Consider the following 72,089-nt stretch of genomic DNA (forward strand, 5'->3'; position numbering starts at 1 on the left):
ATATGTTCACTTTTCATTCATTTTGGAGTATCTATACTGTATTTTCAAACTGAATAGCATTCAAATTCTGGTTGAATAAACCATTTTATAATAGTATCCTGAAATAAATCATGGAACCCTTATTGTTTCTGGGGGAAATATTTTATAATTGAGATATGCACCCCTTAGGGTATACACCAAATTAAATCACATGATGACATACTCCCCAAGGAAGCAAATCATAATTAAATAATATTTAAAATGCAGAATGTTTTAAATACTATTGTTTAAAATTCTCCAAAATCTTAAAGATATGCTTGATTCAAGGTGAAAAGCACATAAACTACTTTCACCAAAGACGATTAGTAGCTACCTACAACTAGAAGATTTTTTACTACTTTTCTCCATTTTAATTTATTTAACATTAACTTGGAACCAGGTCCCAGGGTTAAAAGCAAAGCCTTTCATTTTAAAATGCCAGATTTATCAGATCTGGGGAGACAAACTGATGAGGAGAAACAGTGTACGTTTTCATAGCTTTGCTTACAGTAGAGGATGGTAGGGCAATTCAGAGGTTCCATCCTGCAAGTCAGCTCTTTGTGAATTTTGGAAGTCATAATAAGAGAAAAATAGTATTTTGTAGAGGAGTATATACACCCTGCATTTGAGTTTCATTGTCTTTTTCTCCACATTTGCCAAGAAAGAACTGTATGCTGATAACTATTCAGAACGACTCACAAAAGCCCTGGTCAGTATTGAGGTCAAGCCTTTTTTATTCTGACTGCCCCAAAGAAAACCACTAGTCAACTTGGCAATTTTTGTTGTTGTTGTTGTTAAATGTGAAGCAAACGGGGCACCATGCTTATGTTCCAAAGATATGAAAAGAAATACACCGACCATGCCATTAAATCTCTGTGGCATATTTATTTCCATGTATCAAAATCCAAATTGCTAAAGATGTTGATTACACAACTCTGGTCAATAATGTCCCACAGTATTACATGTTGTTCCAGATGTAAGGCTGAATTTGTCTTCTTGTTGAACTGGTCTACCATAAAGACTCACTGATTTGAAGTAAAGTGGATTTCGTAGGATTCTGATCAATTTCTCTCCCTCTTGTATTTCTTAAAGCCTTAGTAATATTGAAGATGGACACAAGAGAGAGGTCAGGAAAACGCACCTTGACCTTACATAGACGTGAAGAGAAATCCATTACTTTTTGAACTCATTGAAACCTTTCGTTAAATCATACTTAGCTTTGAGTATGATTTGAGGAAAAAAGGAATCCACGCCATAAAAATTAGAAAACGAGTAAAGAAAAATGATTGTTTAATTTAAACAATCGATGCTTTTGTAAATTAATATTTTCAATATAGAATGTCACCTGTTATTTTTACCTCATCTTTGAAAATGGGACAAATCACTATTATTCTGCTAGTTGGGTTGAAAATGCTGCCTACATAATATACTTTTCTTCAGCAGTAATGTTAAAGAGCTAGGCAACAGTTGGAGGGTATTTTATTTTAACAACAACACAAGTGTGCTGATAATCTGAAGTATCAGGCCCATCTGTAAATTTCCCTAATTTGCTATGTCTTTCCCTTAGCACTACCAATATTGTGATAATGCCACATGTTCTCGAGTACCTGCTAGTGCCAGGCACTGGGACTAACAAGCAGGAACAGACAGAGTAGCGAGAATAAGCCAGTCCGTCTGTGGATTTCGGCATTGGCCCAGACTGACCCTGTGCTTCAGCGACCTCACTGTGTTTACTTGGGACAGTCCCGGAGAGTCATCAAATTAGATACTGTGTGTCTAACCTATTATATTAATTCTAAGCTATTCATTCCTTTTCCCAGAGTGTTGCTTCTCTATATAGTTTTTCAATATAATTTTATAGACTAAAATTTGCTATCATACTGGTGAACTCTGAGATCCTGAATATGGAAGGTATTTTTTCTTTTACTATAAGCAATTTGGAGATGAAGAAATGGAAGCATTCCCAATGTGATTACAGTAGGTGATTTCACCAAACTTTGTTGACTAAGGAGCACATGTAAATGTAAACCAGCTCTTGCATCAAACGATGAATTCTGATCAAAATAAGAAGGTTATGTCAACACCATCAACCTAAAAGAGTGTAATAATTTCTCTTATTCTTTCAATATCTCATAAGGTGATTGGGTGGTGATATAATGGGCTTGTGTGCTATGTGGGAAACACTCAGATGCCAAGCAGTAGGTCAGTGGGAGAGAGTCTACATCTATTGTTTGTATCTTCGATACTTTCCTGGACTACTCAGTTCATACAGAAGGTAAGTATTGAACAGCAGAGATGAACACACACGGGGAGTGCCCTCAATATTGTGGTCTTTTCATAAGAACCATCAATATCTTTTGTTAAAAAATAAGTATATAAGAATTCTTAACAGTATATCTATGGTAGGGATGGCAGATACTTCCTTACCTACTTATCACTCTAATTTTTAGAAACTATTTTTCACAATCTTTTATAATGTCTTTACTACACTGACAAAAATTTTCCAGTATTAAATAGGTCAGATTATATGAAATCTAAACTCTCAGTCCAGACTTTCAGGTTACTCTCATTTGAATTTACTACATTTTCGACCTCCGTTTTGAAGTTCCTCATTAAGTGTGCACTGAACCAAGGCCATCTGTTAACCTAAGCTGGGTTTTCTTTGATAACTTCTGCACAGCCAGCACCTAGTGCAACCTTGTTCAATCACTATAAACACACTATCATCAGAATCAGACTGGTCTTTACTCCCATGAACTTGTGTCTGTTAATTTTGGATTGTTTGCTGGAACTGTGTTTCTGCCTTTATCCTGCTTACTTATTCATTCCTTTTTTAAATAATTCACTTCCGGTAACAGTTCCTTCCCTGGTCCTCATTATTTTTCTATTCTTTCATCATTCATTCATCCAAACAAATATTTATCAAATATTCTGTGCCCGTCCAAGTTGTGTGTTAGATGAGACGAGGTCCAACACTTGAGGAGACTGCTTACTCAACCGAGGTTAGTGGGGTTTTTTTGTTTGTTTTTTTCTTTTTATGAGGTTAGTGTTTTAATCAGTTTATTGTCTTGACCATTATTATTCAACACGTATTGGTTTTCATTCCCTGAATAGATTATAAGCAACCTGAGGTTAAGGAACAGGGCTCTGTTCTTACTTAAACCCAGCATTTCTGCCCCTAGCTCACCAATGAATGGAAGAAATGTTTAAGAAACTTGTCTATTGACTGGATTTGCTTTTAAATGCTAAGGACATATTTAGAAGTTGATCGCATTTTAAAAATAAGTTCAAAACTGGACACTGAATATGACCCTTCTGTTCATTATCATATTTACTGCTGTATTTCTCTGCTGTTTTCACTGTAACTTGGAGATTGGGAATCCTGCCAGCATCTGGAATTTCCACCTTTGCTAACCCTCATTAATCTTTGTGATTATAGCCCCCCCTTTATTAGAAGCACCCAAATTACACTACAATTACCAGGAATATTAATTGGAAACTGCATTTTCTACTTTGTCTCCCTCTACTTGCAAGTTGTTAATGGCTTAAACACAGTATCACTTTCAGGATAGCAGCAGGAAAAAAAAAAAGCAAAAATAGAAGAAAGGAATGTGTAGGTGAGCAAAAAGAAACATTTGCATTTATGGTTGTTTTTTTTAAATTTCTAGACTCAGATTCAAACCTTAGACAAAGTTTCACCCTAAAGGAAAATAATGAGACACATGTTGTCATCCCAGATTTTCTACCCATTCCCCCCATATTTGAAGACGCCCTGGGGACCACCTTATCCTCATTCGGCAACCCCAGGAGGTAATACAGATTCGTATGAGAAAAAGGATGCTGTATGAAACAGGTCCACACTTGTTCTCATTGTCCTTCACTCCAGCTGGTGGGTGGCAGGTCACTGCCACAGCTTTTATTTACCTTTTGTTAGGCCTGATGAGGACATGATGTTCTCCTGAGGAGACCCTTCAGGCGGCCTTAAGGGAGGAAAAGAGTAGGGTGAGAGATAAGCATTATAACTGAAAAGAATTCTTCCTTTATCTTTTAAAATATTTTCATATGCTTTTGAGAGATGTGGAGAGGAAAACACAAAACATTTCTCCTAGAACGGGACTGTGGGTCACTGTTGCCCTTGATTACATATTTTGGCAACCCCTGTGTTCTTGATTAAAGAAAATGCTTTCTTTTATATATTTATTTATTTTTGGTTTTAAATGGAAACATACACCAAAATTTGACCCAAGTTTTATAGCAGGAATGAGAAAAGAAGTCAATTCTAAAATTGTGAGCTATACTTAAAAAGTACTTCCAAATCAGAGGCATTAGGATATTTCTTTCTTGTGTTTATATTGAATTCATCTTAATTTTTCTTTCTGGTTTGGAGGCCATATCTTACGGTTCAGCCAAGAATGGCTGGGTTTGTGTAGAAAGTACCTCGGTTCAGTGTGAATGAAAGGAGAAAGTCAAATCAATCCCCACCCACTGTGGTGAGGCAGGAACCCAGAAGAGTTGCTGTAGAAATAGAAACTGAGTCTGAGTCTGAGAGGAAACCTACAATCCAGGGAGCATTAGTTCAGGGGTCCCTAGATGCTCCTGGAAATGTTTTGAAAGTGAGGAGTAACAGAGTGAACTCCCAGCCCGACTCTCGAATCTATTTTTCATCAGCATTTCAGTAAGATTCATTTGAAGAAACAGAGTTCTATTGCAAGAAAAATAGGGAGAAGCAGAAGGAGGAGGAGGAGCTGAAAGGAAAGGGAAAGAGAAGGGGAAGTAAATTGTTTAATAATCACCAGACAAGAAAATTTATATTTTTGGAGAATTGAACAAAGTCTCATTCACAAAGATAGTCCCAGTGCTTTGAATGGAGCCTGGCACATAGTGGGCCTTCCATACGTATTTAGTAAACAAGTGGATGAATAAATAAATGAAAGAGTGTTACAGGTCACTTGACTATACACTAAATATCTCAACAGATAAGCCGAGCACAATAGTTGGTGAGTGGATACGAAGCAGGGAAATAGTCAGGTAGCGCCTGCAAAGCTGTTGGCAAGGAACAAGGTCCTAGTCAGTGGAGCGGAAATCTCGTGCCTGGAGGAGAGACTGGGCAGAGGAGGACAGGTCTGAGTCCTAATGAAAGTCAGGAGAATTGGAAGTGCCCAAGGCAGGAATCTAGAGAACAGAAACCAAAGCAGAAATCTGGCCCGGGGCTTGGCAGCAAGACAGGAAAATTGTTTATAAAAGTGACAGTGGATTCGGAACAAACTTTCAGAAAGAAGACAAGTATTCAAGTCCAGACCTCTGGTCAAGGTTGGCTTCAGAAACTGAGGGTAATTAGCAAGTAATCTCAATCATGATTACAGGACTGTTTGGGTGCAGAAGCTAAAATCCACCCTGGGTTTGTGCTGAATTTTTTCTTCCAGGTTAGGAGGGTTTCTTTTTTTTTTGCCAAGTTTGTTCCTTAATTTATTTTATGTTTAAAAAGGTTCTGTTGGAAAAATTGCAGGCAAATGAGGGAGAAGATAGCTCTTAAAGTTAAGAGGAAGGATTGGGCGGGGGTGCTCTAAGAGGCATCTGAGACTGAAGAGTTTGAATGTCACTGACATAATGCCCATTAGGTAACCTCACCAAATACACATTTATTATAAGTGAATGAAATTAATTGGCTTACTTGACAAATATGATTATCAAAAACGAAATGTTCACCACAATGCCACGGAGTATGGCGATTTCTTTCCCAAAGTAGTAAACACTACAGTATTTAATGAAGAGACGATTAAGAGTATTGTGCTTTCATTTGGCTGATTTTATTATAAAATTGCACCAACACATGACAAAATATTTAAACAGTAGAAATAAAAGTAAATGTAGTCTTTCCCATTTGGCCAGTACCATTCACAAAAATATTAAAATGCATCATATTGTATATCGTTTTAGAAACATTCCATGTAGCCGCAAGTATATACATGTTAATACTCTTCTTACACAAATAGAATGGTGACATACTCAAAGTTTTGCAACTGGATTTTTGCCGATAATACTTATCCTTCCTTCTATGTAGGTACATACAGATCTATAGATCTACCATGTATTACCCATTAAGTTGCATAATATTGCATTTTTATGTATCTTATATTGCAATAAACATTCATTAATGTGTTATCTATGTCCACTTATGTCAGTATGACTGTAGGGTAAATTTCTAAAAGTAAAATTTCTGGACTAAAATACATAAGTTCATATACATGGATGCCATAACACTATGTAGCCCTTTTGTTTTTTATTTCTATTTTATTTTATACAATAATGGCAAAATATATTATTTTGTAATATGTATAAATATTGTTAATATTTTAAAAGTATTTATACTCAGTTTATAGTATTAAACCAGGTAGTACCATAGCTAATTAACCAATGTAACATTCTTTTTAACGTAGTATTCAAACGACCCATTTTAAGTCCCATCACACATCTGCAGAGAAAAGCAGAGGAGAAATAGAGACACAAGTGAAGCACCCTCTCCTGCTCTGGTGAACAAACACATTATTTACAGCTGGAACTGGTACCCAGTGTTCAAGGTTAATGCTCTTTGTCAGTCAGAGGAGAACAATTGCCTTGACTGTTTTTCAGTCTATAAAAATCTTTCTTTCTTTCTCTCTCTCTTAAGGGGTGGGTGTGAGGTCAAATCTGAAATATAACATGGGGGAGGTCTTGCCCTGCAAAAACATTAGAAGCTGGTCCTGAATGGAGGAGAGGCAGAAAAACTTGAAGTATCTTAGAGGACTAAATGCAATCCATTGACAAAAGTGGGGTCTATAAGCTTCTGAACTTGGCTGCAGATAGCCAGGGAGAATTAGCCCCACCTTGTGTAAGAAGTGGCCCTGAAGGGGTCATACAAATGGTGTCCTAAAAGGCTAAAAGGTCACCTAACCCTCAGCACAGAAAAGTTGATCCCATCTTCCCGGGAGCTGAGAAAGAAAGAATGAGAAAAGTTTCCTTGATAGTGTACGGTGGTAGGGACCTTGGCTGTGCTGACAGTAACCTGAAGCAGCAGCAGCAGCAGAAAACAGGGGAAGAAAGGACTCATCTATGGCCATTCACTCTTGTGATGCTTCACTGAGTCAGGTGCCCAGGGATAACAGCAGCTGGAAGGAGTCGGCAGGCGGCCATGACTTGCTGGGAGCAGAACGGCCTGTGTCACGGGGAGCAGGCCTAGGATGCAGAGGGAACCACCTGTCTATCTTGCGTGAAGGCTATCCTAGAAGGCACACCACTATGCACACCTTGATCTACATTGAACAACACTGCCTTGCTAAAGCAACACTATTGACTTTGTTATCATCAATGAAGAATTACCTGTAGCTCTCTTTATTTAGGCTGGGGGGTTGGGAAGTACATTTCATATGTGCCATATGAATTTTACACTTGCATTCTCTAAAACACTAGGCAACCATGGCTTTGAGAATACGCATATGAAAAATCCAGACTCTTTATTGGTGATGGTTCAGGTGTGTGTCCTGTAGTGAGGGATCACAGTGTCGCCTCCCTCTTCTATCCCCAGCCACCACAGGGTGAAGAGAAGCTTTTCAAGTAGAAGAGAACCTGTTTCAATAGCCAGAAGCCATGTGCCCTTAATCACTACATTCATGTATAAAGGGTACACGGAGGCTTGTGAAAATGGAAGGAGGGCAAGTCAGGCATGAAAAACATCTAATATGATACAAAATCAAATCCATCATCAAGGGACAAAATTGCTGCCAGTGAAAATGGTCAGTCTGGTTTCAATCAATTGATTGCTAATAATTAAAAATATGTCTTCACGGTGGATATTCAGAATGATTTTCCTCTCTCTGCAGCATTGGTTTTTTCAGTCTGGATGTTTTACTATGACGCTTCACAAGCAGGCATCCCCTGACTTACTTTTCATGGCCATGTAGCTCCTAGAAACTAGAACCTTAGGGAGACTGAGGTCCCTTTGACCTCTTGCAGCCTCCACTTGCCTTTCTCTCTGCCTTGGATTTCTCCATCTAAGGAGGTTCAGACAGCCCTCCAATCACCCAGCATCAAGTTCAAATGTAATTATGACAAATAAAGGGTCTGGAAACCCTGCTTGGTAACTGACTTCGAAAGAGAATTAAAGCTTCACACAGAATCAAGCCTATTGTCATGGGGCACATATTGTAATACCAAGTCCGCCATTGTCTACTTCAATTCAGAATTGAGAGATACCCTGCATATTCTGAATGTGCTTCTAATCAAAATGTGTTTTACCCGCCACATCACAGCTTACCTGGTAATAAGCCCTCCAGCTTACCCAATACTGTAAAGAGATCCCTGACATCACTCTACAGAGTTTTCATCCCCACCAGGTAAACCATAACTCCCTGTGTTGCAACATGTAACACTCCATAAGGGTAAACCCCCCTGTACGTCTAATGAGACTGCGGTAGGAACATTCTGCTGCCCTGGAGTTGGGCTCATCATTTCCTGTGAACAGACGAGGCTCCTGCGCATTCCCACACTCATAAATGCAAGCAAACTCTGTCCCTGTGAAAATACATCCTCATTTTAATGGCATTCCAGATCTAAAATGATTTTAAAAATCTGAATTATTCCAGTGGTTCCTTTCTTTTTACTTCCTTTGTGTTTGGAGGCTGCAAAGCACCTTTCTTTTACAGATTTTTCTTTTGTTCTATATAATAATCCTATATTACTCTTGATTTTTTCTTCTAAATTAGCCATTAGTTGAACATTTCTGGAATCTCCAACATTTCATGAGCTTTATGGCATGGGCTTTTCACCCTGAATATAGATATGCACTTACCAGAAGAGGGAGGCCCTGTGGGCACCAGAGGGGTGGGGTCACCGAGGGGTCCTGTTCTGCATCTTTCTATGTAGAGAGAAAGTAAATGGGAAGTGATATTTGAGTTAATGTGGTAAGTTTTATCTTTTGTTTTAAAACTTATTCTCAGACAATGAAACACCTAGAATCCTTAGACAGTATCTATCTTGCTCGAAGGCCATCTTAGGAGGTCCATGACCATGAGGGTCTCAAGGACATTCCTCTAACACAGCCGGACGCTCAGAGCTCTCAGCTCTGTTGACTGTCCGGCTCCACACTGGGACCCATCAACAACCTCCCTCTGGATCTAAACCTGTGATTGTTTTATACATTAAAACGGCAGAGAGACAGGGCATTTTCTTTGCTAGCACAGAGTAAAAAATATCAGCTTGTTTTCTTTAACTGCTGTCCTATTTATCTCGCAGCCACTCTGAGAATATGGGCTCGCTCCTTATGACTCCCACACAATATGAAAGCTTGTTTCCAAAGAGCAGAGAAAATTGACTAAGATCCATGGTTGGATGACAGATGGGTTCTGTCGCGTTGCCAGAGACATGAAATCACAGGTGACACCTGATAGATGATAATAAAGAGCACCCAGCTAGTAATCAGCCCTTGGCCTTTATTTTTGTGATGTCATCAGCATGCAGGTGGCTTACCTGAGACTCTGAATAAAATGCTGAGCATTGTCAAGAGGCTCACAGGGACAAGTTTTTATCTCTCCATCTGTGTGATCTCCCATGTGATGAGTCTGGACTGCAGCCATTTCCATCTCTGTCCTGGTTTACAAGAAGTTATCAGAAGGTTGTCTGTGGGCCTTTTATCCTGCTCTGTCCTTTGTCTTAAAAGCCCCCTGAAACATATAAGACAGTTCAATGATATCATTAACTGTAACATCAACACCTTTAGGGCTAAATTTAAATGCTTTATAACATAGAATCAATAAGAAATACGAGGTGTGAAGAATATCCACATCATACCAGCCTGGACTGGATTGTTCATGGTACTCAGAAGACAAATTCCTGTTTTTTTAAAAAATTATTTTGCAGTGTTGTTTCCTACCATTTGGTGGTGGCACATTAAAAATATGCCTGAGGAAGTGGTGCTTTTCCTGCAGCCGTTTAGGAAGCCGGCGGCTATCCTATTATTTATTTCCATTTAGTTCAGCTACCACAATTCAAAAAAAATACCCCAAATGAACTTGACTGAATAAATTCAGTTTAAAATAAAGGACAACAAAACAAAAGCCACACAAATTTTAAAAAATGAAAGGTTAGTTAATAAATGAACCCGACCTCCTTCGACCGAGTTATATCACATATCACAAAGACTTTGCTGAACAGCTGGCCTTTTCGCGGTAAAGTAACTAGCACCACCGGGAGCCCCTGAAGCAACAGGTTCCGGTGCTGCGTGCCTTCTGACCATTAGCCGGTTTACAGCTCATGAAGCCTAGTGAGCTGGTTTATTATTGGCAGTTTATCAATAAGGAAAGGGAGGTGCAGGTAACGTTAGGTACTCAAGTTTACGCAGCTATAAATAGCAAGACTAAAATGAAACTCCAGCTTCACTGATTTAAAAGCAGTGTTCCTCACCACTACATCATACTGCTCATAAATATTGTAATATGCAGGTAGAACCAGAGTGGTGTTTGCATATTATGTTATATTCCCTCTTCACGAAGATATGAGTGAATCCCTGGTCAGAAGCATTAAAGGGAATAGTTGTTACCGTCTCTCTCTTCCATTTTCATCCTGCAGTTTCATTATTCCCTGCTTGTCCTCTCTGCCCCATGTTGGGCCATACCTTTCTCAGACCCGGTCAATCCCTGGCATCAGTGTCAATTGACAAGTAGCCAAGAACTCTTAGCTCTCCACTGGTAATTGCTCAAAACCTATATATGTTATACAGAATTATCATTTAATCATTTATGTAGCAGTAGTCACATTGTTTATTGCTTTAGTTTTTTGTTTTATTTTGCTTTGGGGAGTGCTGCTCGAATAGACTGGTATACATTTTGGAACGTAAGGCATTCCACTACTCCTAAGTATGACATCTGCAAAACTGCTTACTTGCTATTAGTGTGTGTGTGTGTGTGTGTGTGTGTGTGTGTGTATTTCTGTGCGTAGAGGGAATTTTTAAAGGTACAGCGTTAGTATAAAATACTTGGCTCTTAACAGAAAAGAACAATTTCTGGATTTAGTGCCGCACCAGAAAATGTTCACTGGTTTAGAAATAATTCTTGCGTTAGTACCTTTTGTTTCATATGATTAAACTCTTACTCAATTAAAGCAATTTATTTTTAAAAATTAACAATTTCATACACACACACCATATAAACACACACAGGAAACAAAAAGGAAATACAATTTTTTAAATAACTTTTCTATATTTTATTAATAACTTTTCAGCCTTCCCGTGCATTAGATGCTAATAGTTACCACATAGGATAATTTTTAACAATTTGAATATTATGAGAGAGTACCATTTTGAGATGATGTCTAAAACTCGAAATGGTTTTTTTGTTCCATTTGTGACATCAGTGTTCCAGAGCAATCATGACACGGGGTCGAGTACCACGTGGGGTTGAGTACCACGTGGGATCCAGCACTTCGACCTGTTTGTTTATGTGTTTGTATAAATAAAGATAAATTTAGAAGATTTAGCAATGAGAAAGATTCAACTGACATTTTTTGGATTTTTCCAGAAAAATATAAACAGAAATGTTTTGTTTAATAAGGACAATGAAAATAATCCAACAGTAATATAAAGTTGTTTTAATGATAACATTTTGTCCTTCATTAGGAGCAATGTGGTATTGCATTTTATTTGTGTTCTCTACGATACCAGCCCTGCTTAATAAAGCAGGCATAAACTAGAGATATGGAATGTAATGTGAGATCGTAGGATTCCATAACTGCCCCATAGTGAATTTGGGGATATATACCAATAGCGAATTCCCAAATGAGTTTTTAATACATACACATACCAAATAGCCTCATTATCTTCCATCTTCAAAATCAAGCGTTTTCATATTGTAGACTACATACACAGTCTAACTTGGACCCATAAAAGGAGCACTTATAGTTGAGGGAAATGAGGCATGAAAATATGCGCATCAAATGATACATCAATAAATAAATCACAAATGAAGCATCCCATCTATTATGAAGAAATACAAATTTCCAAAACTACAAGTAAATACTAGCATTAGGCTTAGAAATCACCGAGTATATAGGGGAGGAGTTATTTCATTTAAGGAAATAATGATGGTAATATATGGTTGGGCAAAGAGGCAAAAAATTTTGAAGTAGATGAAAGGAGGTAAAAATTGAGAATCTTCTACATAAATGTCTATACATAAATAGGGCACCTTTACCAGAGTGGCATGATAAATATCTCTACAAATGTGACTAGCAGATTCTCATTAGAGTCCCCGAAATTCCTGTATAATGCCTATTGGAGTGAGACATGGTGTCATGGTGGCTAAGCATGAGATCTAATTTACAATCTATGCAACTTTCACAAGTGGACTCAGGAGCACTCTCTATCACTTCTTAATGATTTTTCTTATCAGTTTGGTAAGTTAAGCAATAGTCCCTAAAATAAAAATCAATACAGTTCATGCAGACTGGCTTGATTCTAATTCAGTACAACCCTTAATAAGAAAAAACTAAGCTCATAGATGAGACTGTGTAGATTAACTACAAACACACCCTGTAGTCCAATCTCTATCACATATGTCTCTTAGAAAATTTCAGCACTACTCCCTAGTGTGTGATTTGCAAAACTGTGAATTGATCAGAATCTCTGCTAAGTGGCTATTGGTTCATGCCAGAATTATTTAAAACATCTTGATGATTAAAATTCAAATCATTGAAATGAATGAAGGGACTAGAAGTAGAAAAGAGTACATCTTACTCAATTTGAACATAGAAGCTACTCTAAGCAGAGGCTCAACTTAAAAAAATATAACACATGACTTAAAAAGTAAACTACAGATAGAATAAACTACTTTAGAAAACTCCATAAGAAAGATAAATATGTGTACTTTACATTAAAAAATTAAAGTCTGATTTAAGAGGCTTTATTTTTAAATTCATATTTTGTAAAACATTTCTGCCGGAGTAGTAAAACAAGGAAATAAACAGCAAAATATTCCCATGAAAAGTATATAATATGATTTTGATTTATCTTGCTCATTTTCTATTTGTGTAGAATTTATAAATTATGCAAAAATACCTCATTTTGCACATTAACCTATATGAGTTTTTTGCCATTTATTAATGCCACTATATATCTTTTTGTTGTGAAGATGACTCCTGAAAATCTTCATGTACTATAAATCCATTTTAGGTTGATCAGAAAGAGATTAATGATTTCTACTGGACCCAATTTATCTCAACCTTGAAGTCCAAGGCCTACTCCCCTTGTTCTTTAACTCCCAACAAAAAAATTTATGCTTGATTTCTCTCCAAATTGCAAATGACCAGAACATAGTGTGAATAATTGTACTGTCTCTGTATGTGTTGTGCAACCTTCTTATTCTGTATATAAACCTCTTTTCTTTGTTATCTGTATCACTATAATTTGATTCAGATTCTAAATCTTTGAAAAAGTGGAATCCTCAAAAAGTATAGTCATATGGTCAAGCTTTATGTCAACAGAGTGAAAGCATATATATGCCCCCTATAGGAGGCTCTGCACATTATAGGACAGTAAGTAGGGATACATAATCTTCTTACAGGATGAAGAATATAAACTTGGAGACAAAAATATAATTTATCATGAAATAACTACAATGTGAGTAAATGTGAAGTATGTTTGGCTCACGTAAACAGCATCATTTAAATATAGCATTTGGCAGAGATAAGGGCAAGAGAAGGTATACTTGAGCTGAGTCTTGCAGGTTGAGCAGGAGTTTGTCAGGGTAATAAGATGGAGAAGGTATTCTAGAAAGAAGTAAAGATGTGCATTGGCAAAGACATAAAGAAAGGAATGAGCCTATTTGTTCAGGAAATGGTGAGCTTTTTAGCATAGTTCTGAGATTAGATTGTTGAAACAGTAGTTTTAGGTTATACGCTGTCTAAGAAGTTCTGACCATGTGTCCTCAGAAACAGAGTACCCATGCGGGTTGATCTTTAGCAGAAGAGTGTCCCTGTTAAACCAATACTGGGCAAGTCAATTAATTAATACCTTGGGCCCTCAGATTCTCAAGGTGCAATATGGGATTTGGGGGCCAAATTATATGTCAGAGTCTTTCTAGACCCTGAGTTTTATAATTCTGTAAATTATGACTCAATTAAGATGATTTTAAAACTTAATGAAAACATGTCAAGATTTCACTTCTAAGACTTGCATTTCCAAAGCCTTAAACATGAAGCAAAATTTTCCTTTTTTCCCCACATAAAGAACCCATAGTAATTATTCAAAAACTCCTGACATGTCCTGATTTATGATCATAAATCCAGAAGACAGAAAACAGATTTTAGAATAGTTATGTTTTGAATTGTACTAAATTATGTTTAAACAAAAGATGTCACAGAAAAAAATCTGTTTAGCATCCATTTTCTCAGGTTACATGCCTACTTTTTCTATTTTGTATGCCATAAAATCTCTTATTTTTCTTCTAAATGGTGAGTGTACATACCACGAGATATGTGAAATATAAGAAAAATTGAATTAAATAAATGAATTCAAGATTGACTAGATTATATTGAGCTAACACACAATCCTGAAATCTAGTTAGTTTGCAGTATCAAGTATTTATTTTTAGCTCACTCAGAGATTACTTCAAGTCCAAGTAACTCTTAAGTATAGTCATACTCATGTAGCCTTAAACTTTTGAAACCTCTTATCAACACATATTCTTTCACTATCACCTTAGCAGAGTGAAGTGTGAAGAGGAGAGGGGAATATTGGCAATTAAATGCTTCTTCCCAGAAGCGACATGTGTCATTTCTGTCATCCATCCTATCTACCCACATTTTATTGTGCAAAGGAAGTCACGTGACCTCTCCTAACTTCAAGGAGATGAGCACATGCTGTTTCTTGTATACCCAAAGAGAGATGAATCAGATTGCTGTTGGAGATGAGCAGCAATATCTACCACCTATCATAAAACAAGCAAGAAATTAACATTTGTTTACCATCCACCATAAATCAGAACTATGTTAACTTAATGGATGCTCACAAAAAAACTTATGGGTATTATGTAGTATTGTCATTTTGCAAAAGCAAACAATCAAGAAAGTAACAAAACAAAACATGCCCTACAAAAGATAGAGGGGACTTAACTCATAAATTTTTATTCAAGATCTGTGTTTTTTGTAAACAATCATACTGTCATTGAATATCTCCACAAGTTTATAAATAATCAGTTAATAAATATCACCTTTATGTTTATCACTTAGAAAGTCAAATAGAAATTGTGTCTTGAGGTTATAATTTTGTTCTCTGTTCTTGAAAATAAGATTTAGAAAAACATTATATTAAAGTAGTTGGATATCACAATTATCTGATTCATGTGGAACTGAGGAAATCTCCATATTCCATTCTAACTTTTGAGTGTTCTGAATATGCTTTTTCAGAATTTATAAACATCTGGCTACTGGCTAAAAAATTATCTTTTTTGTGTTTCATCCATCAATGGCCATGAGAATTAAAAATGGAGCCCAGTTCAGCATAAAATGTGAATCTAGTTACATGAGCCTTTTTTTAAAGCTCAATGATAAGTAAAGAGCATTCAAACCCATTGAATATCTTATCTCAGTGTTTCAATGCAGGTAGGATGATGGTCTTGCAAGAGAGATTATTCAATATGGTCTATAGATTTTATTTTTAAGTAGAAAAAGTAACCTGCAGTATGGCTAGGATAATGGTTTCTATATTCTCCTGAAGGCAGTCAGTAGTTCTATAAAAAGGCCATGGAGCGCATTGTTCCTTTCTTCCCAAAATGACTATTACAATTTTTAAAAAACTTGAATTGATAATGGACTTAGTTTGCATATATTAACATTCACCCAAATTGTCTATTTTGGATATTAAATAAATAATATAGGATTTGTGCATATGAAACAAGCTCTTTCTGTGTTGCTGAAATTCTTGAATAAGTTTCACTGATGGTACCTCCCTTTGTCTGCATCAGATGATGTCCAGGAAAGCCAAAGAAGGGGAAACTGTGCAAACTTCTTCTCACACAATAAACGTACTATTTCTCTATTTTCAAACTTTGGAAGATAACTTAGATGAATAAAAATTTTATAAAATTCAGGAGTTTTAACAGACTTGCTTAAACATTGGTTTTCTAGATATGTTCTCAATAAGTATGATAGAACAAAAAAACATTCTTGTTAATATCTGAAATCAAGAAAGAAATCAAAACAGATAAAGGATGATTAAGATAGTAAATATCTATGAGGAAGTTTAGTATATTTTCAAATTGATCAGGTTTAGATGATACTGGCAATTCTCAACTGGCGTGAAATTCAAGCCTAATCAATAGATATACAGAATGTTGCTTGAAATCACAGGATTAAGCTTCTCATTACACACTACTAAAGACTATATTAATGAATTAAAAAAAACACAAAATAAAGACACTGAGTCAAGGCTTTTAATAAAACATTACTTAAAACACACAGGTATACACTAGAAGTTCATTAATTGCTCTCTTTAGATTATTGGACTGTTTATATTACTATCACTTGTTGTGTGTTGAATAGTTAACAAGAATGTTTTCTAATTCTCCCAGGAGCTGTGGAAGTTAGCTATTACTACCCTCACTTGTGGGTATTATTTAACTGGGGCTCAGAAATGCAAGTTAACATGCATGAGGTTGTGAGTGGAACAGAGATTCAAGCCTACTTTTGAGTGATTTTAATGTCCAGGTGTTTTCAGAAACATCTCAGGTTGTGACAGATAACTGCATCTTAATTATCCACATCATATGGACCAATCACTTCAGGTAGGTTTTAGAGCCTCCTCTTCTTAGTTCTCTTCTTTCTACATATTTATGGCACCTAACCTGTTTTATCTATTCCCATTGATTCTGACCTAATTTAAAATGTCATTATAGTATTTTGCTTTCCCTTTTTGAATGTATTCAATTATCAACATATATTGAATGTTTAACAAATTTACTCTAAAAAATAATAAAATATTTCTCAAACCTGTACTAAGAGTCTTTGACAGTCCTCCCATTAGGAAGCGAGGGCCATGTCCCTTGTCCTTGAATTTAGGATCTGTAACCACTTGACCAATAGATTACGGTACCAGTGACACTGTGCCTGTGAGGGCCCAGGTCTTCAGACACTAGACATTCTACTTCCTGTCTGATGTGAGAAAGCCCAGGTGACGTGGAGAGACCATAATGGTGCCAGCTGAGGACTCCAGTCAATATCCAGTATCAGCCAGCAGACACTGATCGAGAAGGCCTTTGAAATGAGTCCAGCCCCAGGCTCCCGTCAAGAACCATCTACCTGGACAAGGTCAACCTCCAAGACCGTGAGAGAGAAAATAATAAGTAATTGTTGCAGTTTTAAGTCACTAAGATTTAAGGTGACCTGTTATGTAGCAATAAATAACAAGAATTGATGACTAACACCCAAAGCCTTACCAAGTCTAGTGGAAAATGAAGAGATACAATGAAAGAAATGAAATAGGAAATGTTTTATCGTCAAAATAACTACAGGAGAAAGCCCACTCTTTGCCTGGGAGAAATACAATGGGTGGTTGAGGCAGGCCTATTTTGAAGTAGGCATATTTTGACCTTGCTGATCGGCGGTAAGGGTTTTGCTGTTTTACTAATCTTAGAAAAATTTAGTTGCTAGGAGTCCTTCTCAGGTGACATCCACCACTACTAATATTTTTAAATGCCAGTTTTCACTCAAACTGTTTTTGCTTATTCTCTTGGTATTCAAAGAAATTCCTACCCAAAACAGACTTTAAAGTATCTGTTGTCTCTAGGTATTTTAATTTTATTAGGCTCATAACATGATGGACAGGAGAAGGAGGTGGGGAATTCTAGGAATGGAACCAGGTGCCGCTGCAGGAGAGGCTGTGCCAGTGCAATTTCTACAGCCGAATTACATCTGTCAGCGGGCGGCACAGTCTCTCAGGAATTTTCAAAATATCCCAATATTGATTTCAACTCAGTTTGAGGAAATTTTTTGTCCTAAATAAGACAGTCTTCTATGATATTGCTGCTTCTCAGGGGCGGGAAATGTTATGCCAATGAAAACATAGAAAACAGTTTTATATGCTCATGTGTAACTTTGCAAAACTCTGAATCAGAAATTCAGTATTGTAGTGTGGTCTAATTTCTGCCCCATCAAAATGTAATACTTCAAATTATAAACAAATTGGCAATCGTAGGTTGTTCCCATTTTAGCTAGCTGCATCCAGGTATATGCTATGTACTCATGGGCACAAGGTGGTCACATAATGTGGAGATGAAACTGTCAACTCAAAGTCGTAGTTTATATCATCATATTGAATCAGGAGGTCCTGTTACTTTGCTCACTGTTAGGGGGTTGGGGAAGAGACCTTATGTAATACTGAAATGAAACATTATTACTGTCTCACTTACTCCCTCTTGGAATTGCTGTAGTGATTACTTCAACATCGGCATCAGTGAAAAACATTTGACATCTGGCCTAGAAAATCAGACAGTAGACCACAGAGACTTTGATTAAAAAACTTCACATAATTTTCTCCAATCAGTAGCTTGGCCTGTTCTTTTATCAGAGTGAAGGTTGCTCTCATCACCTGCAAATTTATACTAAAGCTTTAAACAAATAAGCATGAAACTTTTACATGAGCATCCCCTCCTGAAGGAATAGTTACAAAGGAACTTGATGATTAGCTGTGCTGATGATCTGAGTTCTTCAGTGCAAAACAAGCTTGGGAAGTTCTGGAAATTTTTCTCATTCCACTCCTGAGTATGCACGTATATGGGTGTGTTTAGCCTTCATCTCAGAAAACATTTGGGGGAAAACTCTATACAAGGTGCTGTTGCTTGCTGGAGAAAACAAAAGACAGCTCCTTTCACATCCTTCGTGTGCCAGGAACTATTCTGAAGTCAGAAATCACGCAAGCCGCTGGGGTTCTGTATGTTTAACCTCCTACAGAGCAGAGCCATTCCCATTACTGAGAAGAATGAACCCTTAGCGACACAACAATAGAGATCCTGAGATGAACTGCAATGCAGTATCTCCATGAATTAAAGTCTCCATCAGAGGCTGTGGCTCTTGGCATCAGACAGCCAGGGCTTCAATGAAGTCAAGCAAGAACTCTGCCATAATGAGCCATCCTGATGCCTTTGTTCCTTGAAGACAATTTATATAATGAAACTTGATAATTAACTTATGTCCAACAAACTAAATCGAATATATCTATTTTCGGGTAGGAGGCAGGGGCTGTAGTATCCTAGAATATGCTACCCCATCTACCAGTTATTTGACAAGGAGACAGCCCCTGCTAATACAGTGTCGCAGTAAATTTGCTTATCTCTGAGAAACAACAAGGTATGCTGTAAAATATGTGGGCAGTATCAAAACATTCATAATAAAACCCTAATAAAATGAGAAAGTTGCAATAAAAAGAAACCACAGTCTTCAACTGTTTGTCTTGAAATTACCTGCAATAATGGCTGATCCATTCTAAGCATATATATGGAGATATACATACATATAATGCTTCAGCCCATGAGCTCGGAATTGGTGTCCCGGGTTCAGTTTTCAAGAAAGGGAGACAGTATGATGAAGTAAAAACCAACTTTTCCCAATTCTACAACTTTATCTTTCAGGGTTTACAAATTGTCCTTGTACTGTTACACCCCGATGAATATGGAATATATCCAATGATTAGAGTCACAGTAAAAAAAAAATGAAAAAAGGAGCATGTCTTTCTTGATACTACCTGCAACAGCAAAGTGAAAAAAAAAGAAGAAGAAGAAGGTGAAAAAAGGAAACACTTGGATCATTTTTCAAAATGTCAATGTTTTATTTAAACCTGCCTGGGGCTGATCTTTGCACTCAATCCATGTACACGGCATGGTATTGGAATTACAACTCTCGGATGGAAAGAAATACGAAGTACAAGGCTGATTTTGCATCACAAGTTCTGACTATTTCTTGATACCTGCTCACAACGGTCATTTATTGGTCCATTGGCCTACGTCCTCATGAAATCAGATTGCATTTTTGGAAATCAGGCAGAGAAATAAAATCTGCTCTCAGAGATGGATATCTGTGGGGAAACACTTTCATTATGTGGCTGCTACAAGAGGTATTCTGCTGGAAAAAAGTGATTTGTTCCATGGAAAAATGCATCTAGAGGAAATTGATATTTAGTTACTCCTATCAACCATGCTTATAAAAAAAGAGAGATTCTAGGTTCTTATCTTTTAAAAAGGTTACATGATTAATCTTTCTAGATATATTTATTGTAAAATGACACAGCACAGGAAGCTTAAAACTACTTCTCACAATTGCTGCCTTTTAAATATAGAATTTATGGCTGATAAAACATTTAACCCCTCTTTTATCAGGTTATCCCACTACTGTCATAATAGTAGAAGTATTCTACTAAGGGTTATTGTGTGTAATGTTCTTAAAATTATTTCTTTTCTAATTAAAGTTATGGTTATTTTATCAGAATAATAAAGTCAACAGTGGTTGTCCTTCTATGGAATATTGGAGCATGGCTTCCATTATTTCCTCGTAGGCAAATTGATATTAGGACAAGTTGAAAGTTGTGTAAATGTCTTAGGTGTAAAATAAATCCCCATTAATGGGATTTTTGTAAGTGATGAACCAAAATATACCTCTTTCAGGTGGTGGGGTCAGAGTGAGAAGTGATCTTACTACACTAGTCAGAGTCTTGTTTTCCTGTAACATGTGTGCCTTGTAAAATCATGCATTTAATAGCTTAGGGTAAGTCCTTAGACATAAGCAAACCTTGACATTTCACATCATGCTTTGCCATTGTCTATGCAGCTAAATGTACAATTTATAACATCTCACGTTGTACATACACTGAACCCTATTCCTTGTTACGTAAAATCACTCAAATAAAAATGTGTTTTGTTTTTTTTTAAAGCTGGATCTGAAAAGCAATTTCTGTCCAGGATATAAAGGTCTATGAGGGGAACAAACCCTTGCGTGTTGTCAGGTATATTCTCAGTACTTAAGACAGTGTCTATTGGGTACTCAGTGAATGAATGAATGAGCTGTGAGAAAGACAGCTAACACTACCTATAAAGCAGAGCTTGAAATGGTATCGGCTTACCACTAAAATGACTGTGGAACAGTGATTTGTGCAGCACAGCCCTGAACTTACCCTTTGACCCCTTAGGGCAAGTGAGCCCATGACTGCCACTTGTCTGTTTCTGAGAACCCTGGGGTACATGACCAGGCAACTGAAACTTTTGGAAAGATTTACAACATGGAAAATACTCGAGTGCTAATTTTTGTGGTAGAGAAAATTGGAGAAAATAAGAATTTAGAGGAAGGTACCTTGTAAGTTCATTGAAACTTAGAGAAATAATCTATTTAATAGCAGTTTGTTCATTTAATACCCACCAGGGGTCAGACCCCATACATAAAGGGTAGTGACCCGCAGGTTATAGTTACAATCCTGCTCCTCCTCTACTGGTGATATGGTTACATCTAACTCTGCTCAGAGAATCAGTGAAGGCCTTACCTTGGCATGGCCTTCACGATCTTTGTGTCTCAGAAGCTGAGATTTGAGGACAGAAAGTATGAAGTAAAGAGGGGATAGGCAAAAATGGGAAGAACAATTGGAATGACAACATTACCTGGAACTGTGAAATAATAAATATTTTAGGGAAGCAGCAGTGAAATCTTTAAAAAAATGGATGTCCTAGTGGAAGAAATTATGAGTTAATTAGGATAATTAACTTTCTGTTAAAAAGGCCAAAATATAGCAACATTAACAAGATGAAGAGTTTATTTTTCTCTCATTAACAACTTGAGCATAAGCAATTGAGAGCTAATGTGGTTATCTATTATTTAGAACAAGGCCCCTTCCAATTGGTTGCTCAGCCATCCCCAGAATGTGGCTTTCATCTCATGTTTTAAAATAGCTGCTCAGTTCCTGCCATCACATCAACACTCCAATCAGTGAAAAAAAGAAAGCGAGAAATAGAACTTCTTCACAATGTAACTTGTCTCTATTAATCTTAATTCCTTATTACTTCTAAGCAAAAATACTTTGCTTCCTTCCTTCCAGCTTCTAACCCATACATTTCATGTTTTCTCTCTAGGACTAAACTAAACCATGAGTATTTAAATGGCTCATTGAAAAAAATCACCACTGGAATTCTTTTTTTTGTTTTGTTTTGTTTTTATATTTTATTTATTTATTTTTAGAGGGAAAGGGAAGGAGAGAGGGAGAGAAACATCAATGTATGGTTGCCTTTCATGCGTTCCCTGCTGGGAACTGGCCTGCAACACAGGAATGTGCCCTGACTGGGAATCCAACCGCAATTGTCTGGTTCGCAGGTCCGCGCTCAATCCACTGAGCTATACCAGCCAGGGCACCACTGGAATTCTGATTCCAGGGTCTTTACTGTTGGAGAGGATGTGTGAAACAGCAAGATACAACATGACTTTCACACCCTGGGCTGGGCTTTCAGCTGGGGAAATTCAAACCGAAACTGATTTGTCTACCTGGACTGTATGTACAGTAGAAATAATCAGAGATCGAAAAGAAATAGCAAATACTCTAATGATATTGACACCTTTGTCTCTTTTTTTCATGTTCTGAAGTAAGGGCAGTGCTGTTCCATGAGGCAGAGTGTAAGGGAGCTGTTCCCAAGACAGCTTTTAATAATGATAATGTCATCCCAAAGAAGAAATGAAATGGAAATTTTTCGAGCCTTCAAACTAAGTATAAAATCACATTGACATCTGAGCTGTGAAACAAAAAGAAAGCAATTTTATCTTTCCTGTGACTTCAGTTAAGAAGTATTTATACTTAACTAAGTCAACATCTATAATAGAAGTCAGATTATGCTCTAGATAGGAATAGGACTATCATTTAAGATAAAATTGTGTAAATGAGTGACAAAAATTATAAATTGATTTCAAATATTCATTTAGTAATTATTATAGTCTTAAGAAGCACTTATTTACACTTCAGTGACTTTTTTTTACCTCACTCTGTTTTCTCTATTTTTTTCAGGCCCCTACTCTCCTCTGTCCTTACTTTTCTGTTTTTCTCAAGTCCTCTTTTGTTCCTTTCCACTCACTTTTTTTGTTTTGTTTTGGTTTGTTTGCTTTTCTCATTTATCTGTTCATTTATTGAACACTTATTTTATATCATAATTCAAGATGCTCTTGGTATTTTTCCTCCTCCCAATCTGTCTCCTTCTAAAATTGTATCTTCTATGCCTTTCTGCTTTCCCCCTTATTCCATACCCCTTTTCTCCCAAAGCATACCTGCGCATTTACACACAATCAAACACATCTCCTCTTTTGTTACTAGCAGGGTTCAGTTGGCATTGAAATGAGATATGAATGGGGAATGGCTGAAACCTGGAGAATAATCATTCTTCATAGAGCTAGCTGACAGAGAGCAATAGCATGCCATCAGGGCAGCTGGGTGACAAAGACTGTTTGGGAGCCCAAAGACGAGACAGTAATAATCAGATAATTGTCTGTATTATGATTTCAAATGAGCCTGGATTTAGGGAAATGAGGTAGGCTCTAGAAAGTGGCAACCAATGGGGATTTAACACTTGGAAGTATATATGGAACCCATCACAGTGAGTATATTCTCTCTGTTAACAGCTAGAGAAAATGTCAGTAAAAGACTCCAACCTCAGAGAACTCAAGTTCTTCTAAAGAAACCAATTCAAGAATACAAATAGATAAAAGAAAACTAGGTATATAAATTGGGTTACTGGGACCAGGTGGATGCACGCACCTGCCCCAAGGATGGTTGGCCTTCAAGTTCTTGGCTTTTTAGTACCTGTAAACCTAAACACAGTAAGAACGTGGGCCATTGGTGGGAGTTAAGTGACCACTGCATAGAGATTGAAAGGGTGCCTTATCAGAGCCGGTGACCACCAGAACACCTCTCTACTGTACTTGCATCCTAGCTGCTTTCTCTTCCCGGGGTTATTAATTTGTTGCATCTAAAGTGACCATCTAGAAGCTGGAATCTGGTGTTAATATCTGACAAGAAAGAGAAGGTACCTACAGAAGCAAGTCCTTAACAAAGGGTAGGGATATGTCCTGAGACCTCGAACTGCCAGCTTCTTAAACACCATCGTGACCCCAAATTCATATAGGAACCATTTTTTATAAAGCATTGGATTTTATCTTTATGAGATCTACAGGTTGACAGTGATGAATAAAAACTATCGATTTATGTAGACATAGGGGTTTTGGGTGGTTTGTGAACCTCACTTGTAAGCTAAATTAATGTACACAATACACCTTTGAATGGAAACACAGTGTTAACTTTTTAAATACTGGAAATATCTGTTCCCTTCAAGTGTCCACCTGCTCGGTCTGAATCATCTTGACCCACCATGCTCATGCACATAAAGAATGCATAGAAACTTCACTGAGGGTGTCAGCCTCTTCTGTTTTCAGAATTTGCGCAGCCATTGCCCATTCTGCACCCACAGTCCCCATGTCCCTGGCCATCTTTCCCCCCGGCTCTCTGACTCCATGCAGGCTTAAAACCGGACTCCTGATTTTCAGTTCAAGCCTCTAGTTCCAATGGTCCATTCATGAATAAGACTGGTCCCTCCTTGGCCAGAGCTCCTTGCTCCTTCATATACATATTTTGTGACTTTGTTAAAGAAACTATTTCAGTCCTTGGCCTTGGTTCTTTGCTATGAAGTTTTTTGGTCCACCCCCTACAGTCATCCTTGATGTGCCGAAAAAATTCAATAAATACTTTACCTTTTAACTAATCATAATAACAAGCGGGGTAAATGGGTGAACTGTGCTTGCTGTTTGTTTATTTTCAGCATAAATAAATTTAATTAAAATATGTCTACAGGAAGATTTTTATATAAATATTTATAGAAAGCTTTTTGCTCAATGCAGTAGTCCCAAACTGGAAATACTCCAAAATGTTCACCATCTGATGCATGGATAAAAAAAATTGTTAAATTCATATGTTAGAATACTTCTCAGTGATAAAAAGCAACACACCACTGATATATGCAATTACATAGGTGTCTGTCAAAATTGTTGTGTTAAATAAAAGAAGTCATATATGTAAGTCTTTATACCATATGACCATTTATATGTTGTTCTCAAAATATTTAGTGCCATAGAGCTTCTGGTATCAATACCTTTGGAAAGAATTTTGGAAAGTAGAACTTAAATATGAACATTAATTAAGGTCAAAATATGTCACAAACCAACACAGTAGCCTTTATGTCCCAGATACTTCTGAATCCTAGAAACAAATATTAGAAGTGGGGGGGGGAACTTGGAGATGAACTTGTCCAATGTAACAGGAAGTAACACATTGTAACAGGAAATAACTGTATATAAATATCTATATGTTTACTTACTTATAGCACTATGTTTGCAAATATTTTTAATTTATGGTAAATACTTGATAAAATAAATGCTCACTTTTTTATTTAGAAGGGATCATAAAACAGCTTTTAGTGGACTTTGTTTTTGCACCTGATTTTAATTTCAGTTATGGTATCAATTTTAAATTGGAAACTTAAATTGTGTATGATACAAATAAATAATGAAAAACCAAAAAGACTTCTGGAAGAAATAAGGAATCTTTGACATCACGTGGGTGGGATGGTATGTATCCGGTGCCTCCTACTGGTGCATGGTATACGAGGTCTGTCAGGACAAAGTCCAGCCACAGTTAATATAACTAGAACAGTTTGCACAACGTTGATGTAACCTGGTGGCCAAGGAGAGTGGACTGGAATATGCATGTGTGAAGAATGACAACTTCATAGTACTAGTCAGTGGGGGCAGTAGACACCACTGAGTGAACATGTGTACTGTGTGGTCATCTCATTCGAAATGATTGAGTGAGTAGAGCAATGAATCTGCACCAGATTTTGCCTTAAGTTTGAACATTCCTCCACAGAAACTATTCACATGATTCAGAAGGCTGCAGCTTTGGGCAACTGGTGATTGGCAACTTCATCACAACAATGCGCCCATTCATGTATCACGTCTCATGCAGAGGTTTTGGGTAAACCATTAAATCACCCAGGTGACTCAGCCTCCCCACAGCCCAGATTTGGTGCCCTGAGACTTCTGTCCCAAAACTAAAATCACCTTTGAAAGGGAAGAGATTTCAGACTGTTGATGAGATTCAGGAACATATTACATGGCAGCTGATGGTGATCGGGAGAACTGTGTGAGGTCCCAAGGTGCCTACTTTGAAGGGGACTGAGGTGTCATGGTCCTATGTATATTTCTTGTATCTTCTTCAATAAATGTCTGTATTTTTCATATTACATGGCTGCATACCTTCTGGACAGACCTCATATGCTCAGTGTAAGGTTGCTAAGTGACTGAATGAATCAAAAAGCTATTGCTTGACAAATTCACAGAATAGTTTTTCACACAAGAAATAATTATACTAATAAAAATTTGCTTGGATTCAATACATCTTGGTTTCACTTCTGCTATTAACTTTAATTATTTGTATCACATGAGACAGTATTTACATTTATACCTCAGTGGCTTCACCTGTCAGATAGTAATGAAAATGCTTATTTTTACTAAAATATATTTGGTAATGGAAAACAACATGAGTTAGAAGCATTTAGATAACATTTTGTATTTTTATAAGGTGTGTGAGCTATTTAAGGTTTATATTAGAAAATTAATCACTAAGATTTCTTCTAACTCCATGAGTTTATTTTAAATGTAAATATAAATCTTGATTATTTGTGCTCATAAATTGTTGTAACATTATTCAGAAAAATAAACATTTGCAGATTAAAATATAACAAGCAATACTACTACAAAAATTTATGTATATATATATTTACATATGTGACTATACACAGTGTATTACTTTTATATTTTTGATTTGCAACTAATATACCTTACTAGGTGAATCAGAAGATGAATTTACATGACATAACCACCTTACGTCATGGCTGGAGGTTCCTAGAACTCAGTAGGAGAAGGAAACCAACCTGACCCCTAACACTCAGTGGGGAAAAGAAAAAATTATTGAATGGGATCCCAATGGCTAAGATGAAGGGCAGCTAATTTCTTAGCCATACACTATCAAAGGAATAATTTGGGTTTAAACTGAATTATATTTAACTCTTGGGAAACCTGCATCTATTTTCATATATTCTTACATCACTTGTCTGTGCTTCCTCTCCCTCTTTCAAATGTTAATACAGTGGAGCATAGAAATACAGAAATGGCCCACATTTCCTTCTTTCCCCTAAACAGATCAGGAGCACAGCAGTGACGTTTATGGAATAGCTATTTTTTTCTAGCCACTGGGCTAAGCATTTTGCATGTGTCATTTTATTTAATCTCACTACAACCCTATGAAGTGAGGATTACTGTCCTTTTACAGCTGAGCAAACTGAGGTTTCCAGAGGTTAATAACTTTTGCAAGGTCACACAGATGTCAAGGGCAGAGCCAGGTCTAACATACAGGTAAATGGATGTCGTCCTTGGAGTTCTCCATAATACACCGGGTGGTTCTCCAAGTGTGGTCCTGAGACCAGCAGCATCGGCCTCCCCTGGGAACACGTGCACACAAATGATTGAGCTCTGTGGGGGAACTGCTAGATTGGAACCTCGGGGAGGCGAGGGGAGGACCCAGAATTCTGTTTTAGCAACATTCCTGGGGATTTTGATGCTCAAGTTTGAGACACACCAAACTACATTATATGTTCTCCAAAACAGCAAAATGTTTGACATTCATAAACAATGTGTATTCAGAAGACTCCACAATGATTTAACCAGCGGATTTCTTGGCTAAAGAAGCTTGATAAATAATATCACTAGCACATATCCTTGTAAAATTGAAGGTGAGAATCTGCTTGGAATTCAACTGACAGATTCTTTTGCCCATCATTTCTTTCATTTATTCCATGGGACTCAAACTGCTTTTCTAAGAAGAAACAGATTTCTTATCCAAAACTTATGGGAAACCAAAGTGTACATCATTAGCTGATTGACTGGGCCTCAGCTTGTCCAGGTGTCATGAATGAAAAAGTAAGAACCAGAGATTATGCAGAAAGTAGATTCCCAATTGACCTGATCACTCAGCTATTCCTGATAGTGATAATTCCATGTGATGAGGGATTGCAGGGGAGGAGTGGGGAGAATCTATATTGGAAAAGGTGGGGAGGTGAATGGGAAATACATCCACACAAAATAAAATTCCAGCTCTCTCGTCAGGCACATGTGCCTTTGCGCTGTCCATCACCCAACACCTGAGCACCGGACTCTAGTTAATACACTAGAAGTAACCTTTATTAATCTAGGGAATTTCACACTATTGAAGGGGGTTTGGAGCAGCCAGCACAGTGTTTTTTGCATTACAGCAAATAAGAGCGAGAGAAAAAGCAGAACACAGTTTTAGCGAACCCGTGCTTCTTAATTCACATTAACTGTCTATTAGGATTGTGCTTACTGATGTGAAAGGTTTGGAAAAAGTATGTGAGATATCACATTAAAACAGGAAACAGATGGCGCTTAACTGCCTATGCAGGAGCGGAGAAGCAGCTTCCTCACCTGACTGTGGGATGCGCGACAAGACGGCAGCGAACTGTTTGCTCTTTAATCCGAGTCCGAGGAAACTATCAGCATATTTGTGAATTACTGCTCATCATGTTTTAGATGTACTCATTTACTTACATAGCATCTAACATGATAACAAGAGTATAATCTGACCACACATTCAGTGAATTGCGGTAGATTCTTGCTATTACAATTCTTTCTGAGTATCAAAACCGCCCCCTCTGATGTTACAATGTGAGCAGACTGGGTTTCAGGGCATGAAAAGACTCAGTGCCTGTTTAACCATTTGCAAGTCAGGTGAATGTTGGGGTAAACTAAAATAATTTATAGAATGTACTAAAAGTGAATTGCAAAAAAAATTATGATAGGCGGTCACACAATAATAAAAAACAGATTATTTAAGCTAAAAAGTCCAGCTGTCATATTTCTCTAAGTAGAAATAATTGTAGTGTAATTTTATTTCACTGATTAAACCTCCAGCTAGGTCCTTGGTAAAGTCAATGTGAAAATGAAAGACTACAAAAGGCACCTTTCAGCCAGAAGGAAAACAGGACATGGTCTCACCAGCTTCATGATTAAAAGCGTGCAATTATTTGCTATAGACACACATGTGCACACTCATGCACACATGCACAGATACCTTTAATAATATTCAGGATATTTGGATTGCTTCCAAAGAATGGAAAATCTGAAAGAAAAATGATTGAAACAAAAAACATCTGTCTACAATGTTTGGGGACATTGCAAAATAGCTAATGTCTTGAATTTCATTTTTAAACAATCAAAACTTTTTGTTCATTTCAGTAATTCTTAAAGTATCAAAGTGTTAGAAATGAAGACTTCTTTTATAGAAACTTTCACCAAGAAATTAAATTATTAAACAAATAGCAATCATGTGTGACTTTTTTTCACTCATATCATGGGGAAAATCACACTAGACGCAAAAGTTTGAATAGCTAAAAATATAACCTTAGCTTTTCAAGCGAGGACTTTTGGGCACTAAACCAATGTCTAGACTATGGAAGGGACAGCATTCGCTATGTACTCGCTCTCTGAATCTCTGGAACACGATGCCTGCTGCACCGCAGTTGCTCAGTAGATGTCTGTTGGACCAGTGAAGTAGTTTTCTAGTGACACAGGGGCTGAGCCCATTATGTGTAAGACTGTAATGTTTCTGAATGGAAAGGGAAGCGCACCCTTCGGGTATTACAGGCATTCATCTGAGGCTCATAAACACCATCTCAAGGACTGGTTTTTCCCCTTTCATCTCCTCTAATCATGCTGAATCACACTGCTTTTCCAGAGTTTTGGTTAGGGGAGGATGTAAACACATTTTTCTGTGTTTAGGGTGACTTGGGATGCATTCGTGTGATTTACGCACATTGTGAGCACCTGGCTGGTACCGCAAAAGGGGCCCCCTGGAGGAACCCACAAAAAAGATCCAGAATCTTGCAGATGTAGAGACGAGGCAGGTCTGTGCTTCTTTTGTATTAGGTAATAGCATAGCAATCATGATTTTAGCAATCATGTGTTTTTCAGTTAACTCTTACATTGTTTTGTATAAATTCCTGAAAGCAGGACTTTATAAAATTTTTAACTTTGAAAAAAGTACTCAAAAATCAGTAAAGTGGCATTTGCCTTTATATGGTAAGTGAAACAAATACTTTCTTCTCCATCCAATATCTCTCTTCCCCAAAAGCCTCAAAAATCAGACTTGGATTCCAGCCCTGGATCTTGATATCTTTGGGAAGTCCATTAATAACCCTAGACTTCTGTTATTTTTGTTTTTAAAGCAGTTCTAACAAAAACATATATCATATGGCAATTGTGAGGTTTAAACAGAATGAAATACTATATGTATATGGTTACTATATGTTAGAATGGTTAGGCGCCTAAAATTTTACCCAAATGTAGTGTAACAATTTGATAATAAGGTATTAAACCTTGACTGTCTGGGACATCAGAGAATAAAAGTTTCAGGTTTCAGTAATTGTTTTAGTTAATAGAAGATGAAAGGAAACTATCTGTTTTTTATCTTTATTTTTACAACATATTTCTGAAGTAAATCGGTTTGCTTTCTTGCTGTGCTGATAAAAAAATCAAATCTTAAGATTAAATGGGATTTAGAACCTGTTGAGCACTGACTCCAGCAGCCATGTACTGTGGTTCACGCTGTGGAAGTTGGGTCTGAAACTATCCCGACCTAGAATCCTGAGGAATTTTACTTTTTTGTGTTTAATTCCAGGAGTCAGCAGATTTTTTAAAATGTATTTCTTTTCAATAAAAGCAGAATGCAATAAAAAAATCATTCGTGGTTAATGTTACTTTGTCTTCAGTTAACACAGGGTTTTATAGTGAAAGCCTGTTTTGTAAATATATCTGATTTTTTATTAAAGTATTGGAAAATGTATTTTTGGCATTTTGAATTTAGTTTTAGTTCAAAACAATGAAAAGAATGGGTTTTAAAACACCTACCTCTCACTGCTGTTCAAGGACTTAGTAAATTCATGGCTAATTGGATTCAGTAATTTAAACCACACTTTCTGAAGACGGAGAAAGGACTCCACCAAGAAAACTAAACTGAATGGACTTGTGTCCGAGCCTGAGGAGTCTATAGCCATTGTAATAATATCCTTCTTTTATGAGAGGCAATTTGTCTATTTAGGGGTAAGATAATTTAATTATGGGATATATGCAAACAATATAAGCAGATATGTTAAAAATGTGTTATATATTTAAAAGAAGCTGAATGATTTTTTAAATATATTCACATGGTGTTGACAATAACATCATCTATTCTAAATTATTCTTATAGATACGCACAAGACAATGTCTTTTATCATTAACTTTCTAAGATGTTTAATTTAAATAAATTTTTATAGTGTTCTTATGGAGATAGAGTTAGAGAGATATAGATAAATTTGTGCAAACATAAATAATTAAAGCATATTGTTTAGTAATGTATGTCTGTTTACTTTCCAAGAATATAGACAATATAATGTCAGACGCCATGTTCTACTTGTTTTTGTGTCCAGGAAGATATTCAAAATAGTTACCCAACACTATGGCGTGGGCACTGACCCAGTGGATCTGAGGATGAGTGTAGATACTGGGTCAGGGGCCTGGAATACTCCTTCTGTGTGCCTGGTATTAATCCTTTAGTTGCTGGACCACAGGGAGGTCTGAGTTCCAAGGGACTAACTGTACAAGGTGGGGTGAGTGGGGTACCCAGGCAGGGTTTTTTAAGGTTTTATTTACTTATTTTTAGAGAGAGGGGAAGAGAGGGAGCAAGAAAGTAAAAGAAACATCAGTGTGTGGTTGACTCTCGTGCACCCCCTACTGAGGACCTGGCCCACAACCCAGGTCCTGACTGGAAATCAAACCAGGGACCCTTTGGTTTGCAGGCCTACACTCAATCCACTGAGCCGCAGCCAGGGCAAGGATTTTAACAAATAACATGGACATAATCCCCACACTGGCTGAACACCAGTTTCACTGGTTATCACAGTGCCTGGCACATAGTAATACTCAATAACTTTGTGTTGAATAAAGAATAATAAAAGTATTCCACACTCACCAACTGAAGCTGAGATAAGCCGGTCTGAGAGTATTCTTGGTGAGAACTAGAGTCAGGTTTGAAAATGTTGCTGTAGATAATCCACAAAAGGAATGGCACCCAGGACATACATGTAGAGAGATACACAAACATTCTATTGAAAATAAGTGTGTATAAAGTTTAAAAGAATGATTGTGCCCCAATGATACCAATATCCTTTATTTTTGCAGTGTGGGGTGTGGCTGAAACCATTCAGCCAGAAAAACATCTCCAAAGCTGGGTGTGCTGGAGCCTGGATGGCTGAAAGTGTCTGGCTGCAAAACTGGGTATCACGTGCCCAAATTTATTTTGTACTAAGTCCCAGAAGAAAGGAGCAAAAAGCCCTAGTTAACACTCAGCCGAAATGAATCCCCAAGAGGTGAACATTCCTAACATTTTAAGTTAGAGGCAGAAGGGGACAGCTGACACATAGAAATAGTAAAGAACAACCATAGGCAAATAAGCAACAGAAAATTCATGTTTTATTTTTATTTGTTAGTCTCACCCAAGGACATTTTTTTTCATTGCTTTTAGAGAGAGAAGGAGGGCAGGGGAGAGAGAGAGAGACATCAGTGTGAGAGAGAAACATCAACTGATTGCCTTCTCACAGACTCTCTAACTGGGGATTGAACCCACGGTCCAGCTGTGTGCCCTGACCAGGGACCAAACCCGTGACGTTTGGGTCTACAGGACAGTGCTACAACCAACTGAGCCACACCAGCCAGGGTGAAAATTAATTTTTTTAAACAATACTAAGGGGAAAGGTATAACTTGTATTAAAATGTAATTTGGCTAAAAAGGACTCAAACTTTACTAAGGAGGAAAGGCTTTCTAAGAGTCAACCACTTTGGCTGCATAAAGTCATTTGGGCAATACTTAGGAATTAAGGAATATCTTGTAAAGGAATTATCAATGTCAGTAATGATTATGGCACATTCATGAGTATAAGGTCTCCATTTTCAGAGAAGACTCAGTGTTTTTTTTACATCTCTAGGTGTCTTCTGAGGTGACAGCTGTACAGACAACACACTCACTCTGAGCCTTGGAGACAGGCCCAGTTTTACAAAAGGCACCTGCTTATCAAAGCCTGGCAGGAAGTTTGAGATGCACACATCTAATCTTGTACATCTTCCTTCCATACTTTATGCTTTCAGCTCAACCAACTGCCTGCTTTTCCTAAGTAAGTTCTACACTCTTTACGTTTCTGCCGAGAATCTTCCTTCTACCAAGAATCTCCTTCTCCATTGTTCTTCTCTATCTTTTGATCCTCCTGTTTTTCACACCTTTACTAAGGGCACTTTCCTGCTCTCCCCAGGTGAAACCTGTCCATAATGCCCCTTTTTGTTTATCTAGGATAGGATGCACACCAGGCTCTGCTTTGTGTTGCTCCTTCTCTGATCTCCTTAACTTACAAAGGCCCTGAGGCCAGATCCTCTGTTTTCCTGTTTGCATCCTTCATTCCACCTAGCAGAGTGTTTATACATAGAAGATTCTTGACTAGTTTGGTCATTTTTACTGTCCAGAGTGGAAAGAAACACAGCATGAAGCTCAGTGTTTCTAAAGTTTTTACAACACGTGTAAAACAAGGATCTCAAAATTTCACTTATTTTGCTCCAGTGGGAGGTGCTGACATTTCTGATAGAATCGCACCAGAGTAAACAGTGCTCAGGAAGTCGGGCGGCTCCGCGACTCCCAGCCACGCAGGGGCTCACGCTGCAGCCCCGCTGCCACTCGCAGACATCGACATTCAATAAATCACCTGCTGTCTATAGAATTGTGTATTTTTTAAAAAGAAGAATACCTTGGCCCCCTCCCTTGAATGATTTAGGTTATCATTAATAATCACTGCCCATGTTTTTTAAAGCACTTCTGTAAGAGGCTTTGATCCAGAAATGAATAAAGTCAAGGCAGTTTCCACAGTTGACCCACTTTTCAGGGAGCCATCCTGCTTTCTCACACCCAAGCAAATGGCTGTTTCATACGTTAGATAATAGCATTAAAAAACTGATATTTAAGAAGATATTACTGTTCTATATCTCTGATAGTTTTGATTCCCAAACTATTAATTTTTAATCACAGTTGTTATCCTCTTTGTCTTCTTTAAAATCTCCTCTATGCTTTTTTCAAAATTAAATTTAAATTACAGCAGAAACTTGATAATGGACTTAAATACTCCAATAGATTGTATCTCAAATATGTAATTTTTTTTATACTTGCATGTAATTTAATTTGACAAATTAACAGCAGTTTTGATGTTTGAAAAACACTAGTCACTGAATGCTAATCTTTTAAATCATAGATTTGTAAATAAATGGAGTTAAGGTATCCAAATAAGCCTATCTGCATGTGTCATTTAAAAAAAAATTCTTACACACAAGAAAAATAAAGCACGAGCAAGACCAAATTGCAGGAAAATGACCACGTATTAAAATAATAACATAGAGTCTACATTTGTGCGTGAATGTGCCATCAAGACTAACCTAAGCACAATATATGCTTCCTAGTGATTCTATCTGTACAAAAACACATTGTATTTTAAAATCTAGAAATTCAGAAATGATGCGCATCATCAAAAGCAGCCCTGGGAATGACCCTCGTGCCTGTGCTTCAAACCTTCGCCAAGAAATTCATTCCCCATATTTGTTGTAAACAACCTAGCTGGCTCCATCATCTGTTGGCAAACATTTCCCGTCGATTCTTTTAAAACCATACTATTGACATGCTTCCAGATAATAACAGATAGCCTAAAATAACAGTTTTTAACCCTCTTCTTTGAGGTCTTCCTTCATAATAAAATAGACTTAAAATTCATGCAGAATCATGTCATTGGACATTTTCTTTTAGCTGAAGGCCTCTAATAAATAAAGCTGTGTGTTAAGCAAATTTAGTCTTTTCAAATGCTTTCATACTAACCATCACATTTTTTTTCTTTTGCAACAAAAAGCCCCTGAACAAATTAGCAGCTCTGTCTGAAAGCCTGTTCGGAAGCAGTATTTTCTCAAGTAACATTTTTAAAAATTGAGTTAACTGTTAAAGATTGCATCAGCATTCCCACCTCCACCTCACCACTAGTTATCAGCAAACTATTAATCTATAAACTCATAGAGCCCTAGATCTCCAGACTCCATTTGTCAATCAATTTACCTACTTTGTATTAACCACAGGCTTTGTGGCCAATGTTTACCATGCTGAGGAATATTTACTGAATTAAGCAAAGTTATCAAAGTGATAATAACCTTGTGTCATCAGTATTAATATTGATTCATCATACCCCCATAACATATTTTAATAAATTACCTTTTCCTGGAGGAAAACAGAACATAGTATAAATTTAACATAAAAGCTAGGCAATCCTCTTACATTTATTATAGGCGAGCTCCAGTGGAACTGTTCTCTAGGAAAAAGAGAGGAAGGCATGCACATTTGATTCACTTCTACAAAGGGCTACTGCCACAGGGACTGCTGTCCATCACTGAATGGTAAAAATAGGACACCCAGTGCCTTACAGTCTACCATTCTACACTGTGCACTTGGACTGTGTTTACACATAGACAGGTGGACTGTACTGAAGTCCTTAGTGAGAAATCCATGACATGCCTTACACAGGAGCATAGAAAAACCTGTAAGGGAAGTCATAGCAGAGAACAAGTCCCCTCGGGCAGGATCTACAGCAACTTCATTTCCCTGTGGAGTTGCTGGAATCTTTACCTTGCTGGTTAGGCATGGTGCCACTAAAGCCCAGGGCCCTTATTCTACACACCTTCTGGTGTGTCAAAAGCAGAGATAGTCTAGTTCCCCCTGTCTTTCAGGGTCATGACAGCCTGATGGTGGTTAAGAGGATGCATTTGGGTATCAGACAGATCTGGGTGTTGGTACGAATTCTGTGAGCTGGGTGACCTTGGGCAATTTACCTAATCTCTAGATTTAGTTTCCACATTTGTAAACGGGGAGTAAAAAACAACACCTAATTCACAGAACCCACTGTGAGATTAAATAGATACTGTGTGCCAATCACTGTTATCAGAACCCAGGAAAAGCTTGAACTGTTGCTAGCAATGAAATGACACCAGAATGTTACTGTACCTCAGTTCAGCAACCTTGATACTTGAGTTTGGCTGGGAAAGAATTCAGAGCCAAGGAGCTCAAATTATAAGAGAAAGTTTATTTAAAAAGTCACAGAAGTAGGAAAGATGAGCCAGCTGGTCTGTGTGGGCTCAGGAAATGAGTCGCAGAGGCAAAAGAGGGGCTCTTAGAATTTAGGAGAAAGAAAGGCAGAGAAAGTTCACCCTGGGAAAAGAACAGGCCAGGGAAAGTGTGGGTATGCTCAAGAGAAAGAGAGATCAGATGCTGAGTCCTTTGTCTCGAGAGCTTTTATCCAGAGGTCTCAGGAGGATCCCTATAGAACACTCATCGGGTTTCCAGGTGTGTCCCCTTAAGGCATCAGGATAGAGGATCATTAGTCATTGCAGCTGGTCCTGATGTCAGCCTGGGTGTCCCCCCCCCTCCGGCCCCATCTTGCTGGTGGCCTTGGTGTGGCCCTCCTGGCCTTTGGCCGGGAGCAGAAACACAACTGAGGCCTACATGTTATCTCTAGGCTTAATGCTTAAGGGAGTGGATGTGCACAGGCTTGTATGGGAGTCACAGGAGGTTATTCTCTGCCCCCCTGTTCCTTCTATAAGGGTCTCTGCTGCATAGCTGGTAAGGTGCCAGGGGAGGAGAGGTTAGGGGAGGGTCCAAAGCAAATGATGAGCAATATGAAATATCCTAAACCACACGACCAGTGATATGCTGGGGGAGGAAGTCACCCTCGGTGTGAGGACCCACCCTATAACTGTACATTGCTCGGTACCAGGTGACCTTCCATACCTGGCCTATTGTTCCTACTCTGCTCACAGCTAACTGCCCACTATATTGTTGTTCACCACCATAATAATGACACCCCGATTTAAACTGCCACCTAATTCACAAAAGTATTTGTGCTGAAGGTTCATCATTTTTTCCTTTGACTTCATTGTATCATATGACTTAGCACAGAACACTGAAAGTCACAGAAAAGGGAAATACCAAGAAAACATAGCAGGGGTTGCAATTTTAATAATGAATGATACCTTCAAAGCCATTCAGAGCTTTAGTCTTATTTGGAGGAAGAGAAGCTTGGTCGATTTCAAAGCAATATAATGATGATTAACACTGTGTCCTCTAGTAACACGTAAGCCCAGCTTGGAGAGGAATGTCAGGGGGAGTGTCAACATGTGGAGTGTTCTGGAAGGCTAACTGAGGAAGCGATGCAAAGATGACTGAGACCGGAAAGTGAGTAGGAGTTAGATAAATACTCACTGTTGGGGCAAAAGGCAAGGATAAAGGGTAAAGGTGATGAGAGCGGGTTTATATGGCTGGAACCCACCATTACAGATTCAGATTTAAATTAAATGCAGATTGACCTATCAAAAGGGAGCAGTTGCTTCGGTAAAGGACATTGATTCTGAATCAAGGAAAAGGGTTGCAACATCAGGTAGCACTTTCAAGACATTGGAATTAGAACTGTAGCAACTACCGGCAGGTACTTCCTGACACTCCCAGGAAAGGGTGCCTGAGGACAAATCCTCAGGGTCAAGAGCAGCTACTTACAAGCCCATGTAAGGTCATATTTCTTCTTTCAAAACCAAGACATGGTTGTGTCCTATGCACCCATTCCCATTTATATCCCAAAATGCACTTTCGGGGAAATGAAATATTTTCCCATTTCTCAAAGAGTTATTTGAAAATAAGTTTCCTAGATAATGATATTCCCATCACAGAGTTGTTCAGTATATCGATACATTCAAGAAAATTTTACAGAAAAGAGACGCAGAGCTTGAAATTGCTCTTTCTTTTAATGTGGCCTGTTTACTCTTTGTTTTCCCATGTTCAGGATACACGGACGTGGGCTAATGAATTGGCCACAACTGGTAGCATGTTGCATTATGAAAGGAGCCCTGTATGGGGTTTGGTGAGAGAAGCACCTCCCAACTTGTTTCTCCAGGGTGCTCAGTAGACTGGACTTCTCGGTAATGAGTAATTGCTAACGTAGTGAGTGAATAGTAACGTTCCTTTCTTATACAAGTTATCACTGCGCTGCCACCTATGCGCCTTATTTGAGTTAGAAGCAGTTTCATGGGAGATTCAGCTTCCATCCAGGAAAAATTATTTCAGCCATATTTTATATTTACTTTTCTTTTTCCTGGAGGTAAGAAAGGGCCCCTTGAGCTGTCTTCCACGATACTCCCGCCATTCATCCTCAGCCATCAAGCCTCCACGCACGTCAGCGCTCGAAACCTTATATCCAGATGCTGCCGGCTCTCGACTGCCCTTCAGAGAGTTGAAAATAGAGACCCTGTCATTCTGTGCGGTCATATTTGTTCCTAATGTGGACCTGGGGTTGCACGTGAGTGAGGACAAATTCAAAAGCAATATGCAATCAAATTACTGATGAAGTCGGATCACCTTTTTCTGGAAATTTTACAAAGTGTAACTAAATATTTTAGCGAATATCCCCAAGTAATTATGCAAGCAAGAGGAAATATGTATATTTTGTAACATTTCTGTAAAAGGAGGAAGCAAAACTGTGTAAGACACTTCTAATGTTTAAACAAAATTCAGTTAGAAGGAGGTGTTTCTCTAAGATCATAGCTTTAGTCATCAATCAATAAATAATAATACAGATCCCTAGAACAGAATAAAAGCTCCAGCGCTCACTGCTTAAAACCTGCCAGGAAACACATCCCCCAAGGAAGAAAGGTAAAAATATCAGAGAGAAACTGGCAATATCTCCCTGGGATCTACAAGATGCCTAGAAGTGAATGTCATTTTCTCACCAATAATCTGCACTTTAATCTTACATGAAACAATTTTTCACAAAAAAGTCTCTGTTCCCTTGTATTTGAAAAAGAAAAAGAATTAGAAATAGGCCCAATTTCTTTTAGAAATGTAGGTTTCTTCAGGTTTCGATTGGCCTTTCTCATGACCCCCTATACAAGAAGACAGATAATAAATATAATGATTTATACTGAAAGGAGAGCAGTGAGGATAATGGCCCAAACAGTGCTGTCTTTTATTATGTTACCATAGTAAATAATAGCAGTACCGCTCACACTGTTATACTTAAGGTTGTAGCAGCGATTCCATTATAATTCCTGTTTTTCAGAACTTTATAACTTGGTCTTGACAATACACTCTAGCCTGAAACTAACCATTTTTTAATAGTAAAAGGCTGGTTTTCCTTGATTGTCATGCTTTTATTGAATTATCAAATTGGAAAATTAAATAGTACTTTCACTATTTTTTCTTGCTATACTTTGCATGTATATATTGAAAACCTACCCTGTAACACACACAGACATACATATACACAGCGGTTTGCCTACAGGTTCAACATTTGAGTTTACAAAAACGGAGAGCATTCAACTAATTGAATGAGTGTTTCCTAATTGGGATGGCCACTACAATGAGTTCCTACAAAATGCCTAAGAGGGTATGTGTTAAAAAGGTTTTATATGCATTTTCTATTTCAGTTAATAATAGGATATTTGTTTAAGGTATGTAGTCTCACTTGAAGAGAAAGACACAATTCTACAAAAGGTTAAGCAATCCAATACAACAAAAGACAGTAATAAAGAGGAAATCTAATATGTCAGTAAGCTAGAGTAAAAATGGGCAATATTTCATTGTATCAGTTTTGTAGTGCTAATATGAAAAGAAACATACATTTTGGCTCTAAATTTTTACTGTCTGAATAATTCACTCAATGGGAGACCTTTTTTTTTAATTAAAAAAAGTGACTTGTTCAGTAGCAGAAGGAGAATTAGAAACACACAGAAAACTCAAAACAGTGTATAACCTGTGTCCCACAAAGCCGGAACCCTATAATCCGGCACTGATGTTAACTCTGCTGACTTAGACACACAGAAGGAGTCTTTTGGATAAGAGAAAAATGTCTCATGAACAAATTAATAGGAGGAAAATTCTGATTCTATAGCTCTTCTTTGGACCTAAGAAAGCAAAGGCCTTAATCCACAAAGCTCCCTACTGGAAGGAAAGGTTCTCTTTAGTTTATTTAGGTTCGGAGCTGCCTCAAGGACTCTGTCTTATTATTGCCTCTACCTCCCCAGTGCCTAGAAAATACAGTTGTTTTACCTTATGGATGAATGGAAAATGGAACCTGACTTTCACATTCAATAGCAGATTGCCCAAGACTTAATTTGCACATATTTAACAACTCTTGCTTAGTTTCCTATGTTGAACAAAAAAAGGGGGCGGAAACTTTCTCAATTTTGAAAATATTTTGATATACTTTAAGTTGAAAGAAATCGGTTAATTTTATCTTTTTAATTCCAAACTCAAAGGGTTGCTGACAATAGAGAAGAAATAATTAGCTTGGAAGGAGTGAAAAAATCTATTGTAATGACAACATTCTTTTAGCTATTGTCCAGAATGTAATGTCAGACCCTGGATTATAAGAACTATAAATATAGGTAATGTTTGTAATTCATGTAGAGCCTTACCAGAAGATGTAAATAAAGGAAACCAACATCTACGAGGGATTCTATGCAGAGAATGATCCAGAAAATTAAAAAGGTAATGGAGGGACAATGAGCAGTTCCTGCAAAAGCTGGATGAGAGCTATGAAAACCAAATATTTGAAATCATAAATTTGAAAACTCTCATATTGCAAGAGTCTTAAATAAAACTATAGGGTAGTAACACACGAGGGTAGACTAGCATTCAACGATAAGCAAAAGATATATAAAATAACCTAACTTTTTCATCACCAAGTCTCACTCACTTACTGTTGTTCTTTGCAACCACCCAAACCCACTGTGGTCAGCAATACTGGGAAACCATCAGGAGTACTTTGCCTGCCTTCATGGAACCAACACCAGGGCGTGCAAAACAAATTAATGAGTGTGAGCAGGAGGCTCAGATGTGCCCCCAAATGTGGTTTTGAGTCTGGGAGTACAAATAAGACTAAAAAAACAACAATAAGCCCTGACTGGTGTGGCTCAGTTGGTTGGGCATTGTCTCAAACAGCAAAAGATCTCAGGTTTGATTCGTGATCAAGGCACATGCCTGGGTTGTGGGTTCAGTTGGAGACGCAACTGATTGATGTTTCTCTCTCACATCGATGTTTCTTCCCCCTCTTTTTCTCCCTCTCTTCCTGAAACTAAGTAAAAATTACTTAAAAAACCCCAAGAATAAAAATGCAAAGCAGAGAATGGCTAGAACAACGTCAATCTTTCCAACGGGCACGGAAGTGGACAATCACCTGTGTGAGGCAGGTGATTATCAGAACCAACTCTGCAGCCAGGCTGCCTTCTGAGGCTTTCTATCACTCCATGCTACCTCTTCGATTTTTTTTGGCAACAGATACTTGAGCATTAACAAAAATGACCCCTGAAACTATGTCATCTTTGAAAGTTTGGGTGTAAAATGAGAAAATGATATAAATTGGAGGTTCATAAGAACTGAAGCTCTTGGAGGACCAGACAGCCTTCCTCTCCCTCCCAACCCGAGGACAGCCACAGAGGGGCAGGCCTTCGGGCAATGGATTTGGGCTCAGCAGGATGAGACCTCCAACCACGAGGAGGCAAAAACTGAGTTTTGAAGGGAAAATGCTAAGTCACCAACCTGTCTCCACAAATACCGATCTAATAGTTTCAACTTAAGGCTGTGAAATCTTCACCCTTGGTAGTCACGTGATGCTCATCACACACTCTTCATCACAACATCATTTGCTTTAAAATCTATTTCTGCAGAATAACCAATATTGGTTATGAATATGTTTCTATTATTTTGATTCTATCATAGGGTACTGTGATTCTTTGCCACAGGTGGCAAACACAAGGCCTGCTGGCCAAACCCAGCCCTCCACTTTGTTTTATCTGGCCCGGCACCTTGTTTCTACCTGGCAGCAGCACGGAGCTCTAGCTTAACAGTTAGGGAGTAGTCATGTGTATAAAGTCCTAAAATTACATTCGGCCCTTTGAAGGCAACCTGTGAGTCTGATGTAGCCCCCGGTGTAAATGAGTTTGACACCCCTGCTCTAGGCGATACTGAAAAGGTGCACTGCATTTAGAAATGATCATTAAGACGGCATAATTACTATCAACTGTTTAAAGAAATGAATGGCTATCTATTATACAACACCCAGGCACGTGAATGTGTTCCCTTGTTCAGTTTGTGTTGACTTAAATGCTTATTATAGGTAAAGGCTATTGATCACATAGTTTTGCAGATAGCCCCAAAGCATAGAAAGAATTCCCCTTTCCTTTTTTTTACTACCATGAATTTCAACATGAAATATTTTGCCAGTGTGCCATACACACCAATAGTATAACATAAACCATGGAAAAAGTCCAGGACGTGTTGACATATTTTATGAATGTTACGGGATGGCAGATTGGAGGTGTACATCTGTGGGGGTTGGCCAGTCATCCCACCGCCGTCTGTGTATCTGTATGCTTAAATGAATTAGCTAATGTAAAAACAGTGCGTAAACAAGTTTAAAGTCATAGAGTTTCATTTATAGGGTGAGAATATTCAAATCTGAGTAAAGAAGTAGAGAATTATGTTCATTTGCTATTACCTGAGAAGAAGCAATGTATAAAACATCGGTGCTACAGCACCCAAGGAGAAAAGCCTCCTATGGAGTGCTTGGCTGTTCTCCACTTTCTCCATTTGATTATATCGCCCTGTTTTCTAGGCAGTGAGGTTTTTGCAACCTAGGATAGTGAGCAATGCTCTTTTTTCAGAGGACTGGAGAAACCATCCCATACTTCAAGGTCATTTAATGACTTCTAAATCCCTTTCTTCTTGAGGAAAAATGAAGCCATGATATTCAACCTTCAACCTTTAATTTTTATTTCTTAATTTTTATTTCTAAAAATTTCTTAATTTTTATTTCTACAACACTTACCAAGGGAAGTCTGCCTGGTAGCTGATCTAAGAAAAGAATTACTTAGCAATTTTTGTCCTATCCTTTACATACATATAAAACCCCCTCAATAAGAAAACCCAGCAACAAGGCTTGATGTCAACAGCTTCACAGTGAATTCTATTCTCCCCCCTTGTATTTAATTCCTTCATGAGGCCTCTTGCTGGTTAAATAGTGTAAATGATTTTGTTTGGTATATTGGCTGACTTCGACTTCCATTATGTCTTCTCCTAATTCTTAAATATTACTTTGCTTAAGTCATTGTTTATCTATGGGTTCATTATCTGCAAAACAGTTTGCATGTGTGTGAGTGTGGGTGTACTGCAAATGGATAAAAAGAAGCAACACATGATTCCATAGGGGAAACAATACATATGCATATACAATAGGTGTAATTGGTGTTAATTTCAATGGGGGGATTTTTAAGTTAGACAAGAAACAATAAAACTTTTTTATTTTTAGCTAACAGTTTGTGGGCTAATTTAGTCCTTGAAATCTTTCCAAGCATGATAGCTTAAATTTGTCCCAGATGGACTTTCTCTTCTGTTCAAATTGCTCGACAGCAACATAACAGCCATTTATAACAAAGTCTGCAGAAATGGGCTGGCGCTTCTAGTCTTCCAATACATTGGTCTGTTTGTAAGGAGAGTGCCCCCATAAATCACCATGAATTAAAGAGGAATGCACACATCCCAATCAAAACATCAGGAAGAAACCATTGCCCAATAGATAAGAACACAAACAAGTGCAAAGCATCACTTGAGTTTTTATAGAAGGCTCGTATTTTTGGAAGGCAACCAGTGCTGTTTCACATGCTGTACTTTTTCTAATCTGACTGACTCACAGTCTTGTGATACCGAGATAAGCTAGGTAGGCAAATTTTTATAGAGTTGCAATTACTGAAATTGTCATTACGCTGCTCACTGTAAAATAAATATAGATAGAAGTGAAATTATGCACAGGCTAGAAGTAGAAAGTGTTTTGCTTCTGTTTGCTAAATTAATCTCTTCCTAAATGGCTGCAGGCCAGGTAGGTTAGCATTTGTGGTTTCAAAGGTTTTCAGCGCTTGCAATGAGCCATGAAATTACTGCATGCTGCTGAAAATGGCAGCTGATGAAAGGAAAAGAGTGAATCCCAAAGGCAGAAAGACAGGAGGAAGCAAAATTACAGGCAGAAAGTCTGATTTTTGATGTTGCTCATTGTGAAATGTACACCCAAACTTTTAATAAAACATAAAACATTAATAAACGTGCTAACAATTCCTTACAATTTCTTTTGAAGTCTGAGTATAATTTCTGAATACTTATTAAAACAGGCAATGATTCAGAGAGGGATGAGCAGTTTTCTATCTACGGTATAAACTGTGTTGCTAGATACTCTACTTGTGACTTCTGAAATAAGATTTTTATTGATGCTTTTAATTGAATCACAGAAGAGGATTGATTTTCAGTTAATAAAAGTACCCGGAACCTTTCAGGTTCTGTTAGGATTAGCTAGTCTTAGTTTGGATACTGTCTTCAGCATGTACTAGAATCAGTGCTGTTTTCCTGTTTTAAGTCACCTGGACTTCCTCCGAATAAAGGGGGTGCCGGAGTCTTCATGCAGAGGTCCGAAAACTCCCCAGGCCACGGTGCTGTGTGTCAGCAGTCTTAACCCCATTCTCAGGAAGAATGGGAATCCGTGGAATTTTATAAAACCACAAATGCCACGCTCTGCCATGTATAGACAGGCAGGTTATCATGAAAAAAAGTAAACATTCTCCCAACCCCCGGGCTTTGCCTCCTGAGGACCAATTTCCAACGGAAGGTTGTAACCGTCCTTAACCATATTTATAAAGGTATTTCCCATCTTGTAATGAAAACCAGTCTTTAAAACTTTCATGGATTTCATAACCAGGAAAAGATCCTGGAAAATGCAATGATCATCATTTAGAAATCCAAGTTTCTGGCTATTCCACAGACTCAGGCTCAGTGCAACTGGAGTTCATTCATAGTAAAATAATGGTGCCACCGCTAAGGAATACAAAATAATTACACATTCTTAGGGATTCCAAGCACTTACACTTGCATGATTTTATAGATTAATTACTAGGAAGACAGGGGATTGTAAAAGTCTTTGGATTAAATTTCGTTATAGCAGGCATAAATAACCTAATGATTACTGTGCATGCCTGGTCAAATAGTTACTGTCACCAAGTGACTGGAGTGCGTCTTTCACTTCTAGCCAGGAGACAAGCTGAACTGCAAATTGAGTTCAGCTGTGAGGAAGAGCGGTTTCAATCTTAGCCTCCAAACCTTCAGCAAAGAGGCAGGCAACCAAGGTACTAACAAACTAGCACAGAAAGTATTCATGTATCTATGAGATATTTATAAATAAAACCCTCACACGGGAAATGCCTAGCTATAATCTGGTCATTTTTGTATTCATTTTAAGTGGCCATAAAAACTATCTCCTTCCTGTATTCATGGTGTACCCTTCGTTTTTTTAAAACAAATAGTCACCATTGTGTGATTTTAAGCAGAAGTGGTTTTCTGAAAAGTACATGCAATTTGAAGAGGGAAAAACAGATCTTTACCACTTAGTATACATGCGACCGTGTGGCAAATGGCACTCACTGCCTTCCTGATTCTGGTTTTTTGTTGGGGCATCTAAATCATGATAGAAACACTTCCCTACATAGAGTTAAATGAGTACAGTTACCCCTTTGTAAACTAGAAACTTTTACACAATAGTGAGAGATGATTTGAAAATGAATGTTTGAGACTTTGTTAGTTTTCGAATAAGATTGATGAGGAAGGCAACCAAGAAGTCTGGAAAATTAATCAAGCTGAGGATAGAAACTAAGTGGTCGCCTCTAACAGAGCTCCTGGTGAGAAAGCGCTGACACCCAGCCACATACCCGCACTGCTTCCTGATGGCCAGGAGGAATGATTTTCTTTTCTTCCTTAATCTTATTCTCACCTTCCTGAATTTTTAACTGAGCTGCAATTTTCAAGCAATTCAAATCAAATTTCATAAATTGTGGTTGCTCAGATCTGTGTCAGCACCAAAGCTTCAGTGAGGAAGGAAGGGAGGGAGGGAGGAAGGGAGGGAAGGAGGGAGGGAAGGAGGGAGGGAGGGAGGGAGGGAGGGAGGGAGGGAGGAAAGAAAGAAAGAGAGAGAGAGAGAGAGAGAGAGAGAGAGAGAAAGAAAGAAAGAAAGAAAGAAAGAAAGAAAGAAAGAAAGAAAGAAAGAAAGAAAGAAAGAAAGAAAGAAAGAAAGAAAAAGACCCATGACCATGCCTGACCTTTGCTCAAGCCAGCTAGAAAACACATTTCCTGGCATTACATTCATGTACAGATCAGAAAAGATGTTGACCTTGGAAAAATAGGGTGTAAGTTTTACCATCTAGTTCAATTTAGTCACAGGCATACCTGCTGTCAAGTTTGGTCTAAAGTCAAATTGTAAATTCGAGAGGAATGGAACTAGAGGATGCTAATCATACTGACAATGCCAGAGGTGTTTGAAAACAGAGCCATTTCTCATTAATGCTTCTGCTGTAATTGCTATTGTCTGTAATGAGTCAATAGAATTGTATTTTTAAGTAAAAAAAAATTGTTACAAGAAACTTTTAATATCCAAATAGCGTCAAGAACAAAAATTGTCCTCAGTAACCTTAGAACTAGTATAGAGGCTAGGAAGTTAAAATGTTCATAAATAAAGAATCCATAAGTGCTTTATTAAAATGCTATGTAAATGTGATAGCATTTGAATCCGTTTTGAAATTTTTTATGTGAATTTATTATTTGTCCACTTATTCAACAAATGTTTATTGAGTGTCTAGTATGTTCTAGGTATTGTTGTAAACACTAATAAGCAAGACAGACAAATCCATGCTGTATTGGAGCTTAACTTCTAACGAGCTCAGGTACACATCATGGGGACTGTAAATCAATTTCACTTGGATTATCTATGCACTTTAATTAGAGATGAGCCTAGAGAACTATGTTAAAAAGAACTGCGATTGTCCTGTGCAAGTTCAAGAGGAAAGACTGCCAGGAGTGCGGAGTGATGTTGGCCATGAGAGCAGAAGAGAGACGGATTGGCATGCAGGCCGTACCTTCTGCTGCCCCCACTGCCTAACCAATCACCGTGGTGCAGCAGGCATCCAATTGAGGAGTTTCCCCTGGAAAACATTGCTGCTACCTGCATATACCACATGTAGTTTGCCATCCTTTGTGAGGTAAAATAAGAGGCAAGAACCTTCTACTCACGTTGCTTCATGCCCCAGAGTAGGCACTTGAATTTTCACAGCAGATTAACCTTTTTCCCCCTTTGGGTGGTAATCAAAACAGTAAGGCTATGCTCATTAACACAAAATATTTGCCCTTCACTGTCTTCCCAGTTTATGCCAAATTCAAACTTCCTGCTATCTTATAATAACCAAATATTTAATCACACTTCCAGGTTAACCTTACTTGAAAGTTGGTGGGTAGCCACAAACTTAGTTTTGGCCAACATGTCAAGAATATACCTTGGAACACATACAGGCCAAGGATGTGATCTGATAACTCAAACAAGATGTATGAACACAGTGGAGCAAATGAAAATTTTCAACACTCTAGGAAGCAGGAAAATACAAATTAAACAATAACAAGTCACCATTTCCCCCTATCAAATTGGCAAACATCTTAAAAGAATGGGTATATAGTGTTGGCAAAGGCGTGAGGCAAAGGGCACACTCATACTTGGAATGAAGGATTATCACCTATTTTTAATGCCATTTCTCAGTGCTTAAAAACATTTGAAGTATATACATTCTTAGAAAACATTTCTGTTTTTGAGAAATACTCACATAGGCACGTCTGCATAAATATATTTATTGTTATATATTTATAAGAAAACTGGACTTCCAGCCAAGATAGAGGCCTAGGTGGACACACTGTGCCTCCTTGCACAACCAAAATTAAGGACAACAAAAGTTTAGAGAAGGACCTACAACCAAGATTGCTCTATCCAGCAAAGCTTTCATTTAGAATGTAAGGGCAGATAAAGTGCTTCTCAGATAAGGTCAAGTTCAAGGAGTTCATCATCACCAAGCCCTTATCCTATGAAATGTTAAAGAGACTTATCTAAGAAAAAGATAAAAAATATGAACAATATGAATAGTAAAAGACAGCAAACTCACATTTATTAATAACCACACCTAAAACAAAAGCAAACCAAGCAAAAACTAGAACAGGAACAGAACCACAGAAACGAAGATCACATGGAGGGTTAGCAACAGGGGAGCTGGGGGAGGAGAGAGGGGGGAAAAGGTACAGAGAATAAGTAGCATAGATGGTAGGGAGAAAGTAGACAGGGGGAGGGCAAATAGAATGGGAAATAGAGAAGCTAAACAACTTATGACACATAGACATGAACTAAAGCGGGGGAATGTGGGTGGGAGGGGGTATGCAGGGTGGAGGAAAATAAAGGAAGGAAATGAGAAAACTGTAATAGCATAATTAATAAAATGTTTTTTAAAAAACCCAACTTGCTCATCAATAGCAGACTAGTAAAACTGAGATAAGACTCATGATGTATTACACTAAGGTAAATGTAAATTATAGAATATTACATACAATATGACTATATTTTATAGAAAAATGTGTGCATATATTTGTACTATATGTCTGTATATATGTATATAGAAAAATATCCAACAGCATATACACTGGACTGTTAGACAATGTTTATCCTTAGAAATAAGCATTAGAGGAAGATAATCTTTGTTTTCACTGCATACACTTTGTATTACTTTAAATTTTAATAAGAATTTACTATTTTACAATAAAATGAAAAAGAAAGATGACCATAATTTGTCATAAATATTTAAATCAAATTAAAGTAATATGGCACTTTTAATTTTAGACAAAATAAAATATGCCCCTCGTAATTCCTGATGAAGGATATAAGTTCAGATTAATAAAAAGAACATTAAAGGTATATTTAAATGGTTACTTGCCAAATAACCATTTGGCAAATAATAGTACTGTATTAATGTTATTCAAGATATTTGAATAGTTTGAATAGTACTGTATTAGTACTACTACTAATTTAGATCTAATTATCCAAATATAGGAAATACAGACGACAGATGAAGAGTACTTTTTCAGTACCATAGAAATAAAAAAAACTGTTAGGAAAATTTTAAAAGTGTACAGAAGTGCCATCTTCACAGACTTTAAAATCTTTCTTAAACTTTTACATTTTAAGCAGACCAAAAATAGTGACATAGTAAATAAAAAAGTCTTTATCATGATTATCTTATATATATTTCATCTCAAGGTAATCAAAGAAAAATGAGGAAAATTTTCTCTTTATAAAAGAAAGTTAATAGGAGGATGAAAATTATGAAATAAAATATAATAAAGTTAAAAAATAAATAAGTAGAGTAAAATAAAAATATCACAGTTGTGTTGCCCCTGATGAAATACTGACATCATGCGGTTTCCGACAGGAGACTCACCACCACCAGTGAGGCCTCTGTGCTTGAAGAAGAAATGTATCCGACCAAGCATTTCTACCCAATTACAACATTTCAGGAAATAGAGGACAGAGGAACATTTTAAATTAGGTCACAGGGATGCAGTCAACAAAATCCAGGTTGTGTGACAGAAATAAGAACATAAACCATGTAACTGGCATAAGAATTAACAAATAGATCAATGAAATAGAATAAATTACCTCAAAATAAGCCTTAGTATATAGAAGAACTTAATATTTGATAAAGGTGTATAAATAATGGGAGAAAGAAAGAAATAATTCAATAAAGATGTTGAGAAAATTGACTATTCAGAAAAATAAAATCTGTGCGATATAAAACTAGATGTGTTTTATGGCTGCATACTCCCCATGTAAGGGAAGCTACCTTTTGTACAGACAACCAAATGTCTACAGTTATCCTCTGTAGTATGTGATCACTTTTCCCTTGGCCCTCATTGGTGAATCAGAATATAAGATTTATAAGATACATATTCTTCTACAGTCTGGAGTGCATCATTAGGTTCAAAAATATGAGCTTCACTGCCAGAGCACCCTCTCAGGAATATAAAACCAAGGAACTGAAGAATTTTGGCAGTTTGCACAGGGACATAAAGAATTTCTAGAAAGGTATGATTGAATATTTATGTCATACAATATTCTCAGGGCCAGGGTAATGTCTAAAAATCTATTGCGAGTTAATAAATATAAACTAAATCTCTATTACACACTAGATAAACACCACAAATATTTCATTAAAAATATAAAAGACAATCATATGAAAGAAAAATGGTTAAACTTCTCTACTACCTATAGAAATGCACATAAAAACAATAATGAGATGCTAACTCTACTATTCGGTTGAAAAGATAAAAATCAATATTGTCCCTTTGAACTCTGACAGAATTGGGTTGAGCTAGCCTTGGCTTGTCCACTGCTGGTGGGAGTATAAATTGATGAAAATGAGTCAATAACTAAATTTTCTGAAAGAACTTTGAGTATAATTTCTCAAGAGCCCTAAAATAATAAACATTCTTATATACTTTTTGATCCAGAAATGTCACTCCTAGGGTTCTATACTCATGAAATAATTGGAATGTGTGCCAAAATTCACATAGGATGTCTCTACAACACTTTTTGTAGTAGTGAAAAATCGAGAAATGACAGAATGTTGAATAAGTATACTTTAACATAATAATAAAATACTTTAAAATAATAATAATAATATACTTTAAAATAATAATACTAATTGATCACTATAAGAGTGTTTTAAAGTGCCAGAAACTCTTACTATGCCTTCTGACTTCAGTCACAAAAACCCCTGGAGGTGGGTACAACTGTCACCTCTTTTTTCCCAATGAGTGAACTGAGACACGGAGAGGTCAAGACAGCTGGTAAATTGCCGGGCAGGAATATGAACATGAGCAGTCTGACTCCATAGTTGGCACTGGAGCATTTGCTGAGTATTTTACTATGCCAGATGCAATGCTAACATTTGACACTGCATTATTTAATACCAAGCAAAAAAAAATTCCGTTGATATTGCCATTATGGGCATCAGAAAGGCAAAGAAAAGAGAGTCAGTAATGAACTCAGCAAGGAATAGAGAGCAAAAAGTGACAGTTACCAAGGAGATTTAATGCATGTACAAATTTGGTCATGTTATAACATAACAGAAGCATAATCCTAAATTGTGGGGCCTGGGGAAATGAAATTTATCACTGAGGGCAGTAAAAATGGTTCAAACTCTTAGGAGTTTGACACTCTCAAAATTATAAATACACAGAACTGTTGGTCAGCAATCCACTTCTTGTTCCATCCTATTAAAATGTCAGCCCATGTACACCAGAATATGTGTGCAACAATGTCTGTGTAAGCACTGTTTGTAAATGGCAGTGTATGGGAAACAGTGCAAATATCAGTGAATAGGGGGATAGTTCAATGAATTACATCAACACAATTCAAGCCCAGAAATTGTGGAAATGAATAAGGGTGATTAACATGTACAGGCCTGGACTGAAAGCCATAACCTGTTTATTATGAAAGGTTATGTTGTAACCTCCTCAAGGTCACAAGGTGTTTGCCCCCACTGCCTATAGTTTTAATACTATTTAATATTGCTTCTTTATAAGCATGATTATTGTCCTTTATTTCTATTTCTTTATTTTTCAATGAAAATTGACAGCCAATAGGTTAGTTCTGGGTGTACCTTATGGTGTTTAGACATCTTTATAACTTATGTAGTGATCCCCTGATAAATCAAGTGTACCCCTGATACCTTGCAAAAATACTGCAATAGGATCAACTATGTTCCCTAGGCTGTGCTTTATGTCCCAGTAACTATTTTGTAAAAGTTGTACTTCTGCAAAGTACAACTGCAAAGTTGTACTTCTTGATTCCTTCACCTTTTTCACCCAGGCCTCCAACTCCCCTCCCACCTGTCAGCTGTCAGTTTGCTCTCTGTATCTATGAGTTTGTAAAAGCGTGGAGTTTAACAGACACACGGCATTGCATCATATCATCATTTATTTAACCTTTGTTTTTTTCCACATTCAGTTATTCTAAAATTTTAAGATAAATATCTTCTAGATATATAAACCTTTGAATCATGAATTTGGAATTAAATAATCCTGTTTCTCACTTGCTTAATGACAAAATAACTGTGTCCTTGATTAGCTCTTCCTCATATTCAGTTATCACAATAAAAGTAATATTTTGGTAGTATAAATTATTTGCAGATATAAAATAAAATTTTGGTTCTATTCCAAATTTCCAATATTACAAACCTCTGATAATTCTGCTACTGCTGTGAAAATTCTCACTTAATATCATGAGACATGCCTAGAGAATGCCAGCTCCAAGCGAGCAGGAATCTTTTCTATCTTACTCATTATCCCCATTGTGTCCATTGTCAAGGATCACGTGTGCACAAAGTTGACAATCAATAAACACTGAAGGAGGAAAGGAAGGAAGGAAGGAAATCTGTATGGGAAAAATAATTTGAAATAATGACTCAGAAAATAGAGCTTACATTGCAGAGGAAGTTTATTCAGTTGCTGTGATGAAAAGAAAATACAACTGTTATGTTGGAAATGGGCATAATCAGAATGTCTCAGGGAAATCCTTATTTGAAGGATGAAAGTGTGTACCAAAAGGGTCAGTTTCACACTGAAACTCCTCAATCCAGCCTGCACCATGATGTGAAACACAGCCATGTCACATTTACCTGCCCTGCTGGCCATGTGACAAAGACCCTTCTCGGCGTGTACCCTTCAGAACCACCTCATATGAAGTTCATGAAAGAAGCCTTTTAGTTCCAGCCTAACAACTTTGCCATTGTTATCTCTGACCACTTCACTGTGGCTGAAGGCTGGAGGTTCATCTCCAAGGTCGACTGCAACAACCACAGGAGGCTCTCTCTGCTGTCTCATCTCCATCACTTGCCATGCCTTCTCCCTTCCCATACCACTTGCTGACAGCACCATTCCTAACCTAGTGCTCTCCCACATCGAGCTCCTATTATCAGGCACGAACATGCTCCATCAACAACTGTTTTCATGTTCTTCCACACAGCTAGTAGTCCCTTGACCTGTTGAGCTGGTGGGAAATGCCACCTTGGAATTCCACTGAAGTGGTTGCCTGGAGTCTACTATACCATCTGTGAAGTTCTTTACAGTAGTCATCAGAGGGCCACCAGTTCCTAGCCTGAAGCTATGGCTTTCTATGCTCCTTAAGATCCAATTGTTTACTGTGGTCTACAACGAGCTAAATCATATATCCTCAGTTGAAGTCTCTAAACGAATTCCAACCAGGTTTCCCTAATTCAAGCCATGTGGTCCACTGTTTCACTCCTGAAAAGCTCTTTGCTACCTTTAGAGCCCTCACACTGTGTGAGTATCCTATCTAGAAAGCTCTGTCCTTGGTTCTTTGCACAGCAGGTTCTTCCCTTGGTTTAAATGTTTTATCTCTTTTACACACCCCCCTGAGACCCCTATCTAAGTAAGTTCCCCCCTTCATTCCTAATCACAGAACTCAGTATACAGCTTCCTATTCTCTGTCCAGATTTGTAATTACCTATTTGCTGATTTGCCTATTTTACATCTGACCACCCCAACTGGGCAATGAATTTCATGAGAGCAGCAACTATGGCTCTGTGCTCACTACTGTCCACCTAGCACTCCACTCAGTGTTACTACTTAATTCTAAATAAATAATTCTGAACCATGGTCTCCCATGTATTACTATGGCATTCCAAATAAGAAGGTACAAATAATAGATAACATGTAGAAAATGGAATCTTTAGCTCCTAGAACTTATTTTGAAAGAAAGCAGAATGTGATGACAAGAACTACAGGTTTTGAGATTGAGATTCAAATGCTGTCTCTTTGCTAACTTGAAAAGTTTTTGCTAGTGTGATTTTTGGTAAGTCTCTTGCCCTATATGAGGCCAGTTATACTGTTTATAAAGTGAAAATGATTAGACTTTTTGATCTCATGGCTTCCTTATAGCTCTAACAGATCTTTTGAAGATTTTTAAAATGTAATTGAACACTTCAGTTTTGCATTTTTCAAAGAACATTCCCAATGAAGAAAGAAGGGTTGGAGTTGAAATAATTTTGGAACCATTTGGATTAAACAAAGCTAAAAAGTTTGTTTATTTATTTATTTATTTATTTATTTATTTATTTATTTGCTCCAGGATTTCTCTTGGCCTTTAATATGCTGATGTTGGGAATCCCTGAGAGTGAAAGACATTTTAGAGCAATTCCCAAAAGCATTTGAGCACTGAGGCCTTGTTGGCATTCTATGGGAATAATGTATATGGGACACTGGGAAAGCACTACATTACAGGAATTTAAGCAGAAAATGATAATATATGTAAGAAATGCAAAATGTATAGTGGTACATATGATGTATCAAAAATTATAAATTGGGCAATATAACTAAGGGCCATTAAGGGTCATGAGGGGGTACAGAAGAAAGTGACTTGAATCATATCTGTTTTAATTTACTTCAACAACTAAGAGACAAGTCTTTCTTACTGTAGAAAAACTTAGATATCAAGACCTAGCCTGAGCGATTGTTTTTAGAAAGGACAAATCAAGAACTCGAACAGAGATCCTATATATATAGATGCCTATGATCAGAAAGAATTTTGATATATGCAGTTGACAAAGAGTCAGTCTACACTTTAAGAAATGCAAAAACAGTCCTGGAAGGTGTGGCTCAGTGGACTGAATGTTGGCCTGCAAACCAAAAAGTCTCCAGCTGAACGCCCAATCAGGACACATGCCTGGGTTGCTGTCTGGGTCCCCAGTAGGGGGTGCTCAAGAGGCGACAGCACATTGATGTTTCTCTCCCTCTTTCTCCATCTCTTCCCTTCTCTAAAAGTAAAATAAATAAAATTTTTTTAAATTTTTATGTAAAAAAATGCAAAAAACAATTAGACTACTTTTTCTCCTTAGCTGACAGTTTCAGTCATCACAGTTAAGAATACAATGTTTTATATTTCTAACAAACTGAAGTTCAGAAAGGTATCAATGAACAGTGTGATCATTCAATTAATAACACTTTATTCAATTATGCTTTTTTCTGGTTAGTTTCTAATCAGCAAAAACCTACTTTTCTAGCTTTGTAACAATTTATTACATTATTATCATCTTCCAGATTTTCTGGAGCCATCGCCTCCAGATTGCCACAACAGTGACCAGAATCTTTAGCCACTCACTGCACAGAGGAGCAGAGACAAGTCTTGAGGTAACGTCGTTTGATGTGTGAGCTCACACTTCACTCCTCCGATGCCTCCTGATCAAATGCCGGGAGTATGCAGTGGCCCACAGCTAATGGACTCCCTTCCTACCTTTACTGAATATGCTCCAAATTTCCATCTCTCCTGGGAATCCTAAACACATCCTTTCAAATAACGGAGAGGAAGCATACCTTCTTCTTTATTGATGCCTAAATGTCTAAATGCCGTTTATGCAGCAGTATATAATTGGGCTTTAATGTTTGGATGTGAAACTCATTGCCTTGATCGTGTTTGAGAATCGCAGGCATCCTGTTCACATAGAGCCCAGGGCCCTGCTGACACGCAGCACAGCCCACGCTTACTGCAGGAGCTGTCGCACCCGCGCGAGCCTTTGGGAAGCTAGGGAGCGGTGCTTCTGCGGGTGCTAATTGGAAATCAGCTCTTTTCTTAGCTTTGAGAATGGTGGTTGGGGGGGACTATTTAGTGGCATGAAGACAATATTGTTTGCTGGAGTGGTTTTTTTAGCCTTGTTGTAAAACCAGACGCCCAAGATGGATTCCATCATGTCTCTGTAATATCTCATGTGTCTTCCAAAAGTACTTTACCATGACAGTTGCTTTCACTGAACAAAGTTATTCAAGCAATATGTTAACTTAGTGTCTTCTTTTGTATTATGTTCACCTTCTATGATTTAAAATACAAACATGAGTACGCTGCTATTGTCTGTGTCTGCGAACTTTGTTTTTTCTTAATCCTTTCACCTTTTTCACCAACCCCTCAACACCTCTGTCTCTTTTCTGTGTCTGTGAGCCTGTTTCTTTTCATTTATTTATTTATTTTGTTCACTAGAGTCCACAAGTAAGTAAAATCATATGGCATTTGTCTTTCTCTGGCTTATTTCAATTAGCATAATATTCTCTAAGTCCATGTTATCCATGCTGTTGCAAAAGGTAAGATTTTCTTCTTTTTCATGGCTGAGGAGTATTTCATTGTGTAAATGTACTGCAGCTTTTTTATTTACTCACCTGCTGATGGGCACTTGGACTGCTACCAAACCTTAGCTATTGTAAATAATGCTGCAATGAACATAGGGGTGCACACATTCTTTAGAATCAGTGTTTCTGCCATTCAAGTCTGCTGGTTCATTGTCTGGAGCCAACCTTCAGATCAACCACAAATCCTGAACCCTAGTTTCTCTCACCAATTCTAGACTTACATATAACACCTTATTGAGAGATGCAGGATCTGCATTCTGAACAGCTGTCCAAGGGATGTGTATGTTGGGGGCGGGGTATTCCAATGGATAACATTTGACCAATAAAAAGAAGGAAAGATGCGGACATTTAGACAGATAAAGCCTCCCCCTTGTCTCTCCCACTGACCGTTCTGAGACTATTTCACCCTGCACTCTCATCAGAAATACACTGTGTGGCCAAGCGAGTGTCCCTTCCAAGATGCAGTCTGTATCTCGTTTAGGTTTACTATAAAGCAGTGGCCAGTGAGGTAACACATCACTTTGCATTTCTCCCCATCTTTAACAAGGTCACTTCCTCTCTTCTCAGTTTTACTGTCCTGGAATTTTACCCCCTAAATACAGTATTACCTTTTAATTCTTGACTCAGGCTCTGTTTTCAAGAGATTTTTGGATAAGACTATTTTTATTAATAATAAAAAGCTCTACCAATTTACACTCTCATACCCACATCTCAACATTTGATCTGGCCATCTTTGTTTTTAAGTGTAGTTAAAATAGTTAAAGTCATAAAATACCATTATGGCATGAATCTAGGGTTTCATGACGCATTATAGTAGTATCGCACTCACATATTGGAATCAAGAACAAAAAAAAAACCCTTTATTCTGCTTCAAATTATTTTACTTGAAGAAGTAAAAACCTCACTTCTCTTATATTCAACTACCACGAATCCCTTCTTCTCTCTTAAGCATGTTTTTCAAAGCCCTTAACTAACTCCCACCTTCAAATCCCAGCTTCTGCCAGAAAAAACACTGTAGCTCATCTCTGCCAGCTATCTCTCCCTCATCATTCAATCAGGCTCTGAGATAGGATCTTTTCCAGAAGGACTCCCCTGCCTAATACAAGGAATGATAGGAATTATGTAATCACTAGCCACACTGCCTTTGGCACTAATTCATACTTTTTCTTTATATAATATAAATATGGCGTATGTACCTGATCCAGTGCTTAATGTCTTGATTCCAGCCAAAGAGAGAACAATTTCTGCGTAGTTTTGACAGAGGTACGCTGTGTGCTGAGATATGTATTTAATAGCTTCCCTGATTATTAGCACCCAAGCCACCTAGACCATGAGGCTACAGGGAAAACAATGTTTCTCAAAAAAAAAGAGAGAGAGACTGATTAAGATTCACTGCATATAAGCTAAGCAGTCTTAATTCTTTCCTTGTTTATCACTTTTAAATGTCTCCTTTCTGTTAGATGAACTCCCGACAGAGCAGAGGTCAAACACAGCCCAGGCTCTACCACTCATGGATCCTTCCTGACAGAAGGCAAGTCACTCAATACGTCTCAGCCTCAGTTTCCTCCTTAGAATATAGGGGTGATTATACATGCTTACGTACCTGCTGCGAGTCTTAAACATAAAGCATGTTGCAGTCATTATTACTAGGAATAATGGTAATAATAGCATTCTCAGAAATCCCCCACTTTCTTAATCACCACTTAAAATTTCAGTGACTGCATTTTGCAGCAATATTCTAATAAATGTCCTATTTATCATTCGAATTTAGACTGTGTTGTTCTTAAGTTGAAGGACTTGTAGCTTGTTTATTTTGATATGGTTTTTCAATTAAATCGATTTCATATTTAATGAATTAGATGGTGCTTGAAAGTGTAGGCTGTCTCTGAATCCAAGACCAGGTAGCAATGGTGAACACTTCTGCCTAGGAGGTCATTATTCTTACTAACTATTGGACTTCAAGCATCTGGAAGACAACCACATACAAAATACTGGACTTTAAGAATCCATGAAGAAATAAAGTGTGCTTGTTCATTCCCAAATCATCCAAAAATTTTTGTATAGAACCTGGCACCTGCACAAATGATGAAAGCAAGAAAAAAGAAATGAACCATGTTTTTAAAATCTCTCTTAAATGTAGAGGGAACCAGCTTTTGCTTATATCTGTTATTACTTTGTAACACTTTTTACTTGTGATTTTGAATATCTACCAACTATCTAAATCCCAAAGTCATTCTTGCAACAAACTCTAATGACACTAAAGTGTCAGTCAAAAAGAGCGATTGTCTCACAGACTCCTGGCTGAATGATACTGATCTTAACAAATTTTACTCACTGATCGCAGCTTTAGATTCAGTGGAAAGTAAAGACTTGTGAAGAACTCTGAATTAGCTCAAAACTTTTACTTGGCCTCCACTCAGGAATGCAGAGAATGGACAACCCTGGCTCCTGTCTGAAGCCTTCCCTGACACCACACCCCACCCGCCACCACCCCCCAATTCATCACAGCTCTGGCCTACTCTTATCATGGCCTGTATCATAAAGCACAAAAACTATTCGTTACTTGTTCTGTGAGGAGCAGGAGGCCAGGAACCAACAACAAATCCATTTCTCTCTCCCTAGGGCCCAGGACATACTGTTTTGTTTCGGTTTAGTTTTTTTGGAGAGGGAAGATATTGACTTGGTCCTCAATAAACATAGAACTATTGAAACGATCAAGCTTATGATCTACTACTAATTTCACCTGTTTCTTAATGAAAGCTCGGTCAGCTTACTGCAGGGTGGATCAGAATAGTCATTAAGCATGATTTCAGTGGTTGAACCCTTAAATTATATCCACCTGCAATTTAATTATGGAAAAAGCTTATTAACACTTGAGAGCCAGTGTAAGACAGGGGTGTCAAACTCATTTTCACCAGGGGCCACATCAGCCTTCTCGTTGCCTTCTCAGGGCTGAATGTACTTTTAGGACTGTATAAATGTACGTACTCCTTAACAGTTAAGCGAGAGCTCAGCGCTGCCACTGGGTAGAAACAAGGTGCCAGGCCAGATAAAACAAGGTGGAGGGCCGGATTCGGCCCTCGGGCCTTGTGTTTGCCACCTGTGGTGTAAGAGATGAAGGCTGTTGGGACTCGGTCTTTAAGATCTTCCCAAAGAAGATCCACTTTCTTCATGAAGCCCCCATAGACTAACCCAACTATGGAGATTTTACGTCTCTAAATGCTTAGCATGGAATCTTCACATATTTTATCATTAACAGTTATAATTAAACAAATATGAATAGGTACACTTATTGTTTGTATCACCCTTTAGGTGTTTAATTATATAGTCTCACAATGATTTTTTTCCTTATATATTATTAATTCTTAGAACATCTTTCAGAAAAATATTTGGTATGATTAACTTTTGGTATTTTAAGATCTCTGCTGCTAACTATAGGATAACTCTGAGGATAAGGACCATATCTCCTTTTACTATGTTTTCCTGCCTAAGGTTAGCTCAAAGCTTTGCATGTAGTAGGTGTTAAATGCACGTTATTGGAGTAAAGACATATTTGGAAACTCTTTCTTTTTAGTAATTTACATTGGATGGAAGAAACAGCTGTAATGAAGAATTTTACATTCTTTTCCAAGTTCCATTTCTGTAGACAATACAAAATAAAGAGATATTTGACTCTGCTCTTATGTTAGCAAGTCAAATTTAAATAATTGTCAAATCCTTTGAAGGTTCACGTCAGTAGTAGAGCTAGTTTTATCAGGGAGAAGAAAATGTCCAAGTTAGTCATAATGCACTAACATTTAATGTGCCTACTATGGATTAGTACTTTGTATTTATTTCTTTTCAACTTTATAACAACAACCCTGTGAGATAAGTACTGTCGGTGTTGTCATTTTCACAGGTGAAGAAACTGAGACCCAAGGAGGTTAAGGAGTTTCTCTAAGACTACAGAGCACATGCCTGCTAGGGCCGTCATTGAAACACCAGTAGTCACGCCCCGGCACTCTTGATCTTAACACTGCACCCCACTGCCTCTAAAAAGGGTCATTCTTCACAGGTTATACTGATCATGGTCACAGTTGCATTTAAAATTTCCCAAATCAGATTTTTAAAAATCACTAATGTACAAGGCTGAATTCAGTGCTCACAGCTGTCTGGGAGGGGATGTTACATAAGGTTTGCAATTGCAAAACTAGCATGTGGTATACATTCTGGTGTAGCAATCAAAAGTGAATGCAAGCTTGTTCAATTTAAACATACAAACTCCTTAATTAGATTTTTAAATTTTGGTAAATAAACGTCTACAAGCACTTTTAAGTTTAGAAAGTCAGAGCAGTAATATAAATGAAATATCTGAAAGTTTATACAAATAAAATTACAAAGTATAAAGCACATAAGTCTTTATGAACGGTCTCCATAGTGACAATTTTGCAAAATACTGAAAAGCATTCAAGGTATTTAGAAAGACTATAAAGATGTTTCATAAAGATGGCACAAAAAATGCTTTCTCATGAGCAGAGAGGGAGACCAACTTGGAATTTCAAATTAACTTTTTGTATGATGCATTATTTAATAAATGTTAGCATTAATTTTTAAAGAGTTTAATTTGCATACCATTACTGGGCCAAATGGTTGACGAGGATCACAATTAAAGAAAGATGCACCATTCATTTTACTAAGAAGAAAAAATCCAGCAAAGTCAAATCTTCATCATTAGACGAAACAAAGGCAGCCCAGAACTGCCAAAAACGTAGAGCTCTCTGACAGATGCAATTTCACTCCCGAGATTATTTAAATCAAACTCCTTTATGTATGACCCTATGCAAAAGCTCAGGATCCTCTCAAGGAATAAATATATTTTTTAATATTACAGACTTCAGGGAGAAAAATAAGACATTGGAAAGATAAGCAAATTAGGGAATTGGGTTGGGAACATAAATATAATCTGAAAGAATATGTTATCACTTAATGTCACAGCATGGACATCCAGCACGCAGGCAAAGCAGAACACACTTCACTAGCACATTAACTAGCCTTGAGTTCCAACATGATTTAAGCTGTGTTTAGTCCAGAGAAGTTCTATGGAAAATAGACATGGGACCCATTGTCATGGACTTTATAATATAAGCAAATTTTTTGTTTTCTCACGCTCCTGTCCCACAATTTTCTAAAGGAAAATATACTGATTCACTATGTGCTAGGCAAAGAGTGGGTGGTCATGTGCCAATTACATATGATAAACTTAGTGCATGACCTGATTGTAGTCAGCTGCCTACAGAGCACACCTGGAGTGCCCAGGCAGGTGTCTGAGAGTCCCCAGGAAGCGTGGTGTCAGCCCTGCACGGACAGGATTGTTCACATCCTGGTTCTGAGCATTGGGTTGGGTGTTAAGTGCACTGGCTTACTGTAATGTATGCTTGTTTTTATCCTGAGTTTTTTTGTAGTTGCTCAACTTGGGAACACTCCAGGTGGCTTGTCCCAACATTAGCTGTGTCCATCAGAGCACAGATCAGATGGCCCTGCATCAAGTCCATGGGGCCTTCACAAATTCCAGTGGTGGCCAAAGCGGCAGCAAGCACTTCAGGCTCACCTTGCATGGAGGGGACATGTCTAGTGACCCCATATTTGGGTAAAAAGCCCAATATCTTCTCGAAATAAGAACTTATATCAATCCTTTTTTGTTCTGAATAATATTAAATTGTGATCCAAGTAATTAATATTCACTATAGAGAAATTAGAAAATAAATGTCTGAAGGGAAAAAATCATGACTATCAAGAAATGAGGACTAAAACATTTTGGTATTAAGACTCCCAAACATGTACAGTATGAGCTCTTCTAACCAGCAGTCTGGTTAATCAGAAAAGGTTTTATAAGATGCAGAATCTTTTAAAATTATACATACAGAATGCGTAAATTGAACGTAATATAATTGCTTCCTACTAATCTCTGATGGTGCTAGCTGAGCTCCTTTTCTGACTCCAAGCGTTCTAATGGAGCTCCATGTTATCTTCACAACACAAATCATATTCCTGATGGGCTACAAATGATTTCTAGATTGATTTTCCTCAAATCAGAACAATAATAAAGCTATATGAAGAAATCTCCATGTAGGATTTAGATTTTAATCATTTCCTATTGCAGTTTTCTTGTCTACACCTAATTTGAGCAAATTCTCTTACCTACTCATTTTTTTCACTTTTTTCAAAGAATTTTATCTACTCTATATAATGAATGCATCAACTCTCTATACAAATATATGTAAGTGCATATGAGTAAGTATGTCTTGACTGACTAAATATATTATTAAATGTACATACAATTTAACTTGTTCTGCATATGTTAATAGATACTCTCCCTTCATTTTTATCTTCACATCATTTTCTACTGCATTATGCATGTATTCTCCCCTTTTGTTCTCTTTGATGAGTTGGAACCAATTTTCTGTGATGCTGGTTATTCTCCTTGCTGCTTCTAATGCTATCATTAGTAATGCCACTGCATCTGAAGATTCCTTAAGTACTTTTCTTAGTTTATAAGCACCTCTCCTTGCCCTGTTTACTTCCTCCAAGCTGGCCTTTTGTTCTTAATCCTACCATACTTGTATGCATTATTCCATAAACTCTATATTTGTAAACTTAATAATGAAGAGCATTTAATTTATGAATTTTCCTTCAAACTCCTAATGAAAATTTTCTTCAAAAATTATTTTTTCTCTGCACCTAGAGTGCTATGAGTACTTAGAGTCATAGGCTACTTTTCCTACTAGTTATTCACAATTAAAAACATTGGGGTCTATCCAGTACTACCAATATTACTTGCCTTTGGAAGCTCTCTGATAGATATTAGACTTCAAACATCTTACACAGAGCCAACGAGTGTGTTACACCTGGTTATATTTAGCACATATATAATCTGAAGTAGAAACCTCTTGGGACCCCCTCCCTGATTCTTACTAATAAGAAAAGAATTTGACCCTGGGTAAGATTATTTGGGAGTCTTTCCTTCCTTGCTAAAAAAGTAAAGTTACAACCCACTGAGCAACTAACTCCATGGTCGTTACTGACTTTGCTCTTATTGCTGCCTAGCTCTTCGATGCTAACTTTAGAAATACAAAATCAAATCACTGTTTCTGTCCCCAGCCAAGAAGCTCTCTTGTGTCTTTCTGTAAAGAGTTGAGGTGGAAAACACTTTTTTATTGGTGAGGAGATAAGAAACTAATATGGCCCTTCCCTTCTTAGAAAACAGCTGCAAGAGAAAGGCCATTCTTCTTTCCCCACTATAAAAACTTCATAAATATGCATTTTATGTAAAAAGAATGGAAGGGAAAGGGGACTCTCTTATGATCTTCCTACCTCATGGGCCCTGTTCTTTGATAAGAAGAAAATCTGCCTAGGTCCAACAAATAATTGACCATTATTCCTATTTTTCATAATTCTTAAAACTCTGTTTCTTATTTTTATAACTATTTAATGGTAAGGCATTATAGAAATCAGACATTTTGGCTATTATCATAATCCAGCATCATTTTTTAAGAGGCCTATAATGTCAACATAAATTACCTTAGTAAGGACAGGTCTTTCTCTCTGCTATTCCCTCTCTCTGCTTAATTTAGCCATGGTGTTAAAAGTAAGAAAAATAGTTGCAGGAGTATTATTACTAGTGTAATGGAAGGTAGAGGCAGGAACTCTGACCTTCACCTGACCTTCACCTGACCTTCACCTGACACATATTGGAGTAAGTAGTTAAGTTATTGACCTTCTCTAGGATCAATAACTTTTTCTCTGTAAACTTCATCCAGTAAACTCACACTTCTGCTTTACCTTCAAGGTATAGTCTCAGAGAAGGTCCAAATATAGCTACACTGTGGTGGGAAGGAATGCAATTGTTCATAATCTCTCTTTCCATAGCCTTCATTCTTTTATCTCTTCCACAAAACATTTAAGAAATAATTTTTATGTTATATGTCCTTCATTGCTCCCTTTATAATCCACTTTATTATTCCTGAGTAAAAGATGTGAGCAATAGTTATGATTCTTTACCCTACAGGAAATAAAATTTAGAGTGATAATATAACAAAAAAGCATACAATCCTTTGAATTTCATTCTTATAAGTAAAAGATAAAAGACAAAGTGTCCACACATTTAAATTTAGGAGACAATATCTTAACTACTGATGGTCTCAACTTGCAAACAGCAGATGAGTAGACATGAAGAAATTATGAATGAATAAAGATGTAGCTCTTCAGAAGTAAAACGTGTTTTCCATAGGTCTACATGACTTGCAATAGACACATTGGTATGAGATCAATATTAGACGTACCTATGGAGAGCACGGCTTTTTTTCTGAAGTTTGTCACACTAAACGCTGTTCTCAATAAATCTATTGAAAGAGTTAATCCAAGTTACAAGATGGATTACAACTTTCAAGTTACATTTTGAAATAACATTTTTAAATTTAAAAAAAGAAAATAACATTTTTTAATTATTTTTTTCTATTTGCCCATGGGGAGCAAATAGAAAGAATTTTTCTGTTTTTTTTTCTATTTGTCAACCAGCTTGAGCTTAAAAATAGAATCCAGCTTGTTTTAAGGCAGCTATGGTACAAATCAGGAATTACGTGTGTGTGTGTGTGTGTGACTTTATTCTATAGTTGATTGTATACTGGAAGAGAATCTACAAGGTCTGTTCAGAAGGTCTATCCAGAATCTACATGGTCTTTCCAGCCACGTAATATGAAAAATAAAGACATTGACTGAAGAAAATACAAGAAACATCACACATAGGACAATGATACATCAGTCCCCTTCAAAGTAGGCACCTTGGAACCTCACATGGTTCTCCCAACCACCACTAGCAGCCCTGTCATATTTTCCTAAATTTCATCAATAGTCTGAAATCTCTTCCCTTTCAAAGGTGATTTTAGTTTTGGGAAAAGCCAGAAGTCACAGGATGCCAAATCTGGGCTGTAGGAGGGACTGAGTCACCTAGATAATTTGATATTTCACCAAAAATCTCTTTGCACAAGATGGGATGCATGAGTGGGTGTATTATTGTGACAAAACTGCCAATCACCAGTGCCCATAGCTGTGGCCTTTTGAATCACCTGAATAGTTTTCGTGGAGGAATGTTCAATCTTAATGCAAAATATAATGCAGATTCACTGCTCTACTTGCTCAGTCATTTTGAATGTGGTGGCCACACAGTACACATGCTCACTCAAAAGTGTCTACTGCCCGTATTGACTAGTACAGTGCGGTCGTCACTGTTCAAGCATTCACATTCCAGTCCACTCTCCTTAGTGGCCAGGTTATATCAATGCTGTGCAAACTGTTCTTGTTATATTAACAATGGCTGGACTTTTTTCCAGACAGACCTCATCATATGCTTTAAAGTATGAAGGTAGAACAACTATCTAATTTTACTTGCCTCCATAAATAATTTATTTCAGTATTTTATGTCTAAGTTTCTTGAATTACTGTTGTAATAGTAAGATAATAATTTTAGTCAACTACAAAATTGCAGCAGAATTTACATACAGGCATGGAAATGTTTTTACTTTGAGCTAGCAGCTGGATTAAGGTGTTTAGATGTCTCTATGATACAGGGTGCAGCGGGGGGGGGGGGGGGCAAAAAAAGATTTAGAAAGGTGTCCAGAATTCAAAGTGTATAGAAATATTGGAGAGACATATAAGATGTCCTCACCGCCCCCCCCACCCCCCTAGGGGGAAGGGATGAATGGAGCCAGGCCATTGAGAGCTATTTTGCATAGCAACAGTTTTGGAGCTAACCTCTGGAGGAATGGTTATTTAACATATGTATAACCTTTAACTGGTTTCATAGATATGTTAAATAGCTGTGGCCAAGTTTGGGGCCAGAGAGAAGGAACTAGCAGGGGCTCAGGATGGAACTGGGAGGACTCAAGATGGAACTAGGAGCTGCGCTCCTGAGTGAGAAGGGACTCAAGATGGTAATGAGGGGCTGCTCTCCGGAATGAGAAGGGCTTGGACTCATGATGTAGCTAAGGGCTGCGCCCCTGAGTGGAAGGGCCGGTGTGTGGGAGCTTGGAAAAGACTGGCTCCGAGACATGAAGGGTCCCCGCTTGGCCAGATGGAGAGAGAGCCACGCGGTTTCAGCAGAGTGAGGACCCCCCTCTTGGTGAGGTGAAAGAGGGAGCCACGTGGTTTTGGCAGGGTGTGGACCCCCTCTTTCCCAGGTGAAAGGGAAAAACCACGCAGCTTTGCCAGAATGGAGATCCCTGCAGCCAGGTGAAGAAGAAAGCCACATGCTTTTGGTGGAGTACGGACTCCTGCAGCTTTGGTAGAAGAGGCCCACGCGGCTTTGGGGTGCCCCCTTTGGCCGCGGGGCCTGAAAAAGCAAGAGAGACTTTGACTGGAACTGGGTACAAAGGACTCTTGCCAGTGGACCATGAGAGGGTACCACAGTACTTTGGATTAACTCAAGATCCTGCACAGTGACACAGCTGACGGTGCCAGCGGCCTGCAACACAGACGTGTGCTCTTTTCCTGATTTACGGTACCCGGAGTTGGGACAGTGGGAGAAGGGAGCGCTGTGTGGGTGTAGGTGTATATACCCTAAAGGACTTTGATATTTTAGTGGTGGCATTAGGCCTGAATAGCATTAAATAAACATTTTGTTTCCTTTTCACAAATCTCTGGCATTAAGAGATGTCTTTCCAATTGGCGGCGGACAGAAGGGCCCAGTAGATTTTAGTATTCTGTTTTTGGGAGGGGCCCCTGTTGTATAGCAGTTTGGGGCATCCCTAGGTGGGCCAAATATTGTATTGCCCCTCCCTCGGACCTCCTCTTGTTCGGTAACATCTAATATCATAGAGACAAAAATATAGGACAAACACAAAATAAATTAAACTTTGCCATACTAAACTAAAGAAGTTGGTCACAAAATTACCAGAGTTGCAGCCTGGACATCTTCTCTTAAAAATAACTGAACATGCATAACAGAGGGCAAAAATTCACACATTTCTGAGCTGGCAGAGGTTCATGTCAATGAAATCGGGAGAGACATATTCAAATACCACAGATGCAAAGAGAATTCTTTAATATTTGACTTACAAATTTAAAACTGACTTTAAGCATTTTAAAAATGCATGATGATTTTTATAATAAATTAACTCTGAAGGAAAAGGACAGACACCAGGAATTACATTTTTTATTTTGGTACAAAAAAATCTATGTGACTCTGAAAGATTTCTTAACAGATTTTATCTTAAATGTCTTTATCTGTATAACTAAATGATTTTGGAATCCCTTTAAGCTTTAACACACCATGATTCTAACAACTTACACACATTTAATATAAAGAATGTTTTGAAAACACAAATTATGAGAAGAAATATATTCCATCTATTATATTATATATTAAAGAGGTTTTTTCCAAATGTAGATTCAGCATTAATGGGAGCATGGGTAGGTATGCCATCTCAAATACAGTCTGTGGGATTATAAATTGATAAGAGTTTTCAGAAATGCAATTTTTCACATGTATTTAAAACAGTATTACATTTAATAGTGAAACATTAGCAACTACAAGGGATCAATTAAATAAATAAATGATTCAATAGTCACAGTGAAGTTCTTCACAGCCACTGAAAATGATGATGTATATTTATCCTTAGTGACATGGTAAAATGTTCATGAAATATGTGAGAAAAGTATTTAAGAGTAAATTTATGGAACCCAGTGATCGTTAAATATGTATCAGTAGCAAGGAATCCTTAAAAATTGTGAAAACACATGGCTTTAGTTTTTACTTTTCAGGTATATACTGGGAAAATGAAATATGTGTGATAAAAAATAATTGCCTGTGAAGATCTTACCACCTTCAACTTCATCTGCGCTCTATTAACAGCAGTGGCCTTGAGTTCAAACTGATGTCCAACACACAAGGTACAGCAGTTTTGATACAGGGTGCAGCCAGGGGGGCCCCCCAAAAAAAAGATTTAGAAAGGTGTCCAGAATTCAAAGTGTGTAGAAATATTGGAGAGACATATAAGATGTCCTCATTGCCACCCCTGAAGGGTGAATGGATGAATGGAGCCAGGCCATTGAGAGCTGTTTTGCATAGCAACAGTTTTGCAGCTAACCTCTGGAATGATTATTTAACATATCTATAACCTTTAACTGGTTTCATAGATATGTTAAATAGCAGTGGCCAAGTTTGGAGCCAGGAAGAAGAGAGCAGCTTGGGGACTAAAGATGGAACTAGCAGGGACTCAGGATGGAACGAGGAGGACGCAAGATGGGAACTGAGAGGCTGCTCTCCTGAGTGAGGAGGGCTTGGACTCAGGATGTAACTAAGGAGCTGCACACCTGAGTGAGAAGGGAGTAGCTGGGACTCAGGAGGTAATGAGGGGCTGCGCCCCTGAGGGAGGGTGCTGCTGTGTGGGAGCTTGGAAAAGACTGGCTCCAGGACATGAAGGGTCCCTGCTTGGCCAGATGGAGAGAGAGCCACGCGGTTTCAGCGGAGTGAGGACCTCCTCTTGGTGAGGTGAAAGAGGGAGCCACGTGGTTTTGGCAGGGTGTGGACCCCTCTTTCCCAGGTGAAAGGGAAAAACCACGCAGCTTTGCCAGAATGGAGATCCCTGCAGCCAGGTGAAGAAGAAAGCCACATGCTTTTGGTGGAGTACGGACTCCTGCAGCTTTGGTAGAAGAGGCCCACGCGGCTTTGGGGTGCCCCCTTTGGCCGCGGGGCCTGAAAAGCAACAGAGACTTTGACTGGAACTGGGTACAAAGGACTCTTGCCAGTGGACCATGAGAGGGTACCACGGTACTTTGGATTAACTCGAGATCCTGCACAGTGACACAGCTGATGGCACCAGCGGCCTGAAAAAGGGACGTGTGCTCTTTTCCTGATTTACGGTACCCGGAGTTGGGACAGTGGGAGAAGGGAGCGCTGTGTGGGTGTAGGTGTATACCCTAAAGGACTTTGATATTTTAGTGGTGGCATTAGGCCTGAATAGCATTAAATAAACATTTTGTTTCCTTTTCACAAATCTCTGGCATTAAGAGATGTCTTTCCAATTGGCGGCAGACAGAAGGGCCCAGTAGATATCAGTATTTTGTTTTTGGGAGGGGCCCCTGTTGTATAGCAGTTTTAGGCATCCCTAGGTGGGCCAAATATTGTATTGCCCCTCCCTCGGACCACCACCTCTTGTTCGGTAACAGTTTCACCTGGCAGAGATTAGGAGGTCTTGATAAAGAAGAGCAAAAAGAAAGACACACAACATGCAATGTAACAGCAAAAAAAGAGGTCCGGTGACTTCCTGTAAGAGCATCTGATATCTTTGTCATTCAATGCACGAATTGTCTGTATTCAAAACAGATGAAGCTCATTGTGTGTGGATAAAGAGGCTGAGAGCATACGGCTCTGGGGTAGCTTCAGGCTTTACACTTAGCTAGTCATGTAGCTCCCTCAAAGGTGAATAGCCAGCACTCATTGTCTGGTGTAGCACTCATTGTATCTTATCAATACTGGCCACTCATTACTAAATAGACATCTGGACGATGACGTACAGGTGTCTCTGCTGATACATAACCCTTAGTTCTCATACATCTTGGATCCAGTAAAGGTAAGACCTAATAACTACTTCAGTTTATGTAGCAAGAATTCGAACCCTATGTCTCTGAAGCTACTAAAAAGGCCACAGAACCAACCGCTTGCCCTTTCCTTCTGGTAAGTCATTAAAGTCATTTGAAAAATTACATTTTGATCTTTCTGATGCTCCCTACAGAACACAGATTCTAATTCTGGTGCCAGGACCAGAATTAGAATGTGTGGCCAGGATCGTTTCATGTCGCTCACTCTCCCAGGAATACTTTTCCATCTCATCGTTAGTGTGAACATCTGGCTTAAATCTGACCTCCTTGGTGAACCCACCTCACCAAACAGCTCATTTCTGACTCCATACTCCCATAGTTTTCCATTCATACTTTACCTTATAGGTCAATCATATTTCCACGTAGCGTCACCACACAACCCGGCATACAGTCCCATCAAAGTTTATTTTTTAAATAGTGGGAGATGGCAGCAAAAATAATGCCACAAATGCAACCAATCATGTGCATGTACTCAATAAGTAGTGGTTTCAGAAGGATGTTGGTTTTTTAAACAGTATTTCATACACATACATACAAGTTTTCTTAGCCTATTCTAGCCTATGTCCTAATTAGGAGTTCTCACAAAGCTATCAGAGTGATTGTGAAAGACACACTAGATTTCAAGGCTTCACATTCACTTAAGCTGAAGCACACAGTAGAAAATAAAACACAACAAAACCACAGTTCATTTGTATTATTAGGCTGTGGTTTATAGTCATTACCTGGCCCGTGTTTCTAGTTTGGTAGGAGTGAGAATTGCAAGATGGGGTCCAGAGAGGAAATGTATTTAGCTGCAGCCTGAAGAACCACCTAATGAAGCAGACAGTGGACAAATCAGAAAGATTTTTTGTTTTCTTGCCATTAGCAAATGTTCTAGTAGTAATAATAGTAATAATAGTAATGCCATGTCTCCAAAAAAAAGTTCATAATTATGGCTCGTTTGTATCAGCATCCACAGACTACTGGACCCTGCCTGCCGGTGCTCACACACTCCTCAGCACACTAGCGGCCGAGAGAGGAACCTTCTGTTGGGTACTTTAGAGCCACTGCCTCTGGCAGCGTAGAAGCAAGTCTCTCTGGGGAAATTGCTGATGTTACTATTTTGATTTGCAAGGCACATTTCTCTGGATAATGATGAGATTTCGAATAACCTAGACAAAAACAGACCCTACTTTAAACAGCAAAAAAGATACAAGCAAAAGAGCAAACAAAAATATTTTTGGCCTTTCTCTCTAACTGTATAATTGAAATATCAAGTTTCCCAAAAGCATCTTGCAAGAGTAATATCAGGATACAGGCACAGATTTAAAATGCCACCTAACCTGAGTCCCAATAGTATCCACTCCCGTATTTAACCCAGCACCACCCAGAACCAAAAGTTTCAGTACAAAGGTAGATGATATTTAAACATGATGAAGAAATATACGTTTTAAAGAAAACTCAACTGTAATGTGTTTCATTTCATATGACTCCTTTTTTGTGTCTGTGGAATGGAAGATGTAAGAGTGTTGCAATATTTTACTTTAAAAAAAATAAACACTTTATACATGAATTTCATTCACAAAACACATATTCCACCAAAACCAATTAAGCCAAATATGAAGTAGTCACATTTATGGGATAAAACACATATCAAGAGACTATTAAGTCCCTCTGTCCAAACTTTATATTGAATAATCTTTGAAATAGTATAATTAGAAAATGTACCTAACTCAAATAAGAAACAAAGCAGTAAGATTAGTTATGGAAACAAAATATTGCTCAATTAAAGCTTAGAGCTGCATATATTTGGCGCAACTATAACTTTATTATTATGAATAAAAATAAATAAAAACACATGCAGTTTAAAAACCTATAGTTTTTTTAAATTTAATCTTTATTGTATTTTTTCATTACCATTTAGCCCCCCTAAAACTCCCTTCCCCACAGCAATCACCACACTGTTGTCCATGTCCATGAGTCCTTTTTCCTTTTTGCTCAATCCCTCCACCCCTAACTTTACCCCTCCAACTAGCTGTCATCTGCTCCCCATCTATGA

This window comes from Artibeus jamaicensis, unplaced genomic scaffold (assembly GCF_021234435.1).
Source record: "Artibeus jamaicensis isolate MK-2021 breed Jamaican fruit bat unplaced genomic scaffold, CSHL_Jam_final scaffold_916, whole genome shotgun sequence".
NCBI lineage: Eukaryota > Metazoa > Chordata > Mammalia > Chiroptera > Phyllostomidae > Artibeus > Artibeus jamaicensis.